The following is a 72,089-nucleotide window of genomic DNA, read 5'->3' as shown; positions in this document are numbered from 1 at the left end:
TCTGTGCATTCAACTAACAGAGTTGAACCTTACTTTTGATTGAGCCGTTCTGAAACACTCTTTCTGTAGAAAATGCAATTGGACATTCTGAGCGCAAAGAGGCCTATATTGGGAAAAAGAATGTCTACAAATAAAAACTACACAGAAGAATTTTGTGAAACTACTTTCTGTTCTGTTTGTTCAACTAAAAGAGTTGAACCTTAGTTTTGATTGAGCCGTTCTGAAACACTCTTTCTGTAGAAAATGCAAGTGGAGATTCGGAGCGCTAAGAGGCTAATAGTGGAAAAAGGAATGTCTCCAAATATAAACTACACAGAATCATTCTGTGAAACTTCTTTCTGATCTGTGCATTCAGCTAACAGAGTTAAACCATACTTTTGATTGAGCCGTTCTGAACACTCTTTCTGTAGAAAATGCAACTGGACATTTGGAGCGCTAAGAGATTAGTAGTGGAAAAAGGAATATATTCAAATATAAACTACACAGAAGCATTCTGTGAAACTTCTTTCTGATCTGAGCATTCAGCTAACAGAGTTAAACCGTACTTTTGATTGAGCAGTTTTGAAACACTCTGTCTGTAGAAAATGCAACTGGACATTCGTAGCGCTATGTGGGTAATAGTGGAAAAAAGAATATGTTCAAATATAAACTACACAGAAGCATTGTATGAATCTTCTTTCTGTTCTGTGCATTCAACTAACAGAGTTGAACCTTACTTTTGATTGAGCCGTTCTGAAACACTCTTTCTGTATAAACTGCAATTGGACATTCTGAGCGCTAAGAGGCCTATATTGGGAAAAAGAATGTCTACAAATAAAAACTACACAGAAGAATTGTGTGAAACTTCTTTCTGTTCTGTTTGTTCAACTAAAAGAGTTGAACCTTAGTTTTGATTGAGCCGTTCTGAAACACTCTTTCTGTAGAAAATGCACGTGGAGATTCGGAGCGCTAAGAGGGTAATAGTGGAAAAAGGAATGTCTCCAAATATAAACTACATAGAATCATTCTGTGAAACTTCTTTCTGATCTGTGCTTTCAGCTAACAGAGTTAAACCATACTTTTGATTGAGCAGATCTGAACACTCTTTCTGTAGAAAATGCAACTGGACATTTGGAGCGCTAAGAGAGTAGTAGTGGAAAAAGGAATATATTCAAATATAAACTACACGGAAGCATTCTGTGAAACTTCTTTCTGATCTGAGCATTCAGCTAACAGAGTTAAACCGTACTTTTGATTGAGCAGTTTTGAAACACTCTGTCTGTAGAAAATGCAACTGGACATTCGTAGCGCTAAGTGGGTAATAGTGGAAAAAAGAATATGTTCAAATATAAACTACACAGAAGCATTGTATGAAACTTCTTTCTGTTCTGTGCATTCAACTAACAGAGTTGAACCTTACTTTTGATTGAGCCTTTCTGAAACACTCTTTCTGTAGAAACTGCAATTGGACATTCTGAGCGCTAAGAGGCCTCTATAGGGAAAAATAATATCTTCAAATAAAAACTACACAGAAGCATTGTGTGAAACTTATTTCTGATATGTTCATTAAGCTAACAGAGTTAAACCATACTTTTGATTGCGCAGTGCTGAACCCTCTTTCTGTAGAAAATGCAAGTGGACATTCGGAGCGCTAAGAGGGTAATAGTGGAAAAAGGAATGTATTCAAATATAAACTACACAGTAGCATTCTGTGAAAATTCTTTCTGTTCTGTGCATTCAACTAACAGAGTTGAACCTTACTTTTGATTGAGCCGTTCTGAAACACTCTTTCTGTAGAAACTGCAATTGGACATGCTAAGCGCTAAGAGGCCTACATTGGGAAAAAGAATATATTCAAATAAAAACTACACAGATGCATTCTGTGAAACTTATTTCTGATATGTAAATTCAGTTAACAGATATAAAACATATTTTTGATTGAGCAGTTATGAAACACTCTTTTTGTAGAAAATGCAAGTGGAGATTCGGAGCGCTAAGTTGGTAATAGTGGAAAAAGGAATGTCTTCAAATATAAACTACACAGAATCATTCGGTGAAACTTCTTTCTGATCTGTGCATTCAGCTAACAGAGTTAAACCATACTTTTGATAGAGCAGATCTGAACACTCTTTCTGTAGAAAATGCAACTGGACATTTGGAGCGCTAAGAGCGTAGTAGTGGAAAAAGGAATATATTCAAATATAAACTACACAGAAGCATTCTGTGAAACTTCTTTCTGATCTGAGCATTCAGCTAACAGAGTTAAACCATACTTTTGATTGAGCAGTTTTGAAACACTCTGTCTGTAGAAAATGCAGCTGGACATTCGTAGCGCTAAGTGGGTAATAGTGGAAAAAAGAATATGTTCAAATATAACTACACAGAAGCATTGTATGAAACTACTTTCTGTTCTGTGCATTCAACTAACAGAGTTGAACCTTACTTTTGATTGAGCCGTTCTGAAACACTCTTTCTGTAGAAACTGCAATTGGACATTCTGAGCGCTAAGAGGCCTATATTGGGAAAAAGAATGTCTACAAATAAAAACTACACAGAAGAATTGTGTGAAACTTCTTTCTGTTCTGTTTGTTCAACTAAAAGAGTTGAACCTTAGTTTTGATTGAGCCGTTCTGAAACACTCTTTCTGTAGAAAATGCAAGTGGAGGTTCGGAGCGCTAAGAGGGTAATAGTGGAAAGACGAATGTATCCAAATATAAACTACACAGAATCATTCTGTGAAACTTCTTTCTGATCTGTGCATTCAGCTAAGAGAGTTAAACCATACTTTTGATTGAGCAGATCTGAACACTCTTTCTGTAGAAAATGCAACTGGACATTTGGAGCGCTAAGAGAGTAGTAGTGGAAAAAGGAATATATTCAAATATAAACTACACAGAAGCATTCTGTGAAACTTCTTTCTGATCTGAGAATTCAGCTAACAGAGTTAAACCATACTTTTGATTGAGCAGTTTTGAAACACTCTGTCTGTAGAAAATGCAACTGGACATTCGTAGCGCTAAGTGGGTAATAGTGGAAAAAAGAATATGTTCAAATATAAACTACACAGAAGCATTGTATGAAACTACTTTCTGTTCTGTGCATTCAACTAACAGAGTTGAACCTTACTTTTGATTGAGCCTTTCTGAAACACTCTTTCTGTAGAAACTGCAATTGGACATTCTGAGCGCTAAGAGGCCTCTATTGGGAAAAATAATATCTTCAAATAAAAACTACACAGAAGCATTGTGTGAAACTTATTTCTGATATGTTCATTAAGCTAACAGAGTTAAACCATACTTTTGATTGCGCAGTGCTGAACCCTCTTTCTGTAGAAAATGCAAGTGGACATTCGGAGCGCTAAGAGGGTAATAGTGGAAAAAGGACTATATTCAAATATAAACTACACAGTAGCAGTCTGTGAAAATTCTTTCTGTTCTGTGCATTCAACTAACAGAGTTGACCCTTACTTTTGATTGAGCCGTTCTGAAACACTCTTTCTGTAGAAACTGCAATTGGACATGCTAAGCGCTAAGAGGCCTACTTTGGGAAAAAGAATATCTTCAAATAAAAACTACACAGATGCATTCTGTGAAACTTATTTCTGATCTGTAAATTCAGTTAACAGAGATAAAACATATTTTTGATTGAGCAGTCTGAAACACTCTTTTTGTAGCAAATACAAGTGGAGATTCGGAGCGCTAAGAGGGTAATAGTGGAAAAAGGAATGTCTTCAAATATAAACAACACAGAATCATTCGGTGAAACTTCTTTCTGATCTGTGCATTCAGCTAACAGAGTTAAACCATACTTTTGATTGAGCAGATCTGAACACTCTTTCTGTAGAAAATGCAACTGGACATTTGGAGCGCTAAGAGCGTAGTAGTGGAAAAAGGAATATATTCAAATACAAACTACACAGAAGCATTCTGTGAAACTTCTTTCTGATCTGATCATTCAGCTAACACAGTTAAACCATACTTTTGATTGAACAGTTTTGAAACACTCTGTCTGTAGAAAATGCAACTGGACATTCGTAGCGCTAAGTGGGTAATAGTGGAAAAAAGAATATGTTCAGATATAAACTACACAGAAGCATTGTATGAAACTTCTTTCTGTTCTGTGCATTCAACTAACAGAGTTCAACCTTACTTTTGATTGAGCCGTTCTGAAACACTCTTTATGTAGAAACTGCAATTGGACATTCTGAGCGCTAAGAGGCCTATATTGGGAAAAAGAATGTCTACAAATAAAAACTACACAGAAGAATTGTGTGAAACTTCTTTCTGTTCTGTTTGTTCAACTAAAAGAGTTGAACCTTAGTTTTGATTGAGCCGTTCTGAAACACACTTTCTGTAGAAAATGCAAGTGGAGATTCGGAGCGCTAAGAGGGTAATAGTGGAAAAAGGAATGTCTCCAAATATAAACTACACAGAATCATTCTGTGAAACTTCTTTCTGATCTGTGCATTCAGCTAACAGAGTTAAACCATACTTTTGATTGAGCAGATCTGAACACTCTTTCTGTAGAAAATGCAACTGGACATTTGGAGCGCTAAGAGACTAGTAGTGGAAAAAGGAATATATTCAAATATAAACTACACAGAAGCATTCTGTGAAACTTCTTTCTGATCTGAGCATTCAGCTAACAGAGTTAAACCATACTTTTGATTGAGCAGTTTTGAAACACTCTGTCTGTAGAAAATGCAACTGGACATTCGTAGCGCTAAGTGGGCAATAGTGGAAAAAAGAATATGTTCAAATATAAACTACACAGAAGCATTGTATGAAACTTCTTTCTATTCTGTGCATTCAACTAACAGAGTTGAACCTTACTTTTGATTGAGCCGTTCTGAAACACTCTTTCTGTAGAAACTGCAATTGGACATTCTGAGCGCAAAGAGGCATATATTGGGAAAAAGAATGTCTACAAATAAAAACTACACAGAAGAATTGTGTGAAACTTCTTTCTGTTCATTTTGTTCAACTAAAAGAGTTGAACCTTAGTTTTGATTGAGCCGTTCTGAAACACTCTTTCTGTAGAAAATGCAAGTGGAGATTCGGAGCGCTAAGAGGGTAATAGTGGAAAAAGGAATGTCTCCAAATATAAACTACACAGAATCATTCTGTGAAACTTCTTTTTGATCTGTGCATTCAACTAACAGAGTTGAACCTTACTTTTGATTGAGCCTTTCTGAAACACTCTTTCTGTAGAAACTGCAATTGGACATTCTGAGCGCTAAGAGGCCTCTATTGGGAAAAATAATATCTTCAAATAAAAACTACACAGAAGCATTGTGTGAAACATATTTCTGATATGTTCATTAAGCTAACAGAGTTAAACCATACTTTTGATTGCGCAGTTCTGAACACTCTTTCTGTAGAAAATGCAAGTGGACATTCGAAGCGCTAAGAGGGTAATAGTGGAAAAAGGAATATATTCAAATATAAACTACACAGTAGCATTCTGTGAAAATTCTTTCTGTTCTGTGCATTCAACTAACAGAGTTGAACCTTACTTTTGATTGAGCCGTTCTGAAACACTCTTTCTGTAGAAACTGCAATTGGACATGCTAAGCGCTAAGAGGCCTACATTGGGAAAAAGAATATCTTCAAATAAAAACTACACAGATGCATTCTGTGAAACTTATTTCTGATATGTAAATTCAGTTAACAGAGATAAAACATGTTTTTGATTGAGCAGTTATGAAACAGTCTTTTTGTAGAAAATGCAAGTGGAGATTCGGAGCGCTAAGAGGGTAATAGTGGAAAAAGGAATGTCTTCAAATATAAACTACACAGAATCATTCGGTGAAACTTCTCTCTGATCTGTGCATTCAGCTAACAGAGTTAAACCATACTTTTGATTGAGCAGATCTGAACACTCTTTCTGTAGAAAATGCAACTGGACATTTGGAGCGCTAAGAGCGTAGTAGTGGAAAAAGGAATATATTCAAATAAAAACTACACAGAAGCATTCTGTGAAACTTCTTTCTGATCTGAGCATTCAGCTAACAGAGTTAAACCATACTTTTGATTGAGCAGTTTTGAAACACTCTGTCTGTAGAAAATGCAACTGGACATTCGTAGCGCTAAGTGGGTAATAGTGGAAAAAAGAATATATTCAAATATAAACTACACAGAAGAATTGTATGAAACTTCTTTCTGTTCTGTGCATTCAACTAACAGAGTTGAACCTTACTTTTGATTGAGCCTTTCTGAAACACTCTTTCTGTAGAAACTGCAATTGGACATTCTGAGCGCTAAGAGGCCTCTATTGGGAAAAATAATATCTTCAAATAAAAACTACACAGAAGCATTGTGTGAAACATATTTCTGATATGTTCATTAAGCTATCAGAGTTAAACCATGCTTTTGATTGCGCAGTTCAGAACACTCTTTCTGTAGAAAATGCAAGTGGACATTCGGAGCGCTAAGAGGGTAATAGTGGAAAAAGGAATATATTCAAATATAAACTACACAGTAGCATTCTGTGAAAATTCTTTCTGTTCTGTGCATTCAAGTATCAGAGTTGAACCTTACTTTTGATTGAGCCGTTCTGAAACACTCTTTCTGTAGAAACTGCAATTGGACATGCTAAGCGCTAAGAGGCCTACATTGGGAAAAAGAATATCTTCAAATAAAAACTACACAGATGCATTCTGTGAAACTTATTTCTGATCTGTAAATTCAGTTAACAGAGATAAAACAAATTTTTGGTTGAGCAGTTATGAAACACTCTTTTTGTAGAAAATGCAAGTGGAGATTCGGAGCGCTAAGAGGGTATTAGTGGAAAAAGGAATGTCTTCAAATATAAACTACACAGAATCATTCGGTGAAACTTCTTTCTGATCTGTGCATTCAGCTAACAGAGTTAAACCATACTTTTGATTGAGCAGATCTGAACACTCTTTCTGTAGAAAATGCAACTGGACATTTGGAGCGCTAAGAGCGTAGTAGTGGAAAAAGGAATATATTCAAATATAAACTACACAGAAGCATTCTGTGAAACTTCTTTCTGATCTGAGCATTCAGCTAACAGAGTTAAACCATACATTTGATTGAGCAGTTTTGAAACACTCTGTCTGTAGAAAATGCAACTGGACATTCGTAGCGCTAAGTGGGTAATAGTGGAAAAAAGAATATGTTCAAATATAAACTACACAGAAGCATTGTATGAAACTTCTTTCTGTTCTGTGCATTCAACTAACAGAGTTGAACCTTACTTTTGATTGAGCCTTTCTGAAACACTCTTTCTGTAGAAACTGCAATTGGACATTCTGAGCGCTAAGAGGCCTCTATTGGGAAAAATAATATCTTCAAATAAAAACTACACAGAAGCATTGTGTGAAACTTATTTCTGATATGTTCATTAAGCTAACAGAGTTAAACCATACTTTTGATTGCGCAGTTCTGAACACTCTTTCTGTAGAAAATGCAAGTGGACATTCGGAGCGCTAAGAGGGTAATAGTGGAAAAAGGAATATATTCAAATATAAACTACACAGTAGCATTCTGTGAAAATTCTTTCTGTTCTGTGCATTCAACTAACAGAGTTGAACCTTACTTTTGATTGAGCCGTTCTGAAACACTCTTTCTGTAGAAACTGCAATTGGACATGCTAAGCGCTAAGAGGCCTACATTGGGAAAAAGTATATCTTCAAATAAAAACTACACAGATGCATTGTGTGAAACTTATTTCTGATCTGTAAATTCAGTTAACAGAGATAAAACATATTTTTGATTGAGCAGTTATGAAACACTCCTTTTGTAGAAAATGCAAGTGGAGATTCGGAGCGCTAAGAGGGTAATAGTGGAAAAAGGAATGTCTTCAAATATAAACTACACAGAATCATTCGGTGAAACTTCTTTCTGATCTGTGCATTCAGCTGACAGAGTTAAACCATACCTTTGATTGAGCAGATCTGAACACTCTTTCTGTAGAAAATGCAACTGGACATTTGGAGCGCTAAGAGCGTAGTAGTGGAAAAAGGAATATATTCAAATATAAACTACACAGAAGCATTCTGTGAAACTTCTTTCTGATCTGAGCATTCAGCTAACGGAGTTAAACCATACTTTTGATTGAGCAGTTTTGAAACACTCTGTCTGTAGAAAATGCAACTGGACATTCGCAGCGCTAAGTGGGTAATAGTGGAAAAAAGAATATGTTCAAATATAAACTACACAGAAGCATTGTATGAAACTTCTTTCTGTTCTGTGCATTCAACTAACAGAGTTCAACCTTACTTTTGATTGAGCCGTTCTGAAACACTCTTTCTGTAGAAACTGCAATTGGACATTCTGAGCGCTAAGAGGCCTATATTGGGAAAAAGAATGTCTACAAATAAAAACTACACAGAAGAATTGTGTGAAACTTCTTTCTGTTCTGTTTGTTCAACTAAAAGAGTTGAACCTTAGTTTTGATTGAGGCGTTCTGAAACACTCTTTCTGTAGAAAATGCAAGTGGAGATTCGGAGCGCTAAGAAGGTAATAGTGGAAAAAGGAATGTCTCCAAATATAAACTACACAGAATCATTCTGTGAAACTTCTTTCTGATCTGTGCATTCAGCTAACAGAGTTAAACCATACTTTTGATTGAGCAGATCTGAACACTCTTTCTGTAGAAAATGCAACTGGACATTTGGAGCGCTAAGAGAGTAGTAGTCGAAAAAGGAATATATTCAAATATAAACTACACAGAAGCATTCTGTGAAACTTCTTTCTGATCTGAGCATTCAGCTAACAGAGTTAAACCATACTTTTGATTGAGCAGTTTTGAAACACTCTGTCTGTAGAAAATGCAACTGGACATTCGTAGCGCTAAGTGTGTAATAGTGGAAAAAAGAATAAGTTCAAATATAAACTACACAGAAGCATTGTATGAAACTTCTTTCTATTCTGTGCATTCAACTAACAGAGTTGAACCTTACTTTTGATTGAGCCGTTCTGAAACACTCTTTCTGTAGAAACTGCAATTGGACATTCTGAGCGCAAAGAGGCATATATTGGGAAAAAGAATGTCTACAAATAAAAACTACACAGAAGAATTGTGTGAAACTTCTTTCTGTTCTTTTTGTTCAACTAAAAAGTTGAACTTTAGTTTTGATTGAGCCGTTCTGAAACACTCTTTCTGTAGAAAATGCAAGTGGAGATTCGGAGCGCTAAGAGGGTAATAGTGGAAAAAGGAATGTCTCCAAATATAAACTACACAGAATCATTCTGTGAAACTTCTTTTTGATCTGTGCATTCAGCTAACCGAGTTAAACCATACTTTGATTGAGCAGATCTGAACACTCTTTCTGTAGAAAATGCAACTGGACATTTGGAGCGCTAAGAGAGTAGTAGTGGAAAAAGGAATATATTCAAATATAAACTACACAGAAGCATTCTGTGAAACTTCTTTCTGATCTGAGCATTCAGCTAACAGAGTTAAACCATACTTTTGATTGAGCAGTTTTGAAACACTCTGTCTGTAGAAAATGCAACTGGACATTCGTAGCGCTAAGTGGGTAATAGTGGAAAAAAGAATATGTTCAAATATAAACTACACAGAAGCATTGTATGAAACTCCTTTCTGTTCTGTGCATTCAACAAACAGAGTTGAACCTTACTTTTGATTGAGCCTTTCTGAAACACTCTTTCTGTAGAAACTGCAATTGGACATTCTGAGCGCTATGAGGCCTCTATTGGGAAAAATAATATCTTCAAATAAAAACTACACAGAAGCATTGTGTGAAACTTATTTCTGATATGTTCGTTAAGCTAACAGAGTTAAACCATACTTTTGATTGCGCAGTTCTGAACACTCTTTCTGTAGAAAATGCAAGTGGACATTCGGAGCGCTAAGAGGGTAATAGTGGAAAAAGGAATATATTCAATTATAAACTACACAGTAGCATTCTGTGAAAATTCTTTCTGTTCTGTGCATTCAACTAACAGAGTTGAACCTTACTTTTGATTGAGCCGTTCTGAAACACTCTTTCTGTAGAAACTGCAATTGGACATGCTAAGCGCTAAGAGGCCTACATTGGGAAAAAGAATATCTTCAAATAAAAACTACACAGATGCATTCTGTGAAACTTATTTCTGATCTGTAAATTCAGTTAACAGAGATAAAACAAGTTTTGGATTGAGCAGTTATGAAACACTCTTTTTGTAGAAAATGCAAGTGGAGATTCGGAGCGCTAAGAGGGTAATAGTGGAAAAAGGAATGTCTTCAAATATAAACTACACAGAATCATTCGGTGAAACTTCTCTCTGATCTGTGCATTCAGCTAACAGAGTTAAACCATACTTTCGATTGAGCAGATCTGAACATTCTTTCTGTAGAAAATGCAACTGGACATTTGGAGCGCTAAGAGCGTAGTAGTGGAAAAAGATATATATTCAAATATAAACTACACAGAAGCATTCTGTGAAACTTCTTTCTGATCTGAGCATTCAGCTAACAGAGTTAAACCATACTTTTGATTGAGCAGTTTTGAAACACTCTGTCTGTAGAAAATGCAACTGGACATTCGTAGCGCTAAGTGGGTAATAGTGGAAAAAAGAATATGTTCAAATATAAACTACACAGAAGCATTGTATGAAACTTCTTTCTGTTCTGTGCATTCAACTCACAGAGTTGAACCTTACTTTTGATTGAGCCTTTCTGAAACACTCTTTCTGTAGAAACTGCAATTGGACATTCTGAGCGCTAAGAGGCCTATATTGGGAAAAAGAATGTCTACAAATAAAAACTACACAGAAAAATTGTGTGAAACTTCTTTCTGTTCTGTTTGTTCAACTAAAAGAGTTGAACCTTAGTTTTGATTGAGCCGTACTGAAACACTCTTTCTGTAGAAAATGCAAGTGGAGATTCGGAGCGCTAAGAGGGTAATAGTGGAAAAAGGAATGTCTCCAAATATAAACTACACAGAATCATTCTGTGAAACTTCTTTCTGATCTGTGCATTCAGCTAACAGAGTTAAACCATACTTTTGATTGAGCAGATCTGAACACTCTTTCTGTAGAAAATGCAACTGGACATTTGGAGCGCTAAGAGCGTAGTAGTAGAAAAAGGAATATATTCAAATATAAACTACACAGAAGCATTCTGTGAAACTTCTTTCTGATCTGAGCATTCAGCTAACAGAGTTAAACCATACTTTTGATTGAGCAGTTTTGAAACACTCTGTCTGTAGAAAATGCAACTGGACATTCGTAGTGCTAAGTGGGTAATAGTGGAAAAAAGAATATGTTCAAATATAAACTACACAGAAGCATTGTATGAAACTTCTTTCTGTTCTGTGCATTCAACTAACAGAGTTGAACCTTACTTTTGATTGAGCCTTTCTGAAACACTCTTTCTGTAGAAACTGCAATTGGACATTCTGAGCGCTAAGAGGCCTATATTGGGAAAAATAATATCTTCAAATAAAAACTACACAGAAGCATTGTGTGAAACTTATTTCTGATATGTTCATTAAGCTAACAGAGTTAAACCATACTTTTGATTGCGCAGTGCTGAACCCTCTTTCTGTAGAAAATGCAAGTGGACATTCGTAGCGCTAAGAGGGTAATATTGGAAAAAGGAATATATTCAAATATAAACTACACAGTAGCATTCGGTGAAAATTCTTTCTGTTCTGTGCATTCAACTAACAGAGTTGAACCTTACTTTTGATTGAGCCATTCTGAAACACTCTTTCTGTAGAAACTGCAATTGGACATGCTAAGCGCTAAGAGGCCTACATTGGGAAAAAGAATATCTTCAAATAAAAACTACACAGATGCATTCTGTGAAACTTATTTCTGATCTCTAAATTCAGTTAACAGAGATAAAACATATTTTTGATTGAGCAGTTATGAAACACTCTTTTTGTAGAAAATGAAAGTGGAGATTCGGAGCGCTAAGAGGGTAATAGTGGAAAAAGGAATGTCTTCAAATATAAACTACACAGAATCATTCGGTGAAACTTCTTTCTGATCTGTGCATTCAGCTAACAGAGTTAAACCATACTTTTGATTGAGCAGATCTGAACACTCTTTCTGTAGAAAATGCAACTGGACATTTGGAGCGCTAAGAGCGTAGTAGTGGAAAAAGGAATATATTCAAATATAAACTACACAGAAGCATTCTGTGAAACTTCTTTCTGATCTGAGCATTCAGCTAACAGAATTAAACCATACTTTTGATTGAGCAGTTTTGAAACACTCTGTCTGTAGAAAATGCAACTGGACATTCGTAGCGCTAAGTGGGTAATAGTGGAAAAAAGAATATGTTCAAATATAAACTACACAGAAGCATTGTATGAAACTCCTTTCTGTTCTGTGCATTCAACTAACAGAGTTGAACCTTACTTTTGATTGAGCCGTTCTGAAACACTCTTTCTGTAGAAACTGCAATTGGACATTCTGAGCGCAAAGAGGCCTATATTGGGAAAAAGAATGTCTACAAATAAAAACTACACAGAAGAATTGTGTGAAACTTCTTTCTGTTCTGTTTGTTCAACTAAAAGAGTTGAAACTTAGTTTTGATTGAGCCGTTCTGAAACACTCTTTCTGTAGAAAATGCAAGTGGAGATTCGGAGCGCTAAGAGGGTAATAGTGGAAAAAGGAATGTCTCCAAATATAAACTACACAGAATCATTCTGTGAAACTTCTTTCTGATCTGTGCATTCAGCTAACAGAGTTAAACCATACTTTTGATTGAGCAGATCTGAACACTCTTTCTGTAGAAAATGCAACTGGACATTTGGAGCGCTAAGAGAATAGTAGTGGAAAAAGGAATATATTCAAATATAAACTACACAGAAGCATTCTGTGAAACTTCTTTCTGATCTGAGCATTCAGCTAACAGAGTTAAACCATACTTTAGATTGAGCAGTTTTGAAACACTCTGTCTGTAGAAAATGCAACTGGACATTCGTAGCGCTAAGTGGGTAATAGTGGAAAAAAGAATATGTTCAAATATAAACTACACAGAAGCATTGTATGAAACTTCTTTCTGTTCTGTGCATTCAACTAGCAGAGTTGAACCTTACTTTTGATTGAGCCTTTCTGAAACACTCTTTCTGTAGAAACTGCAATTGGACATTCTGAGCGCTAAGAGGCCTCTATTGGGAAAAATAATATCTTCAAATAAAAACTACACAGAAGCATTGTGTGAAACTTATTTCTGATACGTTCATTAAGCTAACAGAGTTAAACCATACTTTTGATTGCACAGTTCTGAACACTCTTTCTGTAGAAAATGCAAGTGGACATTCGGAGCGCTAAGAGGTTAATAGTGGAAAAAGGAATATATTCAAATATAAACTACACAGTAGCATTCTGTGAAAATTCTTTCTGTTCTGTGCATTCAACTAACAGAGTTGAACCTTACTTTTGATTGAGCCGTTCTGAAACACTCTTTCTGTAGAAACTGCAATTGGACATGCTAAGCGCTAAGAGGCCTACATTGGGAAAAAGAATATCTTCAAATAAAAACTACACAGATGCATTCTGTGAAACTTATTTCTGATCTGTAAATTCAGTTAACAGAGATAAAACATATTTTTGATTGAGCAGTTATGAAACACTCTTTTTGTAGAAAATGCAAGTGGAGATTCGGAGCGCTAAGAGGGTAATAGTGGAAAAAGGAATGTCTTCAAATATAAACTACACAGAAGCATTCTGTGAAACTACTTTCTGATCTGAGCATTCAGCTAACAGAGTTAAACCATACTTTTGATTGAGCAGTTTTGAAACACTCTGTCTGTAGAAAATGCAACTGGACATTCGTAGCGCCAAGTGGGTAATAGTGGAAAAAAGAATATGTTCAAATATAAACTACACAGAAGCATTGTATGAAACTTCTTTCTGTTCTGTGCATTCAACTAACAGAGTTGAACCTTACTTTTGATTGAGCCTTTCTGAAACACTCTTTCCGTAGAAACTGCAATTGGACATTCTGAGCGCTAAGAGGCCTCTATTGGGAAAAATAATATCTTCAAATAAAAACTACACAGAAGCATTGTGTGAAACTTATTTCTGATATGTTCATTAAGTTAACAGAGTTAAACCATACTTTTGATTGCGCAGTTCTGAACATTCTTTCTGTAGAAAATGCAAGTGGACATTCGGAGCGCTAAGAGGGTAATAGTGGAAAAAGGAATATATTCAAATATAAACTACACAGTAGCATTCAGTGAAAATTCTTTCTGTTCTGTGCATTCAACTAACAGAGTTGAACCTTACTTTTGATTTAGCCGTTCTGAAACACTCTTTCTGTAGAAACTGCAATTGGACATGCTAAGCGCTAAGAGGCCTACATTGGGAAAAAGAATATCTTCAAATAAAAACTACACAGATGCATTCTGTGAAACTTATTTCTGATCTGTAAATTCAGTTAACAGAGATAAAACATATTTTTGGTTCAGCAGTTATGAAGCACTCTTTTTGTAGAAAATGCAAGTGGAGATTCGGAGCGCTAAGAGGGTAATAGTGGAAAAAGGAATGTCTTCAAATATAAACTACACAGAATCATTCGGTGAAACTTCTTTCTGATCTGTGCATTCAGCTAACAGAGTTAAACCATACTTTTGATTGAGCAGATCTGAACACTCTTTCTGTAGAAAATGCAACTGGACATTTGGAGCGCTAAGAGCGTGGTAGTGGAAAAAGGAATATATTCAAATATAAACTACACAGAAGCATTCTGTGAAACTTCTTTCTGATCTGAGCATTCAGCTAACAGAGTTAAACCATACTTTTGATTGAGCAGTTTTGAAACACTTTGTCTGTAGAAAATGCAACTGGACATTCGTAGCGCTAATTGGGTAATAGAGGAAAAAAGAATATGTTCAAATATAAACTACACAGAAGCATTGTATGAAACTTCTTTCTGTTCTGTGCATTCAACTAACAGAGTTGAACCTTACTTTTGATTGAGCCGTTCTGAAACACTCTTTCTGTAGAAACTGCAATTGGACATTCTGAGCGCTAAGAGGCCTATATTGGGAAAAAGAATGTCTACAAATAAAAACTACACAGAAGAATTGTGTGAAACATCTTTCTGTTCTGTTTGTTCAACTAAAAGAGTTGAACCTTAGTTTTGATTGAGCCGTTCTGAAACACTCTTTCTGTGGAAAATGCAAGTGGAGATTCGGAGCGCTAAGAGGGTAATAGTGGAAAAAGGAATGTCTACAAATATAAACTACACAGAATCATTCTGTGAAACTTCTTTCTGATCTGTGCATTCAGCTAACAGAGTTTAACCATACTTTTGATTGAGCAGTTTTGAAACACTCTGTCTGTAGAAAATGCAACTGGACATTCGTAGCGCTAAGTGGGTAATAGTGGAAAAAAGAATATGTTCAAATATAAACTACACAGAAGCATTGTATGAAACTTCTTTCTGTTCTGTGCATTCAACTAACAGAGTTGAACCTTACTTTTGATTGAGCCTTTCTGAAACACTCTTTCTGTTGAAACTGCAATTGGACATTCTGAGCGCTAAGAGGCCTCTATTGGGAAAAATAATATCTTCAAATGAAAACTACACAGATGCATTCTGTGAAACTTATTTCTGATCTGTAAATTCAGTTAACAGAGATAAAACATATTTTTGATTGAGCAGTTATGAAACACTCTTTTTGTATAAAATACAAGTGGAGATTCGGAGCGCTAAGAGGGTAATAGTGGAAAAAGGAATGTCTTCAAATATAAACTACACAGAATCATTCGGTGAAACTTCTTTCTGATCTGTGCATTCAGCTAACAGAGTTAAACCATACTTTTGATTGAGCAGATCTGAACACTCTTTCTGTAGAAAATGCAACTGGACATTTGGAGCGCTAAGAGCGTAGTAGTGGAAAAAGGAATATATTCAAATATAAACTACACAGAAGCCTTCTGTGAAACTTCTTTCTGATCTGAGCATTCAGCTAACAGAATTAAACCATACTTTTGATTGAGGAGTTTTGAAACACTCTGTCTGTAGAAAATGCAACTGGACATTCGTAGCGCTAAGTGGGTAATAGTGGAAAAAAGAATATGTTCAAATATAAACTACACAGAAGCATTCTGTGAAACTTCTTTCTGTTCTGTGCATTCAACTAACAGAGTTGAACCTTACTTTTGATTGAGCCGTTCTGAAACACTCTTTCTGTAGAAACTGCAATTGGACATTCTGAGCGCAAAGAGGCCTATATTGGGAAAAAGAATGTCTACAAATAAAAACTACACAGAAGAATTGTGTGAAACTTCTTTCTGTTCTGTTTGTTCAACTAAAAGAGTTGAAACTTAGTTTTGATTGAGCCGTTCTGAAACACTCTTTCTGTAGAAAATGCAAGTGGAGATTCGGAGCGCTAAGAGGGTAATAGTGGAAAAAGGAATGTCTCCAAATATAAACTACACAGAATCATTCTGTGAAACTTCTTTCTGATCAGTGCATTCAGCTAACAGAGTTAAACCATACTTTTGATTGAGCAGATCTGAACACTCTTTCTGTTGAAAATGCAACTGGACATTTGGAGCGCTAAGAGAATAGTAGTGGAAAAAGGAATATATTCAAATATAAACTACACAGAAGCATTCTGTGAAACTTCTTTCTGATCTGAGCATTCAGCTAACAGAGTTAAACCATACTTTTGATTGAGCAGTTTTGAAACACTCTGTCTGTAGAAAATGCAACTGGACATTCGTAGCGCTAAGTGGGTAATAGTGGAAAAAAGAATATGTTCAAATATAAACTACACAGAAGCATTGTATGAAACTTCTTTCTGTTCTGTGCATTCAACTAGCAGAGTTGAACCTTACTTTTGATTGAGCCTTTCTGAAACACTCTTTCTGTAGAAACTGCAATTGGACATTCTGAGCGCTAAGAGGCCTCTATTGGGAAAAATAATATCTTCAAATAAAAACTACACAGAAGCATTGTGTGAAACTTATTTCTGATATGTTCATTAAGCTAACAGAGTTATACCATACTTTTGATTGCACAGTTCTGAACACTCTTTCTGTAGAAAATGCAAGTGGACATTCGGAGCGCTAAGAGGTTAATAGTGGAAAAAGGAATATATTCAAATATAAACTACACAGTAGCATTCTGTGAAAATTCTTTCTGTTCTGTGCATTCAACTAACAGAGTTGAACCTTACTTTTGATTGAGCCGTTCTGAAACACTCTTTCTGTAGAAACTGCAATTGGACATGCTAAGCGCTAAGAGGCCTACATTGGGAAAAAGAATATCTTCAAATAAAAACTACACAGATGCATTCTGTGAAACTTATTTCTGATCTGTAAATTCAGTTAACAGAGATAAAACATATTTTTGATTGAGCAGTTATGAAACACCCTTTTGTAGAAAATGAAAGTGGAGATTCCGAGCGCTAAGAGGGTAATAGTGGAAAAAGGAATGTCTTCAAATATAAACTACACAGAAGCATTCTGTGAAACTTCTTTCTGATCTGAGCATTCAGCTAACAGAGTTAAACCATACTTTTGATTGAGCAGTTTTGAAACACTCTGTCTGTAGAAAATGCAACTGGACATTCGTAGAGCCAAGTGGGTAACAGTGGAAAAAAGAATATGTTCAAATATAAACTACAGAGAATCATTGTATGAAACTTCTTTCTGTTCTGTGCATTCAACTAACAGAGTTGAACCTTACTTTTGATTGAGCCTTTCTGAAACACTCTTTCCGTAGAAACTGCAATTGGACATTCTGAGCGCTAAGAGGCCTCTATTGGGAAAAATAATATCTTCAAATAAAAACAACACAGAAGCATTGTGTGAAACTTATTTCTGATATGTTCATTAAGTTAACAGAGTTAAACCATACTTTTGATTGCGCAGTTCTGAACACTCTTTCTGTAGAAAATGCAAGTGGACATTCGGAGCGCTAAGAGGGTAATAGTGGAAAAAGGAATATATTCAAATATAAACTACACAGTAGCATTCAGTGAAAATTCTTTCTGTTCTGTGCATTCAACTAACAGAGTTGAACCTTGCTTTTGATTTAGCCGTTCTGAAACACTCTTTCTGTAGAAACTGCAATTGGACATGCTAAGCGCTAAGAGGCCTACATTGGGAAAAAGAATATCTTCAAATAAAAACTACACAGATGCATTCTGTGAAACTTATTTCTGATCTGTAAATTCAGTTAACAGAGATAAAACATATTTTTGATTCAGCAGTTATGAAGCACTCTTTTTGTAGAAAATGCAAGTGGAGATTCGGAGCGCTAAGAGGGTAATAGTGGAAAAAGGAATGTCTTCAAATATAAACTACACAGAATCATTCGGTGAAACTTCTTTCTGATCTGTGCATTCAGCTAACAGAGTTAAACCATACTTTTGATTGAGCAGATCTGAACACTCTTTCTGTAGAAAATGCAACTGGACATTTGGAGCGCTAAGAGCGTGGTAGTGGAAAAAGGAATATATTCAAATATAAACTACACAGAAGCATTCTGTGAAACTTCTTTCTGATCTGAGCATTCAGCTAACAGATTTAAACCATACTTTTGATTGAGCAGTTTTGAAACACTCTGTCTGTAGAAAATGCAACTGGACATTCGTAGCGCTAATTGGGTAATAGAGGAAAAAAGAATATGTTCAAATATAAACTACACAGAAGCATTGTATGAAACTTCTTTCTGTTCTGTGCATTCAACTAACAGAGTTGAACCTTACTTTTGATTGAGCCGTTCTGAAACACTCTTTCTGTAGAAACTGCAATTGGACATTCTGAGCGCTAAGAGGCCTATATTGGGAAAAAGAATGTCTACAAATAAAAACTACACAGAAGAATTGTGTGAAACATCTTTCTGTTCTGTTTGTTCAACTAAAAGAGTTGAACCTTAGTTTTGATTGAGCCGTTCTGAAACACTCTTTCTGTAGAAAATGCAAGTGGAGATTCGGAGCGCTAAGAGGGTAATAGTGGAAAAAGGAATGTCTACAAATATAAACTACACAGAATCATTCTGTGAAACTTCTTTCTGATCTGTGCATTCAGCTAACAGAGTTTAACCATACTTTTGATTGAGCAGTTTTGAAACACTCTGTCTGTAGAAAATGCAACTGGACATTCGTAGCGCTAAGTGGGTAATAGTGGAAAAAAGAATATGTTCAAATATAAACTACACAGAAGCATTGTATGAAACTTCTTTCTGTTCTGTGCATTCAACTAACAGAGTTGAACCTTACTTTTGATTGAGCCTTTCTGAAACACTCTTTCTGTTGAAACTGCAATTGGACATTCTGAGCGCTAAGAGGCCTATATTGGGAAAAATAATATCTTCAAATGAAAACTACACAGATGCATTCTGTGAAACTTATTTCTGATCTGTAAATTCAGTTAACAGAGATAAAACATATTTTTGATTGAGCAGTTATGAAACACTCTTTTTGTAGAAAATACAAGTGGAGATTCGGAGCGCTAAGAGGGTAATAGTGGAAAAAGGAATGTCTTCAAATATAAACTACACAGAATCATTCGGTGAAACTTCTTTCTGATCTGTGCATTCAGCTAACAGAGTTAAACCATACTTTTGATTGAGCAGATCTGAACACTCTTTCTGTAGAAAATGCAACTGGACATTTGGAGCGCTAAGAGCGTAGTAGTGGAAAAAGGAATATATTCAAATATAAACTACACAGAAGCCTTCTGTGAAACTTCTTTCTGATCTGAGCATTCAGCTAACAGAATTAAACCATACTTTTGATTGAGCAGTTTTGAAACACTCTGTCTGTAGAAAATGCAACTGGACATTCGTAGCGCTAAGTGGGTAATAGTGGAAAAAAGAATATGTTCAAATATAAACTACACAGAAGCATTGTATGAAACTTCTTTCTGTTCTGTGCATTCAACTAACAGAGTTGAACCTTACTTTTGATTGAGCCGTTCTGAAACACTCTTTCTGTAGAAACTGCAATTGGACATTCTGAGCGCAAAGAGGCCTATATTGGGAAAAAGAATGTCTACAAATAAAAACTACACAGAAGAATTGTGTGAAACTTCTTTCTCTTCTGTTTGTTCAACTAAAAGAGTTGAAACTTAGTTTTGATTGAGCCGTTCTGAAACACTCTTTCTGTAGAAAATGCAAGTGGAGATTCGGAGCGCTAAGAGGGTAATAGTGGAAAAAGGAATGTCTCCAAATATAAACTACACAGAATCATTCTGTGAAACTTCTTTCTGATCTCTGCATTCAGCTAACAGAGTTAAACCATACTTTTGATTGAGCAGATCTGAACACTCTTTCTGTAGAAAATGCAACTGGACATTTGGAGCGCTAAGAGAATAGTAGTGGAAAAAGGAATATATTCAAATATAAACTACACAAAGCATTCTGTGAAACTTCTTTCTGATCTGAGCATTCAGCTAACAGAGTTAAACCATACTTTTGATTGAGCAGTTTTGAAACACTCTGTCTGTAGAAAATGCAACTGGACATTCGTAGCGCTAAGTGGGTAATAGTGGAAAAAATAATATGTTCAAATATAAACTACACAGAAGCATTGTATGAAACTTCTTTCTGTTCTGTGCATTCAACTAGCAGAGTTGAACCTTACTTTTGATTGAGCCTTTCTGAAACACTCTTTCTGTAGAAACTGCAATTGGACATTCTGAGCGCTAAGAGGCCTCTATTGGGAAAAATAATATCTTCAAATAAAAACTACACAGAAGCATTGTGTGAAACTTATTTCTGATATGTTCATTAAGCTAACAGAGTTAAACCATACTTTTGATTGTGCAGTTCTGAACACTCTTTCTGTAGAAAATGCAAGTGGACTTTCGGAGCGCTAAGAGGGTTATAGTGGAAAAAGGAATATATTCAAATAAAAACTACACAGTAGCATTCTGTGAAAATTCTTTCTGTTCTGTGCATTCAACTAACAGAGTTGAACCTTACTTTTGATTGAGCCGTTCTGAAACACTCTTTCTGTAGAAACTGCAATTGGACATGCTAAGCGCTAAGAGGCCTACATTGGGAAAAAGAATATCTTCAAATAAAAACTACACAGATGCATTCTGTGAAACTTATTTCTGATCTGTAAATTCAGTTAACAGAGATAAAACATATTTTTGATTGAGCAGTTATGAAACACTCTTTTTGTAGAAAATGCAAGTGGAGATTCGGAACGCTAAGAGGGTAATAGTGGAAAAAGGAATGTCTTCAAATATAAACTACACAGAAGCATTCTGTGAAACTTCTTTCTGATCTGAGCATTCAGCTAAGAGAGTTAAACCATACTTTTGATTGAGCAGTTTTGAAACACTCTGTCTGTAGAAAATGCAACTGGACATTCGTAGCGCCAAGTGGGTAATAGTGGAAAAAAGAATATGTTCAAATATAAACTACACAGAAGCATTGTATGAAACTTCTTTCTGTTCTGTGCATTCAACTAACAGAGTTGAACCTTACTTTTGATTGAGCCTTTCTGAAACACTCTTTCCGTAGAAACTGCAATTGGACATTCTGAGCGCCAAGAGGCCTCTATTGGGAAAAATAATATCTTCAAATAAAAACTACACAGAAGCATTGTGCGAAACTTATTTCTGATATGTTCATTAAGCTAACAGAGTTAAACCATACTTTTGATTGCGCAGTTCTGAACACTCTTTCTGTAGAAAATGCAAGTGGACATTCGGAGCGCTAAGAGGGTAATAGTGGAAAAAGGAATATATTCAAATATAAAGTACACAGTAGCATTCAGTGAAAATTCTTTCTGTTCTGTGCATTCAACTAACAGAGTTGAACCTTACTTTTGATTTAGCCGTTCTGAAACACTCTTTCTGTAGAAACTGCAATTGGACATGTTAAGCGCTAAGAGGCCTACATTGGGAAAAAGAATATCTTCAAATAAAAACTACACAGATGCATTCTGTGAAACTTATTTCTGATCTGTAAATTCAGTTAACAGAGATAAAACATATTTTTGATTGAGCAGTTATGAAGCACTCTTTTTGTAGAAAATGCAAGTGGAGATTCGGAGCGCTAAGAGGGTAATAGTGGAAAAAGGAATGTCTTCAAATATAAACTACACAGAATCATTCGGTGAAACTTCTTTCTGATCTGTGCATTCAGCTAACAGTGTTAAACCATACTTTTGATTGAGCAGATCTGAACACTCTTTCTGTAGAAAATGCAACTGGACATTTGGAGCGCTAAGAGCGTTGTAGTGGAAAAAGGAATATATTCAAATATAAACTACACAGAAGCATTCTGTGAAACTTCTTTCTGATCTGAGCATTCAGCTAACAGAGTTAAACCATACTTTTGATTGAGCAGTTTTGAAACACTCTGTCTGGAGAAAATGCAACTGGACATTCGTAGCGCTAATTGGGTAATAGAGGAAAAAAGAATATGTTCAAATATAAACTACACAGAAGCATTGTATGAAACTTCTTTCTGTTCTGTGCATTCAACTAACAGAGTTGAAGCTTACTTTTGATTGAGCCGTTCTGAAACACTCTTTCTGTAGAAACTGCAATTGGACATTCTGAGCGCTAAGAGGCCTATATTGGGAAAAAGAATGTCTACAAATAAAAACTACACAGAAGAATTGTGTGAAACTTCTTTCTGTTCTGTTTGTTCAACTAAAAGAGTTGAACCTTAGTTTTGATTGAGCCGTTCTGAAACACTCTTTCTGTAGAAAATGCAAGGGGAGATTCGGAGCGCTAAGAGGGTAATAGTGGAAAAAGGAATGTCTACAAATATAAACTACACAGAATCATTCTGTGAAACTTCTTTCTGATCTGTGCATTCAGCTAACAGAGTTTAACCATACTTTTGATTGAGCAGTTTTGAAACACTCTGTCTGTAGAAAATGCAACTGGACATTCGTAGCGCTAAGAGGGTAATAGTGGAAAAAAGAATATGTTCAAATATAAACTACACAGAAGCATTGTATGAAACTTCTTTCTGTTCTGTGCATTCAACTAACAGAGTTGAACCTTACTTTTGATTGAGCCTTTCTGAAACACTCTTTCTGTTGAAACTGCAATTGGACATTCTGAGCGCTAAGAGGCCTCTATTGGGAAAAATAATATCTTCAAATGAAAACTACACAGATGCATTCTGTGAAACTTATTTCTGATCTGTAAATTCAGTTAACAGAGATAAAACATATTTTTGATTGAGCAGTTATGAAACACTCTTTTTGTAGAAAATACAAGTGGAGATTCGGAGCGCTAAGAGGGTAATAGTGGAAAAAGGAATGTCTTCAAATATAAACTACACAGAATCATTCGGTGAAACATCTTTCTGATCTGTGCATTCAGCTAACAGAGTTAAACCATACTTTTGATTGAGCAGATCTGAACACTCTTTCTGTAGAAAATGCAACTGGACATTTGGAGCGCTAAGAGCGTAGTAGTGGAAAAAGGAATATATTCAAATATAAACTACACAGAAGCATTCTGTGAAACTTCTTTCTGATCTGAGCATTCAGCTAACAGAGTTAAACCATACTTTTGATTGAGCAGTTTTGAAACACTCTGTCTGTAGAAAATGCAACAGGACATTCGTAGCGCTAAGTGGGTAATAGTGGAAAAAAGAATATGTTCAAATATAAACTACACAGAAGCATTGTATGAAACTTCTTTCTGTTCTGTGCATTCAACTAACAGGGTTGAACCTTACTTTTGATTGAGCCTTTCTGAAACACTCTTTCTGTAGAAACTGCAATTGGACATTCTGAGCGCTAAGAGGCCTATATTGGGAAAAAGAATGTCTACAAATAAAAACTACACAGAAGAATTGTGTGAAACTTCTTTCTGTTCTGTTTGTTCAACTAAAAGAGTTGAACTTTAGTTTTGATTGAGCCGTTCTGAAACACACTTTCTGTAGAAATTTCAAGTGGAGATTCAGAGCGCTAAGAGGGTAATAGTGGAAAAAGGAATGTCTCCAAATATAAACTACACAGAATCATTCTGTGAAACTTCTTTCTGATCTGTGCATTCAGCTAACAGAGTTAAACCATACTTTTGATTGAGCAGATCTGAACACTCTTTCTGTAGAAAATGCAACTGGACCTTTGAGCGCTAAGAGAGTAGTAGTGGAAAAAGGAATATATTCAAATATAAACTACACAGAAGCATTCTGTGAAACTTCTTTCTGATCTGAGCATTCAGCTAACAGAGTTAAAACATACTTTTGATTGAGCAGTTTTGAAACACTCTGTCTGTAGAAAATGCAACTGGACATTCGTAGCGCCAAGTGGGTAATAGTGGAAAAAAGAATATGTTCAAATATAAACTACACAGAAGCATTGTTTGAAATTTCTTTCTGTTCTGTGCATTCAACTAACAGAGTTGAACCTTAGTTTTGATTGAGCCTTTCTGAAACACTCTTTCTGTAGAAACTGCAATTGGACATTCTGAGCGCTAAGAGGCCTATATTGGGAAAAATAATATCTTCAAATAAAAACTACACAGAAGCATTGTGTGAAACTTATTTCTGATATGTTCATTAAGCTAACAGACTTAAACCATACTTTTGATTGCGCAGTTCTGAACACTCTTTCTGTAGAAAATGCAAGTGGACATTCGTAGCGCTAAGAGGGTAATAGTGGAGAAAGGAATATATTCAAATATAAACTACACAGTAGCATTCTGTGAAAATTCTTTCTGTTCTGTGCATTCAACTAACAGAGTTGAACCTTACTTTTGATTGAGCCGTTCTGAAACACTCTTTCTGTAGAAACTGCAATTGGACATGCTAAGCGCTAAGAGGCCTACATTGGGAAAAAGAATATCTTCAAATAAAAAGTACACAGATGCATTCTGTGAAACTTATTTCTGATCTGTAAATTCAGTTAACAGAGATAAAACATATTTTTGATTGAGCAGTTATGAAACACTCTTTTTGTAGAAAATGCAAATGGAGATTCGGAGCGCTAAGAGGGTAATAGTGGAAAAAGGAATGTCTTCAAATATAAACTACACAGAATCATTCGGTGAAACTTCTTTCTGATCTGTGCATTCAGCTAACACAGTTAAACCATACTTTTGATTGAGCAGATCTGAACACTCTTTCTGTAGAAAATGCAACTGGACATTTGGAGCGCTAAGAGCGTAGTAGTGGAAAAAGGAATATATTCAAATATAAACTACACAGAAGCATTCTGTGAAACTTCTTTCTGATCTGAGCATTCAGCTAACAGAGTTAAACCATACATTTGATTGAGCAGTTTTGAAACACTCTGTCTGTAGAAAATGCAACTGGACATTCGTAGCGCCAAGTGGGTAATAGTGGAAAAAAGAATATGTTCAAATATAAACTACACAGAAGCATTGTATGAAACTTCTTTCTGTTCTGTGCATTCAACTAACAGAGTTGAACCTTACTTTTGATTGAGCCTTTCTGAAACACTCTTTCTGTAGAAACTGCAATTGGACATTCTGAGCGCTAAGAGGCCTCTATTGGGAAAAATAATATCTTCAAATAAAAACTACACAGAAGCATTGTGTGAAACTTATTTCTGATATGTTCATTAAGCTAACAGAGTTAAACCATACTTTTGATTGTGCAGTTCTGAACACTCTTTCTGTAGAAAATGCAAGTGGACATTCGGAGCGCTAAGAGGGTAATAGTGGAAAAAGGAATATATTCAAATATAAACTACACAGTAGAATTCTGTGAAAATACTTTCTGTTCTGTGCATTCAACTAACAGAGTTGAACCTTACTTTTGATTGAGCCGTTCTGAAACACTCTTTCTGTAGAAACTGCAATTGGACATGCTAAGTGCTAAGAGGCCTACATTGGGAAAAAGAATATCTTCAAATAAAAACTACTCAGATGCATTCTGTGAAACTTATTTCTGATCTGCAAATTCAGTTAACAGAGATAAAACATATTTTTGATTGAGCAGTTATGAAACACTCTTTTTGTAGAAAATGCAAGTGGAGATTCGGAGCGCTAAGAGGGTAATAGTGGAAAAAGGAATGTCTTCAAATATAAACTACACAGAATCATTCGGTGAAACTTCTTTCTGATCTGTGCATTCAGCTAACAGAGTTAAACCATACTTTTGATTGTGCAGATCTGAACACTCTTTCTGTAGAAAATGCAACTGGACATTTGGAGCGCTAAGAGCGTAGTAGTGGAAAAAGGAATATATACAAATATAAACTACACAGAAGCATTCTGTGAAACTTCTTTCTGATCTGAGCATTCAGCTAACAGAGTTAAACCATACTTTTGATTGAGCAGTTTTGAAACACTCTGTCTGTAGAAAATGCAACTGGACATTCGTAGCGCTAAGTGGGTAATAGTGGAAAAAAGAATATGTTCAAATATAAACTACACAGAAGCATTGTATGAAACTTCTTTCTGTTCTGTGCATTCAACTAACAGAGTTGAACCATACTTTCATTGAGCCGTTCTGAAACACTCTTTCTGTAGAAACTGCAATTGGACATTCTGAGCGCTAAGAGGCCTATATTGGGAAAAAGAATGTCTACAAATAAAAACTACACAGAAGAATTGTGTGAAACTTCTTTCTGTTCTGTTTGTTCAACTAAAAGAGTTGAACCTTAGTTTTGATTGAGCCGTTCTGAAACACTCTTTCTGTAGAAAATGCAAGTGGAGTTTCGGAGCGCTAAGAGGGTAATAGTGGAAAAAGGAATGTCTCCAAATATAAACTACACAGAATCATTCTGTGAAACTTCTTTCTGATCTGTGCATTCAGCTAACAGAGTTAAACCATACTTTTGATTGAGCAGATCTGAACACTCTTTCTGTAGAAAATGCAACTGGACATTTGGAGCGCTAAGAGAGTAGTAGTGGAAAAAGGAATATATTCAAATATAAACTACACAGAAGCATTCTGTGAAACTTCTTTCTGATCTGAGCATTCAGCTAACAGAGTTAAACCATACTTTTGATTGAGCAGTTTTGAAACTCTCTGTCTGTAGAAAATGCAACTGGACATTCGTAGCGCCAAGTGGGTAATAGTGGAAAAAAGAATATCTTCAAATATAAACTACACAGAAGCATTGTATGAAATTTCTTTCTGTTCTGCGCATTCAACTAACAGAGTTGAACCTTACTTTTGATTGAGCCTTTCTGAAACACTCTTTCTGTAGAAACTGCAATTGGACATTCTGAGCGCTAAGAGGCCTATATTGGGAAAAATAATATCTTCAAATAAAAACTACACAGAAGCATTGGGTGAAACTTATTTCTGATATGTTCATTAAGCTAACAGAGTTAAACCATACTTTTGATTGCGCAGTTCTGAACACTCTTTCTGTAGAAAATGCAAGTGGACATTCGGAGCGCTAAGAGGGTAATAGTGGAGAAAGGAATATATTCAAATATAAACTACACAGTAGCATTCTGTGAAAATTCTTTCTGTTCTGTGCATTCAACTAACAGAGTTGAACCTTACTTTTGATTGAGCCGTTCTGAAACACTCTTTCTGTAGAAACTGCAATTGGACATGCTAAGCGCTAAGAGGCCTACATTGGGAAAAAGAATATCTTCAAATAAAAACTACACAGATGCATTCTGTGAAACTTATTTCTGATCTGTAAATTCAGTTAACAGAGATAAAACATATTTTTGATTGAGCAGTTATGAAACACTCTTTTTGTAGAAAATGCAAGTGGAGATTCGGAGCGCTAAGAGGGTAATATTGGAAAAAGGAATGTCTTCAAATATAAACTACACAGAATCATTCGGTGAAACTTCTTTCTGATCTGTGCATTCAGCTAACAGAGTTAAACCATACTTTTGATTGAGCAGATCTGAACACTCTTTCTGTAGAAAATGCACCTGGACATTTGGAGCGCTAAGAGCATAGTAGTGGAAAAAGGAATATATTCAAATATAAACTACAAAGAAGCATTCTGTGAAACTTCTTTCTGATCTGAGCATTCAGCTAACAGTGTTAAACCATACTTTTGATTGAGCAGTTTTGAAACACTCTGCCTGTAGAAAATGCAACTGGACATTCGTAGCGCTAAGTGGGTAATAGTGGAAAAAAGAATATGTTCAAATATAAACTACACAGAAGCATTGTTTGAAATTTCTTTCTGTTCTGTGCATTCAACTAACAGAGTTGAACCTTAGTTTTGATTGAGCCTTTCTGAAACACTCTTTCTGTAGAAACTGCAATTGGACATTCTGAGCGCTAAGAGGCCTATATTGGGAAAAATAATATCTTCAAATAAAAACTACACAGAAGCATTGTGTGAAACTTATTTCTGATATGTTCATTAAGCTAACAGAGTTAAACCATACTTTTGATTGCGCAGTTCTGAACACTCTTTCTGTAGAAAATGCAAGTGGACATTCGTAGCGCTAAGAGGGTAATAGTGGAGAAAGGAATATATTCAAATATAAACTACACAGTAGCATTCTGTGAAAATTCTTTCTGTTCTGTGCATTCAACTAACAGAGTTGAACCTTACTTTTGATTGAGGCGTTCTGAAACACTCTTTCTGTAGAAACTGCAATTGGACATGCTAAGCGCTAAGAGGCCTACATTGGGAAAAAGAATATCTTCAAATAAAAACTACACAGATGCATTCTGTGAAACTTATTTCTGATCTGTAAATTCAGTTAACAGAGATAAAACATATTTTTGATTGAGCAGTTATGAAACACTCTTTTTGTAGAAAATGCAAGTGGAGATTCGGAGCGCTAAGAGGGTAATAGTGGAAAAAGGAATGTCTTCAAATATAAACTACACAGAATCATTCGGTGAAAATTCTTTCTGATCTGTGCATTCAGCTAACAGCGTTAAACCATACTTTTGATTGAGCAGATCTGAACACTCTTTCTGTAGAAAATGCAACTGGACATTTGGAGCGCTAATAGCGTAGTAGTGGAAAAAGGAATATATTCAAATATAAACTACACAGAAGCATTCTGTGAAACTTCTTTCTGATCTGAGCATTCAGCTAACAGAGTTAAACCATACTTTTGATTGAGCAGTTTTGAAACACTCTGTCTGTAGAAAATGCAACTAGACATTCGTAGCCCTAAGTGGGTAATAGTGGAAAAAAGAATATGTTCAAATATAAACTACACAGAAGCATTGTATGAAACTTCTTTCTGTTCTGTGCATTCAACTAACAGAGTTGAACCTTACTTTTGATTGAGCCGTTCTGAAACACTCTTTCTGTAGAAACTGCAATTGGACATTCTGAGCGTTAAGAGGCCTATATTGGGAAAAAGAATGTCTACAAATAAAAACTACACAGAAGAATTGTGTGAAACATCTTTCTGTTCTGTTTGTTCAACTAAAAGAGTTGAAACTTAGTTTTGATTGAGCCGTTCTGAAACACTCTTTCTGTAGAAAATGCAAGTGGAGATTCGGAGCGCTAAGTGGGTAATAGTGGAAAAAGGAATGTCTCCATATATAAACTACACAGAATCATTCTGTGAAACTTCTTTCTGATCTGTGCATTCAGCTAACAGAGTTAAACCATACTTTTGATTGAGCAGATCTGAACACTCTTTCTGTAGAAAATGCAACAGGACATTTGGAGCGCTAAGAGAGTAGTAGTGGAAAAAGGAATATATTCAAATATAAACTACACAGAAGCATTCTGTGAAACTTCTTTCTGATCTGAGCATTCAGCTAACAGAGTTAAACAATACTTTTGATTGAGCAGTTTTGAAACACTCTGTCTGTAGAAAATGCAACTGGACATTCGTAGCGCTAAGTGGGTAATAGTGGAAAAAAGTATATGTTCAAATATAAACTACACAGAAGCATTGTATGAAACTACTTTCTGTTCTGTGCATTCAACTAACAGAGTTGAACCTTACATTTGATTGAGCCTTTCTGAAACACTCTTTCTGTAGAAACTGCAATTGGACATTCTGAGCGCTAAGAGGCCTCTATTGGGAAAAATAATATCTTCAAATAAAAATTACACAGAAGCATTGTGTGAAACTTATTACTGATATATTCATTAAGCTAACAGAGTTAAACCATACTTTTGATTGCGCAGTTCTGAACACTCTTTCTGTAGAAAATGCAAGTGCACATTCGGAGCGCTAAGAGGGTAATAGTGGAAAAAGGAATATATTCAAATATAAACTACACAGTAGCATTCTGTGAAAATTCTTTCTGTTCTGTGCATTCAACTAACAGAGTTGAACCTTACTTTTGATTGAGCCGTTCTGAAACACTCTTTCTGTAGAAACTGCAATTGGACATGCTAAGCGCTAAGAGGCCTATATTGGGAAAAAGAATATCTTCAAATAAAAACTACACAGATGCATTCTGTGAAACTTATTTCTGATCTGTAAATTCAGTTAACAGAGATAAAACATATTTTTGATTGAGCAGTTATGAAACACTCTTTTTGTAGAAAATGCAAGTGGAGATTCGGAGCGCTAAGTGCGTAACAGTGGAAAATGAATGTCTTCAAATATATACTACACAGAATCATTCGGTGAAACTTCTTTCTGATCTGTGCATTCAGCTAACAGAGTTAAACCATACTTTTGATTGAGCAGATCTGAACACTCTTTCTGTAGAAAATGCAACTGGACATTTGGAGCGCTAAGGGCGTAGTAGTGGAAAAAGGAATATATTCAAATATAAACTACACAGAAGCATTCTGTGAAACTTCTTTCTGATCTGAGCATTCAGCTAACAGAGTTAAAACATACTTTTGATTGAGCAGTTTTGAAACACTCTGTCTGTAGAAAATGCAACTGGACATTCGTAGCGCCAAGTGGGTAATAGTGGAAAAAAGAATATGTTCAAATATAAACTACACAGAAGCATTGTTTGAAATTTCTTTCTGTTCTGTGCATTCAACTAACAGAGTTGAACCTTAGTTTTGATTGAGCCTTTCTGAAACACTCTTTCTGTAGAAACTGCAATTGGACATTCTGAGCGCTAAGAGGCCTATATTGGGAAAAATAATATCTTCAAATAAAAACTACACAGAAGCATTGTGTGAAACTTATTTCTGATATGTTCATTAAGCTAACAGACTTAAACCATACTTTTGATTGCGCAGTTCTGAACACTCTTTCTGTAGGAAATGCAAGTGGACATTCGTAGCGCTAAGAGGGTAATAGTGGAGAAAGGAATATATTCAAATATAAACTACACAGTAGCATTCTGTGAAAATTCTTTCTGTTCTGTGCATTCAACTAACAGAGTTGAACCTTACTTTTGATTGAGCCGTTCTGAAACACTCTTTCTGTAGAAACTGCAATTGGACATGCTAAGCGCTAAGAGGCCTACATTGGGAAAAAGAATATCTTCAAATAAAAAGTACACAGATGCATTCTGTGAAACTTATTTCTGATCTGTAAATTCAGTTAACAGAGATAAAACATATTTTTGATTGAGCAGTTATGAAACACTCTTTTTGTAGAAAATGCAAGTGGAGATTCGGAGCGCTAAGAGGGTAATAGTGGAAAAAGGAATGTCTTCAAATATAAACTACACAGAATCATTCGGTGAAACTTCTTTCTGATCTGTGCATTCAGCTAACAGAGTTAAACCATACTTTTGATTGTGCAGATCTGAACACTCTTTCTGTAGAAAATGCAACTGGACATTTGGAGCGCTAAGAGCGTAGTAGTGGAAAAAGGAATATATACAAATATAAACTACACAGAAGCATTCTGTGAAACTTCTTTCTGATCTGAGCATTCAGCTAACAGAGTTAAACCATACTTTTGATTGAGCAGTTTTGAAACACTCTGTCTGTAGAAAATGCAACTGGACATTCGTAGCGCTAAGTGGGTAATAGTGGAAAAAAGAATATGTTCAAATATAAACTACACAGAAGCATTGTATGAAACTTCTTTCTGTTCTGTGCATTCAACTAACAGAGTTGAACCATACTTTCATTGAGCCGTTCTGAAACACTCTTTCTGTAGAAACTGCAATTGGACATTCTGAGCGCTAAGAGGCCTATATTGGGAAAAAGAATGTCTACAAATAAAAACTACACAGAAGAATTGTGTGAAACTTCTTTCTGTTCTGTTTGTTCAACTAAAAGAGTTGAACCTTAGTTTTGATTGAGCCGTTCTGAAACACTCTTTCTGTAGAAAATGCAAGTGGAGTTTCGGAGCGCTAAGAGGGTAATAGTGGAAAAAGGAATGTCTCCAAATATAAACTACACAGAATCATTCTGTGAAACTTCTTTCTGATCTGTGCATTCAGCTAACAGAGTTAAACCATACTTTTGATTGAGCAGATCTGAACACTCTTTCTGTAGAAAATGCAACTGGACATTTGGAGCGCTAAGAGAGTAGTAGTGGAAAAAGGAATATATTCAAATATAAACTACACAGAAGCATTCTGTGAAACTTCTTTCTGATCTGAGCATTCAGCTAACAGAGTTAAACCATACTTTTGATTGAGCAGTTTTGAAACTCTCTGTCTGTAGAAAATGCAACTGGACATTCGTAGCGCCAAGTGGGTAATAGTGGAAAAAAGAATATCTTCAAATATAAACTACACAGAAGCATTGTATGAAATTTCTTTCTGTTCTGCGCATTCAACTAACAGAGTTGAACCTTACTTTTGATTGAGCCTTTCTGAAACACTCTTTCTGTAGAAACTGCAATTGGACATTCTGAGCGCTAAGAGGCCTATATTGGGAAAAATAATATCTTCAAATAAAAACTACACAGAAGCATTGTGTGAAACTTATTTCTGATATGTTCATTAAGCTAACAGAGTTAAACCATACTTTTGATTGCGCAGTTCTGAACACTCTTTCTGTAGAAAATGCAAGTGGACTTTCGGAGCGCTAAGAGGTAATAGTGGAGAAAGGAATATATTCAAATATAAACTACACAGTAGCATTCTGTGAAAATTCTTTCTGTTCTGTGCATTCAACTAACAGAGTTGAACCTTACTTTTGATTGAGCCGTTCTGAAACACTCTTTCTGTAGAAACTGCAATTGGACATGCTAAGCGCTAAGAGGCCTACATTGGGAAAAAGAATATCTTCAAATAAAAACTACACAGATGCATTCTGTGAAACTTATTTCTGATCTGTAAATTCAGTTAACAGAGATAAAACATATTTTTGATTGAGCAGTTATGAAACACTCTTTTTGTAGAAAATGCAAGTGGAGATTCGGAGCGCTAAGAGGGTAATATTGGAAAAAGGAATGTCTTCAAATATAAACTACACAGAATAATTCGGTGAAACTTCTTTCTGATCTGTGCATTCAGCTAACAGAGTTAAACCATACTTTTGATTGAGCAGATCTGAACACTCTTTCTGTAGAAAATGCAACTGGACATTTGGAGCGCTAAGAGCATAGTAGTGGAAAAAGGAATATATTCAAATATAAACTACAAAGAAGCATTCTGTGAAACTTCTTTCTGATCTGAGCATTCAGCTAACAGTGTTAAACCATACTTTTGATTGAGCAGTTTTGAAACACGCTGTCTGTAGAAAATGCAACTGGACATTCGTAGCGCTAAGTGGGTAATAGTGGAAAAAAGAATATGTTCAAATATAAACTACACAGAAGCATTGTTTGAAATTTCTTTCTGTTCTGTGCATTCAACTAACAGAGTTGAACCTTAGTTTTGATTGAGCCTTTCTGAAACACTCTTTCTGTAGAAACTGCAATTGGACATTCTGAGCGCTAAGAGGCCTATATTGGGAAAAATAATATCTTCAAATAAAAACTACACAGAAGCATTGTGTGAAACTTATTTCTGATATGTTCATTAAGCTAACAGAGTTAAACCATACTTTTGATTGCGCAGTTCTGAACACTCTTTCTGTAGAAAATGCAAGTGGACATTCGTAGCGCTAAGAGGGTACTAGTGGAGAAAGGAATATATTCAAATATAAACTACACAGTAGCATTCTGTGAAAATTCTTTCTGTTCTGTGCATTCAACTAACAGAGTTGAACCTTACTTTTGATTGAGGCGTTCTGAAACACTCTTTCTGTAGAAACTGCAATTGGACATGCTAAGCGCTAAGAGGCCTACATTGGGAAAAAGAATATCTTCAAATAAAAACTACACAGATGCATTCTGTGAAACTTATTTCTGATCTGTAAATTCAGTTAACAGAGATAAAACATATTTTTGATTGAGCAGTTATGAAACACTCTTTTTGTAGAAAATGCAAGTGGAGATTCGGAGCGCTAAGAGGGTAATAGTGGAAAAAGGAATGTCTTCAAATATAAACTACACAGAAACATTCTTTGAAATTTCTTTCTGATCTGTGCATTCAGCTAACAGAGTTAAACCATACTTTTGATTGAGCAGATCTGAACACTCTTTCTGTAGAAAATGCAACTGGACATTTGGAGCGCTAAGACCGTAGTAGTGGAAAAAGGAATATATTCAAATATAAACTACACAGAAGCATTCTGTGAAACTTCTTTCTGATCTGAGTATTCAGCTAACAGAGTTAAACCATACTTTTGATTGAGCAGTTTTGAAGCACTCTGTCTGTAGAAAATGCAACTGGACATTCGTAGCGCCAAGTGGGTAATAGTGGAAAAAAGAATATGTTCAAATATAAACTACACAGAAGCATTGTATGAAACTTCTTTCTGTTCTGTGCATTCAACTAACAGAGTTGAACCATACTTTCATTGAGCCGTTCTGAAACACTCTTTCTGTAGAAACTGCAATTGGACATTCTGAGCGCTAAGAGGCCTATATTGGGAAAAAGAATGTCTACAAATAAAAACTACACAGAAGAATTGTGTGAAACTTCTTTCTGTTCGGTTTGTTCAACTAAAAGAGTTGAACATTAGTTTTGATTGAGCCGTTCTGAAACACTCTTTCTGTAGAAAATGCAAGTGGAGTTTCGGAGTGCTAAGAGGGTAATAGTGGAAAAAGGAATGTCTCCAAATATAAACTACACAGAATCATTCTGTGAAACTTCTTTCTGATCTGTGCATTCAGCTAACAGAGTTAAACCATACTTTTGATTGAGCAGATCTGAACACTCTTTCTGTAGAAAATGCAACTGGACATTTGGAGCGCTAAGAGAGTAGTAGTGGAAAAAGGAATATATTCAAATATAAACTACACAGAAGCATTCTGTGAAACTTCTTTCTGATCTGAGCATTCAGCTAACAGAGTTAAACCATACTTTTGATTGAGCAGTTTTGAAACACTCTGTCTGTAGAAAATGCAACTGGACATTCGTAGCGCCAAGTGGGTAATAGTGGAAAAAAGAATATCTTCAAATATAAACTACACAGAAGCATTTTATGAAATTTCTTTCTGTTCTGCGCATTCAACTAACAGAGTTGAACCTTACTTTTGATTGAGCCTTTCTGAAACACTCTTTCTGTAGAAACTGCAATTGGACATTCTGAGCGCTAAGAGGCCTATATTGGGAAAAATAATATCTTCAAATAAAAACTACACAGAAGCATTGTGTGAAACTTATTTCTGATATGTTCATTAAGCTAACAGAGTTAAACCATACTTTTGATTGCGCAGTTCTGAACACTCTTTCTGTAGAAAATGCAAGTGGACATTCGGAGCGCTAAGAGGGTAATAGTGGAGAAAGGAATATATTCAAATATAAACTACACAGTAGCATTCTGTGAAAATTCTTTCTGTTCTGTGCATTCAACTAACAGAGTTGAACCTTACTTTTGATTGAGCCGTTCTGAAACACTCTTTCTGTAGAAACTGCAATTGGACATGCTAAGCGCTAAGAGGCCTACATTGGGAAAAAGAATATCTTCAAATAAAAACTACACAGATGCATTCTGTGAAACTTATTTCTGATCTGTAAATTCAGTTAACAGAGATAAAACATATTTTTGATTGAGCAGTTATGAAACACTCTTTTTGTAGAAAATGCAAGTGGAGATTCGGAGCGCTAAGAGGGTAATATTGGAAAAAGGAATGTCTTCAAATATAAACTACACAGAATCATTCGGTGAAACTTCTTTCTGATCTGTGCATTCAGCTAACAGAGTTAAACCATACTTTTGATTGAGCAGATCTGAACACTCTTTCTGTAGAATATGCAACTGGACATTTGGAGCGCTAAGACCGTAGTAGTGGAAAAAGGAATATATTCAAATATAAACTACACAGAAGCATTCTGTGAAACTTCTTTCTGATCTGAGAATTCAGCTAACAGAGTTAAACCATACTTTTGATTGAGCAGTTTTGAAACACTCTGTCTGTAGAAAATGCAACTGGACATTCGTAGCGCCAAGTGGGTAATAGTGGAAAAAAGAATATGTTCAAATATGAACTACACAGAAGCATTGTATGAAACTTCTTTCTGTTCTGTGCATTCAACTAACAGAGTTGAACCTTACTTTTGATTGAGCCGTTCTGAAACACTCTTTCTGTAGAAACTGCAATTGGACATTCTGAGCGCTAAGAGGCCTATATTGGGAAAAAGAATTTCTACAAATAAAAACTACACAGAAGAATTGTGTGAAACTTCTTTCTGTTCTGTTTGTTCAACTAAAAGAGTTGAACTTTAGTTTTGATTGAGCCGTTCTGAAACACTCTTTCTGTAGAAAATGCAAGTGGAGATTCAGAGCGCTAAGAGGGTAATAGTGGAAAAAGGAATGTCTCCAAATATAAACTACACAGAATCATTCTGTGAAACTTCTTTCTGATCTGTGCATTCAGCTAACAGAGTTAAACCATACTTTTGATTGAGGAGATCTGAACACTCTTTCTGTAGAAAATGCAACTGGACATTTGGAGCGCTAAGTGAGTAGTAGTGGAAAAAGGAATATATTCAAATATAAACTACACAGAAGCATTCTGTGAAACTTCTTTCTGATCTGAGCATTCAGCTAACAGAGTTAAACCATACTTTTGATTGAGCAGTTTTGAAACACTCTGTCTGTAGAAAATGCAACTGGACATTCGTAGCGCCAAGTGGGTAATAGTGGAAAAAAGAATATGTTCAAATATAAACTACACAGAAGCATTGTTTGAAATTTCTTTCTGTTCTGTGCATTCAACTAACAGATTTGAACCTTAGTTTTGATTGAGCCTTTCTGAAACACTCTTTCTGTAGAAACTGCAATTGGACATTCTGAGCGCTAAGAGGCCTATATTGGGAAAAATAATATCTTCAAATAAAAACTACACAGAAGTATTGTGTGAAACTTATTTCTGATATGTTCATTAAGCTAACAGAGTTAAACCATACTTTTGATTGCGCAGTTCTGAACACTCTTTCTGTAGAAAATGCAAGTGGACATTCGTAGCGCTAAGAGGGTAATAGTGGAGAAAGGAATATATTCAAATATAAACTACACAGTAGCATTCTGTGAAAATTCTTTCTGTTCTGTGCATTCAACTAACAGAGTTGAACCTTACTTTTGATTGAGGCGTTCTGAAAAACTCTTTCTGTAGAAACTGCAATTGGACATGCTAAGCGCTAAGAGGCCTACATTGGGAAAAAGAATATCTTCAAATAAAAACTACACAGATGCATTCTGTGAAACTTATTTCTGATCTGTAAATTCAGTTAACAGAGATAAAACATATTTTTGATTGAGCAGTTATGAAACACTCTTTTTGTAGAAAATGCAAGTGGAGATTCGGAGCGCTAAGAGGGTAATAGTGGAAAAAGGAATGTCTTCAAATATAAACTACACAGAAACATTCTTTGAAATTTCTTTCTGATCTGTGCATTCAGCTAACAGAGTTAAACCATACTTTTGATTGAGCAGATCTGAACACTCTTTCTGTAGAAAATGCAACTGGACATTTGGAGCGCTAAGAGAGTAGTAGTGGAAAAAGGAATATATTCAAATATAAACTACACAGAAGCATTCTGTGAAACTTCTTTCTGATCTGAGCATTCAGCTAACAGAGTTAAACCATACTTTGATTGAGCAGTTTTGAAACACTCTGTCTGTAGAAAATGCAACTGGACATTCGTAGCGCCAAGTGGGTAATAGTGGAAAAAAGAATATGTTCAAATATAAACTACACAGAAGCATTGTATGAAACTTCTTTCTGTTCTGTGCATTCAACTAACAGAGTTGAACCTTACTTTTGATTGAGCCTTTCTGAAACACTCTTTCTGTAGAAACTGCAATTGGACATTCTGAGCGCTAAGAGGCCTCTATTGGGAAAAATAATATCTTCAAATAAAAACTACACAGAAGCATTGTGTGAAACTTATTTCTGATATGTTCATTAAGCTAACAGAGTTAAACCATACTTTTGATTGTGCAGTTCTGAACACTCTTTCTGTAGAAAATGCAAGTGGACATTCGGAGCGCTATGAGGGTAATAGTGGAAAAAGGAATATATTCAAATATAAACTACACAGTAGCATTCTGTGAAAATTCTTTCTGTTCGGTGCATTCAACTAACAGAGTTGAACCTTACTTTTGATTGAGCCGTTCTGAAACACTCTTTCTGTAGAAACTGCAATTGGACATGCTAAGCGCTAAGAGGCCTACATTGGGAAAAAGAATATCTTCAAATAAAAACTACACAGATGCATTCTGTGAAACTTATTTCTGATCTGTAAATTCAGTTAACAGAGATAAAACATATTTTTGATTGAGCAGTTATGAAACACTCTTTTTGTAGAAAATGCAAGTGGAGATTCGGAGCGCTAAGAGGGTAATAGTGGAAAAAGGAATGTCTTCAAATATAAACTACACAGAATCATTCGGTGAAAGTTCTTTCTGATCTGTGCATTCAGCTAACAGAGTTAAACCATACTTTTGATTGTGCAGATCTGAACACTCTTTCTGTAGAAAATGCAACTGGACATTTGGAGCACTAAGAGCGTAGTAGTGGAAAAAGGAATATATTCAAATATAAACTACACAGAAGCATTCTGTGAAACTTCTTTCTGATCTGAGCATTCAGCTAACAGAGTTAAACCATACTTTTGATTGAGCAGTTTTGAAACACTCTGTCTGTAGAAAATGCAACTGGACATTCGTAGCGCTAAGTGGGTAATAGTGGAAAAAAGAATATGTTCAAATATAAACTACACAGAAGCATTGTATGAAACTTCTTTCTGTTCTGTGCATACAACTAACAGAGTTGAACCATACTTTTGATTGAGCCGTTCTGAAACACTCTTTCTGTAGAAACTGCAATTGGACATTCTGAGCGCTAAGAGGCCTATATTGGGAAAAAGAATGTCTACAAATAAAAACTACACAGAAGAATTGTGTGAAACTTCTTTCTGTTCTGTTTGTTCAACTAAAAGAGTTGAACCTTAGTTTTCATTGAGCAGTTCTGAAACACTCTTTCTGTAGAAAATGCAAGTGGAGTTTCGGAGCGCTAAGAGGGTAATAGTGGAAAAAGGAATGTCTCCAAATATAAACTACACAGAATCATTCTGTGAAACTTCTTTCTGATCTGTGCATTCAGCTAACAGAGTTAAACCATACTTTTTATTGAGCAGATCTGAACACTCTTTCTGTAGAAAATGCAACTGGACATTTGGAGCGCTAAGAGCGTAGTAGTGGAAAAAGGAATATTTTCAAATATAAACTACACAGAAGCATTCTGTGAAACTTCTTTCTGATCTGAGCATTCAGCTAACAGAGTTAAACCATACTTTTGATTGAGCAGTTTTGAAACACTCTGTCTGTAGAAAATGCAACTGGACATTCGTAGCGCCAAGTGGGTAATAGTGGAAAAAAGAATATGTTCAAATATAAACTACACAGAAGCATTGTATGAAACTTCTTTCTGTTCTGTGCATTCAACTAACAGAGTTGAACCTTACTTTTGATTGAGCCTTTCTGAAACACTCTTTCTGTAGAAACTGCAATTGGACATTCTGAGCGCTAAGAGGCCTCTATTGGGAAAAATAATATCTTCAAATAAAAACTACACAGAAGCATTGTGTGAAACTTATTTCTGATATGTTCATTAAGCTAACAGAGTTAAACCATACTTTTGATTGTGCAGTTCTGAACACTCTTTCTGTAGAAAATGCAAGTGGACATTCGGAGCGCTAAGAGGGTAATAGTGGAAAAAGGAATATATTCAAATATAAACTACACAGTAGCATTCTGTGAAAATTCTTTCTGTTCTGTGCATTCAACTAACAGAGTTGAACCTTACTTTTGATTGAGCCGTTCTGAAACACTCTTTCTGTAGAAACTGCAATTGGACATGCTAAGCGCTAAGAGGCCTACATTGGGAAAAAGAATATCTTCAAATAAAAACTACACAGATGCATTCTGTGAAACTTATTTCTGATCTGTAAATTCAGTTAACAGAGATAAAACATATTTTTGATTGAGCAGTTATGAAACACTCTTTTTGTAGAAAATGCAAGTGGAGATTCGGAGCGCTAAGAGGGTAATAGTGGAAAAAGGAATGTCTTCAAATATAAACTACACAGAATCATTCGGTGTAAGTTCTTTCTGATCTGTGCATTCAGCTAATAGAGTTAAATCATACTTTTGATTGTGCAGATCTGAACACTCTTTCTGTAGAAAATGCAACTGGACATTTGGAGCGCTAAGAGCGTAGTAGTTGAAAAAGGAATATATTCAAATATAAAATACACAGAAGCATTCTGTGAAACTTCTTTCTGATCTGAGCATTCAGCTAACAGAGTTAAACCATACTTTTGATTGAGCAGTTTTGAAACACTCTGTCTGTAGAAAATGCAACTGGACATTCGTAGCGCTAAGTGGGTAATAGTGGAAAAAAGAATATGTTCAAATATAAACTACACAGAAGCATTGTATGAAACTTCTTTCTGTTCTGTGCATTCAACTAACAGAGTTGAACCATACTTTTGATTGAGCCGTTCTGAAACACTCTTTCTGTAGAAACTGCAATTGGACATTCTGAGCGCTAAGAGGCCTATATTGGGAAAAAGAATGTCTACAAATAAAAACTACACAGAAGAATTGTGTGAAACTTCTTTCTGTTCTGTTTGTTCAACTAAAAGAGTTGAACCTTAGTTTTCATTGAGCCTTTCTGAAACACTCTTTCTGTAGAAAATGCAAGTGGAGTTTCGGAGCGCTAAGAGGGTAATAGTGGAAAAAGGAATGTCTCCAAATATAAACTACACAGAATCATTCTGTGAAACTTCTTTCTGATCTGTGCATTCAGCTAACAGAGTTAAACCATACTTTTTATTGAGCAGATCTGAACACTCTTTCTGTAGAAAATGCAACTGGACATTTGGAGCGCTAAGAGCGTAGTAGTGGAAAAAGGAATATATTCAAATATAAACTACACAGAAGCATTCTGTGAAACTTCTTTCTGATCTGAGCATTCAGCTAACAGAGTTAAACCATACTTTTGATTGAGCAGTTTTGAAACACTCTGTCTGTAGAAAATGCAACTGGACATTCGTAGCGCCAAGTGGGTAATAGTGGAAAAAAGAATATGTTCAAATATAAACTACACAGAAGCATTGTATGAAACTTCTTTCTGTTCTGTGCATTCAACTAACAGAGTTGAACCTTACTTTTGATTGAGCCTTTCTGAAACACTCTTTCTGTAGAAACTGCAATTGGACATTCTGAGCGCTAAGAGGCCTCTATTGGGAAAAATAATATCTTCAAATAAAAACTACACAGAAGCATTGTGTGAAACTTATTTCTGATATGTTCATTAAGCTAACAGAGTTAAACCATACTTTTGATTGTGCAGTTCTGAACACTCTTTCTGTAGAAAATGCAAGTGGACATTCGGAGCGCTAAGAGGGTAATAGTGGAAAAAGGAATATATTCAAATATAAACTACACAGTAGCATTCTGTGAAAAATCTTTCTGTTCTGTGCATTCAACTAACAGAGTTGAACCTTACTTTTGATTGAGCCGTTCTGAAACACTCTTTCTGTAGAAACTGCAATTGGACATGCTAAGCGCTAAGAGGCCTACATTGGGAAAATGAATATCTTCAAATAAAAACTACACAGATGCATTCTGTGAAACTTATTTCTGATCTGTAAATTCAGTTAACAGAGATAAAACATATTTTTGATTGAGCAGTTATGAAACACTCTTTTTGTAGAAAATGCAAGTGGAGATTCGGAGCGCTAAGAGGGTAATAGTGGAAAAAGGAATGTCTTCAAATATAAACTACACAGAATCATTCGGTGAAAGTTTTTCTGATCTGTGCATTCAGCTAACAGAGTTAAACCATACTTTTGATTGTGCAGATCTGAACACTCTTTCTGTAGAAAACGCAACTGGACATTTGGAGCGCTTAGAGCGTAGTAGTGGAAAAAGGAATATATTCAAATATAAACTACACAGAAGCATTCTGTGAAACTTCTTTCTGATCTGAGCATTCAGCTAACAGAGTTAAACCATACTTTTGATTGAGCAGTTTTGAAACACTCTGTCTGTAGAAAATGCAACTGGACATTCGTAGCGCTAAGTGGGTAATAGTGGAAAAAAGAATATGTTCAAATATAAACTACACAGAAGCATTGTATGAAACTTCTTTCTGTTCGGTGCATTCAACTAACAGAGTTGAACCATACTTTTGATTGAGCCGTTCTGAAACACTCTTTCTGTAGAAACTGCAATTGGACATTCTGAGCGCTAAGAGGCCTATATTGGGAAAAAGAATGTCTACAAATAAAAACTACACAGAAGAATTGTGTGAAACTTCTTTCTGTTCTGTTTGTTCAACTAAAAGAGTTGAACCTTAGTTTTCATTGAGCCTTTCTGAAACACTCTTTCTGTAGAAAATGCAAGTGGAGTTTCGGAGCGCTAAGAGGGTAATAGTGGAAAAAGGAATGTCTCCAAATATAAACTACACAGAATCATTCGGTGAAACTTCTTTCTGATCTGTGCATTCAGCTAACAGAGTTAAACCATACTTTTTATTGAGCAGATCTGAACACTCTTTCTGTAGAAAATGCAACTGGACATTTGGAGCGCTAAGAGCGTAGTAGTGGAAAAAGGAATATATTCAAATATAAACTACACAGAAGCATTCTGTGAAACTTCTTTCTGATCTGAGCATTCAGCTAACAGAGTTAAACCATACTTTTGATTGAGCAGTTTTGAAACACTCTGTCTGTAGAAAATGCAACTGGACATTCGTAGCGCCAAGTGGGTAATAGTGGAAAAAGAATATGTTCAAATATAAACTACACAGAAGCATTGTATGAAACTTCTTTCTGTTCTGTGCATTCAACTAACAGAGTTGAACCTTACTTTTGATTGAGCCTTTCTGAAACACTCTTTCTGTAGAAACTGCAATTGGACATTCTGAGCGCTAAGAGGCCTCTATTGGGAAAAATAATATCTTCAAATAAAAACTACACAGAAGCATTGTGTGAAACTTATTTCTGATATGTTCATTAAGCTAACAGAGTTAAACCATACTTTTGATTGTGCAGTTCTGAACACTCTTTCTGTAGAAAATGCAAGTGGACATTCGGAGCGCTAAGAGGGTAATAGTGGAAAAAGGAATATATTCAAATATAAACTACACAGTAGCATTCTGTGAAAATTCTTTCTGTTCTGTGCATTCAACTAACAGAGTTGAACCTTACTTTTGATTGAGCCGTTCTGAAACACTCTTTCTGTAGAAACTGCAATTGGACATGCTAAGCGCTAAGAGGCCTACATTGGGAAAAAGAATATCTTCAAATAAAAACTACACAGATGCATTCTGTGAAACTTATTTCTGATCTGTAAATTCAGTTAACAGAGATAAAACATATTTTTGATTGAGCAGTTATGAAACACTCTTTTTGTAGAAAATGCAAGTGGAGATTCGGAGCGCTAAGAGGGTAATAGTGGAAAAAGGAATGTCTTCAAATATAAACTACACAGAATCATTCGGTGAAAGTTTTTCTGATCTGTGCATTCAGCTAACAGAGTTAAACCATACTTTTGAATGTGCAGATCTGAACACTCTTTCTGTAGAAAACGCAACTGGACATTTGGAGCGCTTAGAGCGTAGTAGTGGAAAAAGGAATATATTCAAATATAAACTACACAGAAGCATTCTGTGAAACTTCTTTCTGATCTGAGCATTCAGCTAACAGAGTTAAACCATACTTTTGAATGAGCAGTTTTGAAACACTCTGTCTGTAGAAAATGCAACTGGACATTCGTGGCGCTAAGTGGGTAATAGTGGAAAAAAGAATATGTTCAAATATAAACTACACAGAAGCATTGTATGAAACTTCTTTCTGTTCGGTGCATTCAACTAACAGAGTTGAACCATACTTTTGATTGAGCCGTTCTGAAACACTCTTTCTGTAGAAACTGCAATTGGACATTCTGAGCGCTAAGAGGCCTATATTGGGAAAAAGAATGTCTACAAATAAAAACTACACAGAAGAATTGTGTGAAACTTCTTTCTGTTCTGTTTGTTCAACTAAAAGAGTTGAACCTTAGTTTTCATTGAGCCTTTCTGAAACACTCTTTCTGTAGAAAATGCAAGTGGAGTTTCGGAGCGCTAAGAGGGTAATAGTGGAAAAAGGAATGTCTCCAAATATAAACTACACAGAATCATTCGGTGAAACTTCTTTCTGATCTGTGCATTCAGCTAACAGAGTTAAACCATACTTTTTATTGAGCAGATCTGAACACTCTTTCTGTAGAAAATGCAACTGGACATTTGGAGCGCTAAGAGCGTAGTAGTGGAAAAAGGAATATATTCAAATATAAACTACACAGAAGCATTCTGTGAAACTTCTTTCTGATCTGAGCATTCAGCTAACAGAGTTAAACCATACTTTTGATTGAGCAGTTTTGAAACACTCTGTCTGTAGAAAATGCAACTGGACATTCGTAGCGCCAAGTGGGTAATAGTGGAAAAAAGAATATGTTCAAATATAAACTACACAGAAGCATTGTATGAAACTTCTTTCTGTTCTGTGCATTCAACTAACAGAGTTGAACCTTACTTTTGATTGAGCCTTTCTGAAACACTCTTTCTGTAGAAACTGCAATTGGACATTCTGAGCGCTAAGAGGCCTCTATTGGGAAAAATAATATCTTCAAATAAAAACTACACAGAAGCATTGTGTGAAACTTATTTCTGATATGTTCATTAAGCTAACAGAGTTAAACCATACTTTTGATTGTGCAGTTCTGAACACTCTTTCTGTAGAAAATGCAAGTGGACATTCGGAGCGCTAAGAGGGTAATAGTGGAAAAAGGAATATATTCAAATATAAACTACACAGTAGCATTCTGTGAAAATTCTTTCTGTTCTGTGCATTCAACTAACAGAGTTGAACCTTACTTTTGATTGAGCCGTTATGAAACACTCTTTCTGTAGAAACTGCAATTGGACATGCTAAGCGCTAAGAGGCCTACATTGGGAAAAAGAATATCTTCAAATAAAAACTACACAGATGCATTCTGTGAAACTTATTTCTGATCTGTAAATTCAGTTAACAGAGATAAAACATATTTTTGATTGAGCAGTTATGAAACACTCTTTTTGTAGAAAATGCAAGTGGAGATTCGGAGCGCTAAGAGGGTAATAGTGGAAAAAGGAATGTCTTCAAATATAAACTACACAGAATCATTCGGTGAAAGTTTTTCTGATCTGTGCATTCAGCTAACAGAGTTAAACCATACTTTTGAATGTGCAGATCTGAACACTCTTTCTGTAGAAAACGCAACTGGACATTTGGAGCGCTTAGAGCGTAGTAGTGGAAAAAGGAATATATTCAAATATAAACTACACAGAAGCATTCTGTGAAACTTCTTTCTGATCTGAGCATTCAGCTAACAGAGTTAAACCATACTTTTGAATGAGCAGTTTTGAAACACTCTGTCTGTAGAAAATGCAACTGGACATTCGTGGCGCTAAGTGGGTAATAGTGGAAAAAAGAATATGTTCAAATATAAACTACACAGAAGCATTGTATGAAACTTCTTTCTGTTCGGTGCATTCAACTAACAGAGTTGAACCATACTTTTGATTGAGCCGTTCTGAAACACTCTTTCTGTAGAAACTGCAATTGGACATTCTGAGCGCTAAGAGGCCTATATTGGGAAAAAGAATGTCTACAAATAAAAACTACACAGAAGAATTGTGTGAAACTTCTTTCTGTTCTGTTTGTTCAACTAAAAGAGTTGAACCTTAGTTTTCATTGAGCCGTTCTGAAACACTCTTTCTGTAGAAAGTGCAAGTGGAGTTTCGGAGCGCTAAGAGGGTAATAGTGGAAAAAGGAATGTCTCCAAATATAAACTACACAGAATCATTCTGTGAAACTTCTTTCTGATCTGTGCATTCAGCTAACAGAGTTAAACCATACTTTTGATTGAGCAGATCTGAACACTCTTTCTGTAGAAAATGCAACTGGACATTTGGAGCGCTAAGAGAGTAGTAGTGGAAAAAGGAATATATTCAAATATAAACTACACAGAAGCATTCTGTGAAACTTCTTTCTGATCTGAGCATTCAGCTAACAGAGTTAAACCATACTTTTGATTGAGCAGTTTTGAAACACTCTGTCTGTAGAAAATGCAACTGGACATTCGTAGCGCCAAGTGGGTAATAGTGGAAAAAAGAATATGTTCAAATATAAACTACACAGAAGCATTGTATGAAACTTCTTTCTGTTCTGTGCATTCAACTAACAGAGTTGAACCTTACTTTTGATTGAGCCTTTCTGAAACACTCTTTCTGTAGAAACTGCAATTGGACATTCTGAGCGCTAAGAGGCCTCTATTGGGAAAAATAATATCTTCAAATAAAAACTACACAGAAGCATTGTGTGAAACTTATTTCTGATATGTTCATTAAGCTAACAGAGTTAAACCATACTTTTGATTGTGCAGTTCTGAACACTCTTTCTGTAGAAAATGCAAGTGGACATTCGGAGCGCTAAGAGGGTAATAGTGGAAAAAGGAATATATTCAAATATAAACTACACAGTAGCATTCTGTGAAAATTCTTTCTGTTCTGTGCATTCAACTAACAGAGTTGAACCTTACTTTTGATTGAGCCGTTCTGAAACACTCTTTCTGTAGAAACTGCAATTGGACATGCTAAGCGCTAAGAGGCCTACATTGGGAAAAAGAATATCTTCAAATAAAAACTACACAGATGCATTCTGTGAAACTTATTTCTGATCTGTAAATTCAGTTAACAGAGATAAAACATATTTTTGATTGAGCAGTTATGAAACACTCTTTTTGTAGAAAATGCAAGTGGAGATTCGGAGCGCTAAGAGGGTAATAGTGGAAAAAGGAATGTCTTCAAATATAAACTACACAGAATCATTCGGTGAAAGTTTTTCTGATCTGTGCATTCAGCTAACAGAGTTAAACCATACTTTTGAATGTGCAGATCTGAACACTCTTTCTGTAGAAAACGCAACTGGACATTTGGAGCGCTTAGAGCGTAGTAGTGGAAAAAGGAATATATTCAAATATAAACTACACAGAAGCATTCTGTGAAACTTCTTTCTGATCTGAGCATTCAGCTAACAGAGTTAAACCATACTTTTGAATGAGCAGTTTTGAAACACTCTGTCTGTAGAAAATGCAACTGGACATTCGTGGCGCTAAGTGGGTAATAGTGGAAAAAAGAATATGTTCAAATATAAACTACACAGAAGCATTGTATGAAACTTCTTTCTGTTCGGTGCATTCAACTAACAGAGTTGAACCATACTTTTGATTGAGCCGTTCTGAAACACTCTTTCTGTAGAAACTGCAATTGGACATTCTGAGCGCTAAGAGGCCTATATTGGGAAAAAGAATGTCTACAAATAAAAACTACACAGAAGAATTGTGTGAAACTTCTTTCTGTTCTGTTTGTTCAACTAAAAGAGTTGAACCTTAGTTTTCATTGAGCCGTTCTGAAACACTCTTTCTGTAGAAAGTGCAAGTGGAGTTTCGGAGCGCTAAGAGGGTAATAGTGGAAAAAGGAATGTCTCCAAATATAAACTACACAGAATCATTCTGTGAAACTTCTTTCTGATCTGTGCATTCAGCTAACAGAGTTAAACCATACTTTTGATTGAGCAGATCTGAACACTCTTTCTGTAGAAAATGCAACTGGACATTTGGAGCGCTAAGAGAGTAGTAGTGGAAAAAGGAATATATTCAAATATAAACTACACAGAAGCATTCTGTGAAACTTCTTTCTGATCTGAGCATTCAGCTAACAGAGTTAAACCATACTTTTGATTGAGCAGTTTTGAAACACTCTGTCTGTAGAAAATGCAACTGGACATTCGTAGCGCCAAGTGGGTAATAGTGGAAAAAAGAATATCTTCAAATATAAACTACACAGAAGCATTGTATGAAATTTCTTTCTGTTCTGCGCATTCAACTAACAGAGTTGAACCTTACTTTTGATTGAGCCTTTCTGAAACACTCTTTCTGTAGAAACTGCAATTGGACAATCTGAGCGCTAAGAGGCCTATATTGGGAAAAATAATATCTTCAAATAAAAACTACACAGAAGCATTGTGTGAAACTTATTTCTGATATGTTCATTAAGCTAACAGAGTTAAACCATACTTTTGATGGCGCAGTTCTGAACACTCTTTCTGTAGAAAATGCAAGTGGACATTCGGAGCGCTAAGAGGGTAATAGTGGAGAAAGGAATATATTCAAATATAAACTACACAGTAGCATTCTGTGAAAATTCTTTCTGTTCTGTGCATTCAACTAACAGAGTTGAACCTTACTTTTGATTGAGCCGTTCTGAAACACTCTTTCTGTAGAAACTGCAATTGGACATGCTAAGCGCTAAGAGGCCTACATTGGGAAAAAGAATATCTTCAAATAAAAACTACACAGATGCATTCTGTGAAACTTATTTCTGATCTGTAAATTCAGTTAACAGAGATAAAACATATTTTTGATTGAGCAGTTATGAAACACTCTTTTTGTAGAAAATGCAAGTGGAGATTCGGAGCGGTAAGAGGGTAATATTGGAAAAAGGAATGTCTTCAAATATAAACTACACAGAATCATTCGGTGAAACTTCTTTCTGATCTGTGCATTCAGCTAACAGAGTTAAACCATACTTTTGATTGTGCAGTTCTGAACACTCTTTCTGTAGAAAATGCAAGTGGACATTCGGAGCGCTAAGAGGGTAATAGTGGAAAAAGGAATATATTCAAATATAAACTACACAGTAGCATTCTGTGAAAATTCTTTCTGTTCTGTGCATTCAACTAACAGAGTTGAACCTTACTTTTGATTGAGCCGTTCTGAAACACTCTTTCTGTAGAAACTGCAATTGGACATGCTAAGCGCTAAGAGGCCTACATTGGGAAAAAGAATATCTTCAAATAAAAACTACACAGATGCATTCTGTGAAACTTATTTCTGATCTGTAAATTCAGTTAACAGAGATAAAACATATTTTTGATTGAGCAGTTATGAAACACTCTTTTTGTAGAAAATGCAAGTGGAGATTCGGAGCGCTAAGAGGGTAATAGTGGAAAAAGGAATGTCTTCAAATATAAACTACACAGAATCATTCGGTGAAAGTTTTTCTGATCTGTGCATTCAGCTAACAGAGTTAAACCATACTTTTGAATGTGCAGATCTGAACACTCTTTCTGTAGAAAACGCAACTGGACATTTGGAGCGCTTAGAGCGTAGTAGTGGAAAAAGGAATATATTCAAATATAAACTACACAGAAGCATTCTGTGAAACTTCTTTCTGATCTGAGCATTCAGCTAACAGAGTTAAACCATACTTTTGAATGAGCAGTTTTGAAACACTCTGTCTGTAGAAAATGCAACTGGACATTCGTGGCGCTAAGTGGGTAATAGTGGAAAAAAGAATATGTTCAAATATAAACTACACAGAAGCATTGTATGAAACTTCTTTCTGTTCGGTGCATTCAACTAACAGAGTTGAACCATACTTTTGATTGAGCCGTTCTGAAACACTCTTTCTGTAGAAACTGCAATTGGACATTCTGAGCGCTAAGAGGCCTATATTGGGAAAAAGAATGTCTACAAATAAAAACTACACAGAAGAATTGTGTGAAACTTCTTTCTGTTCTGTTTGTTCAACTAAAAGAGTTGAACCTTAGTTTTCATTGAGCCGTTCTGAAACACTCTTTCTGTAGAAAGTGCAAGTGGAGTTTCGGAGCGCTAAGAGGGTAATAGTGGAAAAAGGAATGTCTCCAAATATAAACTACACAGAATCATTCTGTGAAACTTCTTTCTGATCTGTGCATTCAGCTAACAGAGTTAAACCATACTTTTGATTGAGCAGATCTGAACACTCTTTCTGTAGAAAATGCAACTGGACATTTGGAGCGCTAAGAGAGTAGTAGTGGAAAAAGGAATATATTCAAATATAAACTACACAGAAGCATTCTGTGAAACTTCTTTCTGATCTGAGCATTCAGCTAACAGAGTTAAACCATACTTTTGATTGAGCAGTTTTGAAACACTCTGTCTGTAGAAAATGCAACTGGACATTCGTAGCGCCAAGTGGGTAATAGTGGAAAAAAGAATATCTTCAAATATAAACTACACAGAAGCATTGTATGAAATTTCTTTCTGTTCTGCGCATTCAACTAACAGAGTTGAACCTTACTTTTGATTGAGCCTTTCTGAAACACTCTTTCTGTAGAAACTGCAATTGGACAATCTGAGCGCTAAGAGGCCTATATTGGGAAAAATAATATCTTCAAATAAAAACTACACAGAAGCATTGTGTGAAACTTATTTCTGATATGTTCATTAAGCTAACAGAGTTAAACCATACTTTTGATGGCGCAGTTCTGAACACTCTTTCTGTAGAAAATGCAAGTGGACATTCGGAGCGCTAAGAGGGTAATAGTGGAGAAAGGAATATATTCAAATATAAACTACACAGTAGCATTCTGTGAAAATTCTTTCTGTTCTGTGCATTCAACTAACAGAGTTGAACCTTACTTTTGATTGAGCCGTTCTGAAACACTCTTTCTGTAGAAACTGCAATTGGACATGCTAAGCGCTAAGAGGCCTACATTGGGAAAAAGAATATCTTCAAATAAAAACTACACAGATGCATTCTGTGAAACTTATTTCTGATCTGTAAATTCAGTTAACAGAGATAAAACATATTTTTGATTGAGCAGTTATGAAACACTCTTTTTGTAGAAAATGCAAGTGGAGATTCGGAGCGGTAAGAGGGTAATATTGGAAAAAGGAATGTCTTCAAATATAAACTACACAGAATCATTCGGTGAAACTTCTTTCTGATCTGTGCATTCAGCTAACAGAGTTAAACCATACTTTTGATTGAGCAGATCTGAACACTCTTTCTGTAGAAAATGCAACTGGACAATTGGAGCGCTAAGAGCATAGCAGTGGAAAAAGGAATATATTCAAATATAAACTACACAGAAGCATTCTGTGAAACTTCTTTCTGATCTGAGCATTCAGCTAACAGAGTGAAACCATACTTTTGATTGAGCAGTTTTGAAACACTCTGTCTGTAGAAAATGCAACTGGACATTCGTAGCGCTAAGTGGGTAATAGTGGAAAAAAGAATATGTTCAAATATAAACCACACAGAAGCATTGTATGAAACTTCTTTTTGTTCTGTGCATTCAACTAACGGAGTTGAACCTTACTTTTGATTGAGCCGTTCTGAAACACTCTTTCTGTAGAAACTGCAATTGGACATTCTGAGCGCTAAGGGGCCTATATTGGGAAAAAGAATGTCTACAAATAAAAACTACACAGAAGAATTGTGTGAAACTTCTTTCTGTTCTGTTTGTTCAACTAAAAGAGTTGAACATTAGTTTTGATTGAGCCGTTCTGAAACACTCTTTCTGTAGAAAATGCAAGTGGAGTTTCGGAGCGCTAAGAGGGTAATAGTGGAAAAAGGAATGTCTCCAAATATAAACTACACAGAATCATTCTGTGAAACTTCTTTCTGATCTGTGCATTCAGCTAACAGAGTTAAACCATACTTTTGATTGAGCAGATCTGAACACTCTTTCTGTAGAAAATGCAACTGGACATTTGGAGCGCTAAGAGAGTAGTAGTGGAAAAAGGAATATATTCAAATATAAACTACACAGAAGCATTCTGTGAAACTTCTTTCTGATCTGAGCATTCAGCTAACAGAGTTAAACCATACTTTTGATTGAGCAGTTTTGAAACACTTTGTCTGTAGAAAATGCAACTGGACATTCGTAGCGCCAAGTGGGTAATAGTGGAAAAAAGAATATCTTCAAATATAAACTACACAGAAGCATTGTATGAAATTTCTTTCTGTTCTGCGCATTCAACTAACAGAGTTGAACCTTACTTTTGATTGAGCCTTTCTGAAACACTCTTTCTGTAGAAACTGCAATTGGACATTCTGAGCGCTAAGAGGCCTATATTGGGAAAAATAATATCTTCAAATAAAAACTACACAGAAGCATTGTGTGAAACTTATTTCTGATATGTTCATTAAGCTAACAGAGTTAAACCATACTTTTGATTGCGCAGTTCTGAACACTCTTTCTGTAGAAAATGCAAGTGGACATTCGGAGCGCTAAGAGGGTAATAGTGGAGAAAGGAATATATTCAAATATAAACTACACAGTAGCATTCTGTGAAAATTCTTTCTGTTCTGTGCATTCAACTAACAGAGTTGAACCTTACTTTTGATTGAGCCGTTCTGAAACACTCTTTCTGTAGAAACTGCAATTGGACATGCTAAGCGCTAAGAGGCCTACATTGGGAAAAAGAATATCTTCAAATAAAAACTACACAGATGCATTCTGTGAAACTTATTTCTGATCTGTAAATTCAGTTAACAGAGATAAAACATATTTTTGATTGAGCAGTTATGAAACACTCTTTTTGTAGAAAATGCAAGTGGAGATTCGGAGCGCTAAGAGGGTAATATTGGAAAAAGGAATGTCTTCAAATATAAACTACACAGAATCATTCGGTGAAACTTCTTTCTGATCTGTGCATTCAGCTAACAGAGTTAAACCATACTTTTGATTGAGCAGATCTGAACACTCTTTCTGTAGAAAATGCAACTGGACATTTGGAGCGCTAAGACCGTAGTAGTGGAAAAAGGAATATATTCAAATATAAACTACACAGAAGCATTCTGTGAAACTTCTTTCTGATCTGAGAATTCAGCTAACAGAGTTAAACCATACTTTTGATTGAGCAGTTTTGAAACACTCTGTCTGTAGAAAATGCAACTGGACATTCGTAGCGCCAAGTGGGTAATAGTGGAAAAAAGAATATGTTCAAATATAAACTACACAGAAGCATTGTATGAAACTTCTTTCTGTTCTGTGCATTCAACTAACAGAGTTGAACCTTACTTTTGATTGAGCCGTTCTGAAACACTCTTTCTGTAGAAACTGCAATTGGACATTCTGAGCGCTAAGAGGCCTATATTGGGAAAAAGAATGTCTACAAATAAAAACTACACAGAAGAATTGTGTGAAACTTCTTTCTGTTCTGTTTGTTCAACTAAAAGAGTTGCACTTTAGTTTTGATTGAGCCGTTCTGAAACACTCTTTCTGTAGAAAATGCAAGTGGAGATTCAGAGCGCTAAGAGGGTAATAGTGGAAAAAGGAATGTCTCCAAATATAAACTACACAGAATCATTCTGTGAAACTTCTTCCTGATCTGTGCATTCAGCTAACAGAGTTAAACCATACTTTTGATTGAGCAGATCTGAACACTCTTTCTGTAGAAAATGCAACTGGACATTTGGAGCGCTAAGTGAGTAGTAGTGGAAAAAGGAATATATTCAAATATAAACTACACAGAAGCATTCTGTGAAACTTCTTTCTGATCTGAGCATTCAGCTAACAGAGTTAAACCATACTTTTGATTGAGCAGTTTTGAAACACTCTGTCTGTAGAAAATGCAACTGGATATTCGTAGCGCCAAGTGGGTAATAGTGGAAAAAAGAATATGTTCAAATATAAACTACACAGAAGCATTGTTTGAAATTTCTTTCTGTTCTGTGCATTCAACTAACAGAGTTGAACCTTAGTTTTGATTGAGCCTTTCTGAAACACTCTTTCTGTAGAAACTGCAATTGGACATTCTGAGCGCTAAGAGGCCTATATTGGGAAAAATAATATCTTCAAATAAAAACTACACAGAAGCATTGTGTGAAACTTATTTCTGATATGTTCATTAAGCTAACAGAGTTAAACCATACTTTTGATTGCGCAGTTCTGAACACTCTTTCTGTAGAAAATGCAAGTGGACATTCGTAGCGCTAAGAGGGTAATAGTGGAGAAAGGAATATATTCAAATATAAACTACACAGTAGCATTCTGTGAAAATTCTTTCTGTTCTGTGCATTCAACTAACAGAGTTGAACCTTACTTTTGATTGAGGCGTTCTGAAAAACTCTTTCTGTAGAAACTGCAATTGGACATGCTAAGCGCTAAGAGGCCTACATTGGAAAAAAGAATATCTTCAAATAAAAACTACACAGATGCATTCTGTGAAACTTATTTCTGATCTGTAAATTCAGTTAACAGAGATAAAACATATTTTTGATTGAGCAGTTATGAAACACTCTTTTTGTAGAAAATGCAAGTGGAGATTCGGAGCGCTAAGAGGGTAATAGTGGAAAAAGGAATGTCTTCAAATATAAACTACACAGAATCATTCGGTGAAAGTTTTTCTGATCTGTGCATTCAGCTAACAGAGTTAAACCATACTTTTGAATGTGCAGATCTGAACACTCTTTCTGTAGAAAACGCAACTGGACATTTGGAGCGCTTAGAGCGTAGTAGTGGAAAAAGGAATATATTCAAATATAAACTACACAGAAGCATTCTGTGAAACTTCTTTCTGATCTGAGCATTCAGCTAACAGAGTTAAACCATACTTTTGAATGAGCAGTTTTGAAACACTCTGTCTGTAGAAAATGCAACTGGACATTCGTGGCGCTAAGTGGGTAATAGTGGAAAAAAGAATATGTTCAAATATAAACTACACAGAAGCATTGTATGAAACTTCTTTCTGTTCGGTGCATTCAACTAACAGAGTTGAACCATACTTTTGATTGAGCCGTTCTGAAACACTCTTTCTGTAGAAACTGCAATTGGACATTCTGAGCGCTAAGAGGCCTATATTGGGAAAAAGAATGTCTACAAATAAAAACTACACAGAAGAATTGTGTGAAACTTCTTTCTGTTCTGTTTGTTCAACTAAAAGAGTTGAACCTTAGTTTTCATTGAGCCGTTCTGAAACACTCTTTCTGTAGAAAGTGCAAGTGGAGTTTCGGAGCGCTAAGAGGGTAATAGTGGAAAAAGGAATGTCTCCAAATATAAACTACACAGAATCATTCTGTGAAACTTCTTTCTGATCTGTGCATTCAGCTAACAGAGTTAAACCATACTTTTGATTGAGCAGATCTGAACACTCTTTCTGTAGAAAATGCAACTGGACATTTGGAGCGCTAAGAGAGTAGTAGTGGAAAAAGGAATATATTCAAATATAAACTACACAGAAGCATTCTGTGAAACTTCTTTCTGATCTGAGCATTCAGCTAACAGAGTTAAACCATACTTTTGATTGAGCAGTTTTGAAACACTCTGTCTGTAGAAAATGCAACTGGACATTCGTAGCGCCAAGTGGGTAATAGTGGAAAAAAGAATATCTTCAAATATAAACTACACAGAAGCATTGTATGAAATTTCTTTCTGTTCTGCGCATTCAACTAACAGAGTTGAACCTTACTTTTGATTGAGCCTTTCTGAAACACTCTTTCTGTAGAAACTGCAATTGGACAATCTGAGCGCTAAGAGGCCTATATTGGGAAAAATAATATCTTCAAATAAAAACTACACAGAAGCATTGTGTGAAACTTATTTCTGATATGTTCATTAAGCTAACAGAGTTAAACCATACTTTTGATGGCGCAGTTCTGAACACTCTTTCTGTAGAAAATGCAAGTGGACATTCGGAGCGCTAAGAGGGTAATAGTGGAGAAAGGAATATATTCAAATATAAACTACACAGTAGCATTCTGTGAAAATTCTTTCTGTTCTGTGCATTCAACTAACAGAGTTGAACCTTACTTTTGATTGAGCCGTTCTGAAACACTCTTTCTGTAGAAACTGCAATTGGACATGCTAAGCGCTAAGAGGCCTACATTGGGAAAAAGAATATCTTCAAATAAAAACTACACAGATGCATTCTGTGAAACTTATTTCTGATCTGTAAATTCAGTTAACAGAGATAAAACATATTTTTGATTGAGCAGTTATGAAACACTCTTTTTGTAGAAAATGCAAGTGGAGATTCGGAGCGGTAAGAGGGTAATATTGGAAAAAGGAATGTCTTCAAATATAAACTACACAGAATCATTCGGTGAAACTTCTTTCTGATCTGTGCATTCAGCTAACAGAGTTAAACCATACTTTTGATTGAGCAGATCTGAACACTCTTTCTGTAGAAAATGCAACTGGACAATTGGAGCGCTAAGAGCATAGCAGTGGAAAAAGGAATATATTCAAATATAAACTACACAGAAGCATTCTGTGAAACTTCTTTCTGATCTGAGCATTCAGCTAACAGAGTGAAACCATACTTTTGATTGAGCAGTTTTGAAACACTCTGTCTGTAGAAAATGCAACTGGACATTCGTAGCGCTAAGTGGGTAATAGTGGAAAAAAGAATATGTTCAAATATAAACCACACAGAAGCATTGTATGAAACTTCTTTTTGTTCTGTGCATTCAACTAACGGAGTTGAACCTTACTTTTGATTGAGCCGTTCTGAAACACTCTTTCTGTAGAAACTGCAATTGGACATTCTGAGCGCTAAGGGGCCTATATTGGGAAAAAGAATGTCTACAAATAAAAACTACACAGAAGAATTGTGTGAAACTTCTTTCTGTTCTGTTTGTTCAACTAAAAGAGTTGAACATTAGTTTTGATTGAGCCGTTCTGAAACACTCTTTCTGTAGAAAATGCAAGTGGAGTTTCGGAGCGCTAAGAGGGTAATAGTGGAAAAAGGAATGTCTCCAAATATAAACTACACAGAATCATTCTGTGAAACTTCTTTCTGATCTGTGCATTCAGCTAACAGAGTTAAACCATACTTTTGATTGAGCAGATCTGAACACTCTTTCTGTAGAAAATGCAACTGGACATTTGGAGCGCTAAGAGAGTAGTAGTGGAAAAAGGAATATATTCAAATATAAACTACACAGAAGCATTCTGTGAAACTTCTTTCTGATCTGAGCATTCAGCTAACAGAGTTAAACCATACTTTTGATTGAGCAGTTTTGAAACACTTTGTCTGTAGAAAATGCAACTGGACATTCGTAGCGCCAAGTGGGTAATAGTGGAAAAAAGAATATCTTCAAATATAAACTACACAGAAGCATTGTATGAAATTTCTTTCTGTTCTGCGCATTCAACTAACACAGTTGAACCTTACTTTTGATTGAGCCTTTCTGAAACACTCTTTCTGTAGAAACTGCAATTGGACATTCTGAGCGCTAAGAGGCCTATATTGGGAAAAATAATATCTTCAAATAAAAACTACACAGAAGCATTGTGTGAAACTTATTTCTGATATGTTCATTAAGCTAACAGAGTTAATCCATACTTTTGATTGCGCAGTTCTGAACACTCTTTCTGTAGAAAATGCAAGTGGACATTCGGAGCGCTAAGAGGGTAATAGTGGAGAAAGGAATATATTCAAATATAAACTACACAGTAGCATTCTGTGAAAATTCTTTCTGTTCTGTGCATTCAACTAACAGAGTTGAACCTTACTTTTGATTGAGCCGTTCTGAAACACTCTTTCTGTAGAAACTGCAATTGGACATGCTAAGCGCTAAGAGGCCTACATTGGGAAAAAGAATATCTTCAAATAAAAACTACACAGATGCATTCTGTGAAACTTATTTCTGATCTGTAAATTCAGTTAACAGAGATAAAACATATTTTTGATTGAGCAGTTATGAAACACTCTTTTTGTAGAAAATGCAAGTGGAGATTCGGAGCGCTAAGAGGGTAATATTGGAAAAAGGAATGTCTTCAAATATAAACTACACAGAATCATTCGGTGAAACTTCTTTCTGATCTGTGCATTCAGCTAACAGAGTTAAACCATACTTTTGATTGAGCAGATCTGAACACTCTTTCTGTAGAAAATGCAACTGGACATTTGGAGCGCTAAGACCGTAGTAGTGGAAAAAGGAATATATTCAAATATAAACTACACAGAAGCATTCTGTGAAACTTCTTTCTGATCTGAGAATTCAGCTAACAGAGTTAAACCATACTTTTGATTGAGCAGTTTTGAAACACTCTGTCTGTAGAAAATGCAACTGGACATTCGTAGCGCCAAGTGGGTAATAGTGGAAAAAAGAATATGTTCAAATATAAACTACACAGAAGCATTGTATGAAACTTCTTTCTGTTCTGTGCATTCAACTAACAGAGTTGAACCTTACTTTTGATTGAGCCGTTCTGAAACACTCTTTCTGTAGAAACTGCAATTGGACATTCTGAGCGCTAAGAGGCCTATATTGGGAAAAAGAATGTCTACAAATAAAAACTACACAGAAGAATTGTGTGAAACTTCTTTCTGTTCTGTTTGTTCAACTAAAAGAGTTGCACTTTAGTTTTGATTGAGCCGTTCTGAAACACTCTTTCTGTAGAAAATGCAAGTGGAGATTCAGAGCGCTAAGAGGGTAATAGTGGAAAAAGGAATGTCTCCAAATATAAACTACACAGAATCATTCTGTGAAACTTCTTTCTGATCTGTGCATTCAGCTAACAGAGTTAAACCATACTTTTGATTGAGCAGATCTGAACACTCTTTCTGTAGAAAATGCAACTGGACATTTGGAGCGCTAAGTGAGTAGTAGTGGAAAAAGGAATATATTCAAATATAAACTACACAGAAGCATTCTGTGAAACTTCTTTCTGATCTGAGCATTCAGCTAACAGAGTTAAACCATACTTTTGATTGAGCAGTTTTGAAACACTCTGTCTGTAGAAAATGCAACTGGATATTCGTAGCGCCAAGTGGGTAATAGTGGAAAAAAGAATATGTTCAAATATAAACTACACAGAAGCATTGTTTGAAATTTCTTTCTGTTCTGTGCATTCAACTAACAGAGTTGAACCTTAGTTTTGATTGAGCCTTTCTGAAACACTCTTTCTGTAGAAACTGCAATTGGACATTCTGAGCGCTAAGAGGCCTATATTGGGAAAAATAATATCTTCAAATAAAAACTACACAGAAGCATTGTGTGAAACTTATTTCTGATATGTTCATTAAGCTAACAGAGTTAAACCATACTTTTGATTGCGCAGTTCTGAACACTCTTTCTGTAGAAAATGCAAGTGGACATTCGTAGCGCTAAGAGGGTAATAGTGGAGAAAGGAATATATTCAAATATAAACTACACAGTAGCATTCTGTGAAAATTCTTTCTGTTCTGTGCATTCAACTAACAGAGTTGAACCTTACTTTTGATTGAGGCGTTCTGAAAAACTCTTTCTGTAGAAACTGCAATTGGACATGCTAAGCGCTAAGAGGCCTACATTGGAAAAAAGAATATCTTCAAATAAAAACTACACAGATGCATTCTGTGAAACTTATTTCTGATCTGTAAATTCAGTTAACAGAGATAAAACATATTTTTGATTGAGCAGTTATGAAACACTCTTTTTGTAGAAAATGCAAGTGGAGATTCGGAGCGCTAAGAGGGTAATAGTGGAAAAAGGAATGTCTTCAAATATAAACTACACAGAAACATTCTTTGAAATTTCTTTCTGATCTGTGCATTCAGCTAACAGAGTTAAACCATACTTTTGATTGAGCAGATCTGAACACTCTTTCTGTAGAAAATGCAACTGGACATTTGGAGCGCTAAGACCGTAGTAGTGGAAAAAGGAATATATTCAAATATAAACTACACAGAAGCATTCTGTGAAACTTCTTTCTGATCTGAGTATTCAGCTAACAGAGTTAAACCATACTTTTGATTGAGCAGTTTTGAAACACTCTGTCTGTAGAAAATGCAACTGGACATTCGTAGCGCCAAGTGGGTAATAGTGGAAAAAAGAATATGTTCAAATATAAACTACACAGAAGCATTGTATGAAACTTCTTTCTGTTCTGTGCATTCAACTAACAGAGTTGAACCATACTTTCATTGAGCCGTTCTGAAACACTCTTTCTGTAGAAACTGCAATTGGACATTCTGAGCGCTAAGAGGCCTATATTGGGAAAAAGAATGTCTACAAATAAAAACTACACAGAAGAATTGTGTGAAACTTTTTTCTGTTCTGTTTGTTCAACTAAAAGATTTGAACCTTAGTTTTGATTGAGCCGTTCTGAAACACTCTTTCTGTAGAAAATGCAAGTGGAGTTTCGGAGCGCTAAGAGGGTAATAGTGGAAAAAGGAATGTCTCCAAATATAAACTACACAGAATCATTCTGTGAAACTTCTTTCTGATCTGTGCATTCAGCTAACAGAGTTAAACCATACTTTTGATTGAGCAGATCTGAACACTCTTTCTGTAGAAAATGCAACTGGACATTTGGAGCTCTAAGAGAGTAGTAGTGGAAAAAGGAATATATTCAAATATAAACTACACAGAAGCATTCTGTGAAACTTCTTTCTGATCTGAGCATTCAGCTAACAGAGTTAAACCATACTTTTGATTGAGCAGTTTTGAAACACTCTGTCTGTAGAAAATGCAACTGGACATTCGTAGCGCCAAGTGGGTAATAGTGGAAAAAAGAATATCTTCAAATATAAACTACACAGAAGCATTGTATGAAATTTCTTTCTGTTCTGCGCATTCAACTAACAGAGTTGAACCTTACTTTTGATTGAGCCTTTCTGAAACACTCTTTCTGTGGAAACTGCAATTGGACATTCTGAGCGCTAAGAGGCCTATATTGGGAAAAATTATATCTTCAAATAAAAACTACACAGAAGCATTGTGTGAAACTTATTTCTGATATGTTCATTAAGCTAACAGAGTTAAACCATACTTTTGATTGCGCAGTTCTGAACACTCTTTCTGTAGAAAATGCAAGTGGACATTCGGAGCGCTAAGAGGGTAATAGTGGAGAAAGGAATATATTCAAATATAAACTACACAGTAGCATTCTGTGAAAATTCTTTCTGTTCTGTGCATTCAACTAACAGAGTTGAACCTTACTTTTGATTGAGCCGTTCTGAAACACTCTTTCTGTAGAAACTGCAATTGGACATGCTAAGCGCTAAGAGGCCTACATTGGGAAAAAGAATATCTTCAAATAAAAACTACACAGATGCATTCTGTGAAACTTATTTCTGATCTTTAAATTCAGTTAACAGAGATAAAACATATTTTTGATTGAGCAGTTATGAAACACTCTTTTTGTAGAAAATGCAAGTGGAGATTCGGAGCGCTAAGAGGGTAATATTGGAAAAAGGAATGTCTTCAAATATAAACTACACAGAATCATTCGGTGAAACTTCTTTCTGATCTGTGCATTCAGCTAACACAGTTAAACCATACTTTTTATTGAGCAGATCTGAACACTCTTTCTGTAGAAAATGCAACTGGACATTTGGAGCGCTAAGTGCGTAGTAGTGGAAAAAGGAATATATTCAAATATAAACTACACAGAAGCATTCTGTGAAACTTCTTTCTGATCTGAGCATTCAGCTAACAGAGTTAAACCATACTTTTGATTGAGCAGTTTTGAAACACTCTGTCTGTAGAAAATGCAACTGGACATTCGTAGCGCCAAGTGGGTAATAGTGGAAAAAAGAATATGTTCAAATATAAACTACACAGAAGCATTGTATGAAACTTCTTTCTGTTCTGTGCATTCAACTAACAGAGTTGAACCTTACTTTTGATTGAGCCTTTCTGAAACACTCTTTCTGTAGAAACTGCAATTGGACATTCTGAGCGCTAAGAGGCCTCTATTGGGAAAAATAATATCTTCAAATAAAAACTACACAGAAGCATTGTGTGAAACTTATTTCTGATATGTTCATTAAGCTAACAGAGTTAAACCATACTTTTGATTGTGCAGTTCTGAACACTCTTTCTGTAGAAAATGCAAGTGGACATTCGGAGCGCTAAGAGGGTAATAGTGGAAAAAGGAATATATTCAAATATAAACTACACAGTAGCATTCTGTGAAAATTCTTTCTGTTCTGTGCATTCAACTAACAGAGTTGAACCTTACTTTTGATTGAGCCGTTCTGAAACACTCTTTCTGTAGAAACTGCAATTGGACATGCTAAGCGCTAAGAGGCCTACATTGGGAAAAAGAATATCTTCAAATAAAAACTACACAGATGCATTCTGTGAAACTTATTTCTGATCTGTAAATTCAGTTAACAGAGATAAAACATATTTTTGATTGAGCAGTTATGAAACACTCTTTTTGTAGAAAATGCAAGTGGAGATTCGGAGCGCTAAGTGGGTAATAGTGGAAAAAGGAATGTCTTCAAATATAAACTACACAGAATCATTCGGTGAAAGTTCTTTCTGATCTGTGCATTCAGCTAACAGAGTTAAACCATACTTTTGATTGTGCAGATCTGAACACTCTTTCTGTAGAAAATGCAACTGGACATTTGGAGCACTAAGAGCGTAGTAGTGGAAAAAGTAATATATTCAAATATAAACTACACAGAAGCATTCTGTGAAACTTCTTTCTGATCTGAGCATTCAGCTAACAGAGTTAAACCATACTTTTGATTGAGCAGTTTTGAAACACTCTGTCTGTAGAAAATGCAACTGGACATTCGTAGCGCTAAGTGGGTAATAGTGGAAAAAAGAATATGTTCAAATATAAACTACACAGAAGCATTGTATGAAACTTCTTTCTGTTCTGTGCATACAACTAACAGAGTTGAACCATACTTTTGATTGAGCCGTTCTGAAACACTCTCTCTGTAGAAACTGCAATTGGACATTCTGAGCGCTAAGAGGCCTATATTGGGAAAAAGAATGTCTACAAATAAAAACTACACAGAAGAATTGTGTGAAACTTCTTTCTGTTCTGTTTGTTCAACTAAAAGAGTTGAACCTTAGTTTTCATTGAGCAGTTCTGAAACACTCTTTCTGTAGAAAATGCAAGTGGAGTTTCGGAGCGCTAAGAGGGTAATAGTGGAAAAAGGAATGTCTCCAAAAATAAACTACACAGAATCATTCTGTGAAACTTCTTTCTGATCTGTGCATTCAGCTAACAGAGTTAAACCATACTTTTTATTGAGCAGATCTGAACACTCTTTCTGTAGAAAATGCAACTGGACATTTGGAGCGCTAAGAGCGTAGTAGTGGAAAAAGGAATATATTCAAATATAAACTACACAGAAGCATTCTGTGAAACTTCTTTCTGATCTGAGCATTCAGCTAACAGAGTTAAACCATACTTTTGATTGAGCAGTTTTGAAACACTCTGTCTGTAGAAAATGCAACTGGACATTCGTAGCGCCAAGTGGGTAATAGTGGAAAAAAGAATATGTTCAAATATAAACTACACAGAAGCATTGTATGAAACTTCTTTCTGTTCTGTGCATTCAACTAACAGAGTTGAACCTTACTTTTGATTGAGCCTTTCTGAAACACTCTTTCTGTAGAAACTGCAATTGGACATTCTGAGCGCTAAGAGGCCTCTATTGGGAAAAATAATATCTTCAAATAAAAACTACACAGAAGCATTGTGTGAAACTTATTTCTGATATGTTCATTAAGCTAACAGAGTTAAACCATACTTTTGATTGTGCAGTTCTGAACACTCTTTCTGTAGAAAATGCAAGTGGACATTCGGAGCGCTAAGAGGGTAATAGTGGAAAAAGGAATATATTCAAATATAAACTACACAGTAGCATTCTGTGAAAATTCTTTCTGTTCTGTGCATTCAACTAACAGAGTTGAACCTTACTTTTGATTGAGCCGTTCTGAAACACTCTTTCTGTAGAAACTGCAATTGGACATGCTAAGCGCTAAGAGGCCTACATTGGGAAAAAGAATATCTTCAAATAAAAACTACACAGATGCATTCTGTGAAACTTATTTCTGATCTGTAAATTCAGTTAACAGAGATAAAACATATTTTTGATTGAGCAGTTATGAAACACTCTTTTTGTAGAAAATGCAAGTGGAGATTCGGAGCGCTAAGAGGGTAATATTGGAAAAAGGAATGTCTTCAAATATAAACTACACAGAATCATTCGGTGAAACTTCTTTCTGATCTGTGCATTCAGCTAACACAGTTAAACCATACTTTTTATTGAGCAGATCTGAACACTCTTTCTGTAGAAAATGCAACTGGACATTTGGAGCGCTAAGTGCGTAGTAGTGGAAAAAGGAATATATTCAAATATAAACTACACAGAAGCATTCTGTGAAACTTCTTTCTGATCTGAGCATTCAGCTAACAGAGTTAAACCATACTTTTGATTGAGCAGTTTTGAAACACTCTGTCTGTAGAAAATGCAACTGGACATTCGTAGCGCCAAGTGGGTAATAGTGGAAAAAAGAATATGTTCAAATATAAACTACACAGAAGCATTGTATGAAACTTCTTTCTGTTCTGTGCATTCAACTAACAGAGTTGAACCTTACTTTTGATTGAGCCTTTCTGAAACACTCTTTCTGTAGAAACTGCAATTGGACATTCTGAGCGCTAAGAGGCCTCTATTGGGAAAAATAATATCTTCAAATAAAAACTACACAGAAGCATTGTGTGAAACTTATTTCTGATATGTTCATTAAGCTAACAGAGTTAAACCATACTTTTGATTGTGCAGTTCTGAACACTCTTTCTGTAGAAAATGCAAGTGGACATTCGGAGCGCTAAGAGGGTAATAGTGGAAAAAGGAATATATTCAAATATAAACTACACAGTAGCATTCTGTGAAAATTCTTTCTGTTCTGTGCATTCAACTAACAGAGTTGAACCTTACTTTTGATTGAGCCGTTCTGAAACACTCTTTCTGTAGAAACTGCAATTGGACATGCTAAGCGCTAAGAGGCCTACATTGGGAAAAAGAATATCTTCAAATAAAAACTACACAGATGCATTCTGTGAAACTTATTTCTGATCTGTAAATTCAGTTAACAGAGATAAAACATATTTTTGATTGAGCAGTTATGAAACACTCTTTTTGTAGAAAATGCAAGTGGAGATTCGGAGCGCTAAGTGGGTAATAGTGGAAAAAGGAATGTCTTCAAATATAAACTACACAGAATCATTCGGTGAAAGTTCTTTCTGATCTGTGCATTCAGCTAACAGAGTTAAACCATACTTTTGATTGTGCAGATCTGAACACTCTTTCTGTAGAAAATGCAACTGGACATTTGGAGCACTAAGAGCGTAGTAGTGGAAAAAGTAATATATTCAAATATAAACTACACAGAAGCATTCTGTGAAACTTCTTTCTGATCTGAGCATTCAGCTAACAGAGTTAAACCATACTTTTGATTGAGCAGTTTTGAAACACTCTGTCTGTAGAAAATGCAACTGGACATTCGTAGCGCTAAGTGGGTAATAGTGGAAAAAAGAATATGTTCAAATATAAACTACACAGAAGCATTGTATGAAACTTCTTTCTGTTCTGTGCATACAACTAACAGAGTTGAACCATACTTTTGATTGAGCCGTTCTGAAACACTCTCTCTGTAGAAACTGCAATTGGACATTCTGAGCGCTAAGAGGCCTATATTGGGAAAAAGAATGTCTACAAATAAAAACTACACAGAAGAATTGTGTGAAACTTCTTTCTGTTCTGTTTGTTCAACTAAAAGAGTTGAACCTTAGTTTTCATTGAGCAGTTCTGAAACACTCTTTCTGTAGAAAATGCAAGTGGAGTTTCGGAGCGCTAAGAGGGTAATAGTGGAAAAAGGAATGTCTCCAAAAATAAACTACACAGAATCATTCTGTGAAACTTCTTTCTGATCTGTGCATTCAGCTAACAGAGTTAAACCATACTTTTTATTGAGCAGATCTGAACACTCTTTCTGTAGAAAATGCAACTGGACATTTGGAGCGCTAAGAGCGTAGTAGTGGAAAAAGGAATATATTCAAATATAAACTACACAGAAGCATTCTGTGAAACTTCTTTCTGATCTGAGCATTCAGCTAACAGAGTTAAACCATACTTTTGATTGAGCAGTTTTGAAACACTCTGTCTGTAGAAAATGCAACTGGACATTCGTAGCGCCAAGTGGGTAATAGTGGAAAAAAGAATATGTTCAAATATAAACTACACAGAAGCATTGTATGAAACTTCTTTCTGTTCTGTGCATTCAACTAACAGAGTTGAACCTTACTTTTGATTGAGCCTTTCTGAAACACTCTTTCTGTAGAAACTGCAATTGGACATTCTGAGCGCTAAGAGGCCTCTATTGGGAAAAATAATATCTTCAAATAAAAACTACACAGAAGCATTGTGTGAAACTTATTTCTGATATGTTCATTAAGCTAACAGAGTTAAACCATACTTTTGATTGTGCAGTTCTGAACACTCTTTCTGTAGAAAATGCAAGTGGACATTCGGAGCGCTAAGAGGGTAATAGTGGAAAAAGGAATATATTCAAATATAAACTACACAGTAGCATTCTGTGAAAATTCTTTCTGTTCTGTGCATTCAACTAACAGAGTTGAACCTTACTTTTGATTGAGCCGTTCTGAAACACTCTTTCTGTAGAAACTGCAATTGGACATGCTAAGCGCTAAGAGGCCTACATTGGGAAAAAGAATATCTTCAAATAAAAACTACACAGATGCATTCTGTGAAACTTATTTCTGATCTGTAAATTCAGTTAACAGAGATAAAACATATTTTTGATTGAGCAGTTATGAAACACTCTTTTTGTAGAAAATGCAAGTGGAGATTCGGAGCGCTAAGAGGGTAATAGTGGAAAAAGGAATGTCTTCAAATATAAACTACACAGAATCATTCGGTGAAAGTTCTTTCTGATCTGTGCATTCAGCTAATAGAGTTAAATCATACTTTTGATTGTGCAGATCTGAACACTCTTTCTGTAGAAAATGCAACTGGACATTTGGAGCGCTAAGAGCGTAGTAGTTGAAAAAGGAATATATTCAAATATAAAATACACAGAAGCATTCTGTGAAACTTCTTTCTGATCTGAGCATTCAGCTAACAGAGTTAAACCATACTTTTGATTGAGCAGTTTTGAAACACTCTGTCTGTAGAAAATGCAACTGGACATTCGTAGCGCTAAGTGGGTAATAGTGGAAAAAAGAATATGTTCAAATATAAACTACACAGAAGCATTGTATGAAACTTCTTTCTGTTCTGTGCATTCAACTAACAGAGTTGAACCATACTTTTGATTGAGCCGTTCTGAAACACTCTTTCTGTAGAAACTGCAATTGGACATTCTGAGCGCTAAGAGGCCTATATTGGGAAAAAGAATGTCTACAAATAAAAACTACACAGAAGAATTGTGTGAAACTTCTTTCTGTTCTGTTTGTTCAACTAAAAGAGTTGAACCTTAGTTTTCATTGAGCCTTTCTGAAACACTCTTTCTGTAGAAAATGCAAGTGGAGTTTCGGAGCGCTAAGAGGGTAATAGTGGAAAAAGGAATGTCTCCAAATATAAACTACACAGAATCATTCTGTGAAACTTCTTTCTGATCTGTGCATTCAGCTAACAGAGTTAAACCATACTTTTTATTGAGCAGATCTGAACACTCTTTCTGTAGAAAATGCAACTGGACATTTGGAGCGCTAAGAGCGTAGTAGTGGAAAAAGGAATATATTCAAATATAAACTACACAGAAGCATTCTGTGAAACTTCTTTCTGATCTGAGCATTCAGCTAACAGAGTTAAACCATACTTTTGATTGAGCAGTTTTGAAACACTCTGTCTGTAGAAAATGCAACTGGACATTCGTAGCGCCAAGTGGGTAATAGTGGAAAAAAGAATATGTTCAAATATAAACTACACAGAAGCATTGTATGAAACTTCTTTCTGTTCTGTGCATTCAACTAACAGAGTTGAACCTTACTTTTGATTGAGCCTTTCTGAAACACTCTTTCTGTAGAAACTGCAATTGGACATTCTGAGCGCTAAGAGGCCTCTATTGGGAAAAATAATATCTTCAAATAAAAACTACACAGAAGCATTGTGTGAAACTTATTTCTGATATGTTCATTAAGCTAACAGAGTTAAACCATACTTTTGATTGTGCAGTTCTGAACACTCTTTCTGTAGAAAATGCAAGTGGACATTCGGAGCGCTAAGAGGGTAATAGTGGAAAAAGGAATATATTCAAATATAAACTACACAGTAGCATTCTGTGAAAATTCTTTCTGTTCTGTGCATTCAACTAACAGAGTTGAACCTTACTTTTGATTGAGCCGTTCTGAAATACTCTTTCTGTAGAAACTGCAATTGGACATGCTAAGCGCTAAGAGGCCTACATTGGGAAAAAGAATATCTTCAAATAAAAACTACACAGATGCATTCTGTGAAACTTATTTCTGATCTGTAAATTCAGTTAACAGAGATAAAACATATTTTTGATTGAGCAGTTATGAAACACTCTTTTTGTAGAAAATGCAAGTGGAGATTCGGAGCGCTAAGAGGGTAATAGTGGAAAAAGTAATGTCTTCAAATATAAACTACACAGAATCATTCGGTGAAACTTCCTTCTGATCTGTGCATTCAGCTAACAGAGTTAAACCATACTTTTGATTGAGCAGATCTGAACACTCTTTCTGTAGAAAATGCAACTGGACAATTGGAGCGCTAAGAGCAAAGCAGTGGAAAAAGGAATATATTCAAATATAAACTACACAGAAGCATTCTGTGAAACTTCTTTCTGATCTGAGCATTCAGCTAACAGAGTGAAACCATACTTTTGATTGAGCAGTTTTGAAACACTCTGTCTGTAGAAAATGCAACTGGACATTCGTAGCGCTAAGTGGGTAATAGTGGAAAAAAGAATATGTTCAAATATAAACCACACAGAAGCATTGTATGAAACTACTTTTTGTTCTGTGCATTCAACTAACGGAGTTGAACCTTACTTTTGATTGAGCCGTTCTGAAACACTCTTTCTGTAGAAACTGCAATTGGACATTCTGAGCGCTAAGGGGCCTATATTGGGAAAAAGAATGTCTACAAATAAAAACTACACAGAAGAATTGTGTGAAACTTCTTTCTGTTCTGTTTGTTCAACTAAAAGAGTTGAAACTTAGTTTTGATGGAGCCGTTCTGAAACACTCTTTCTGTAGAAAATGCAAGTGGAGATTCGGAGCGCTAAGAGGGTAATAGTGGAAAAAGGAATGTCTCCAAATATAAACTACACAGAATCATTCTGTGAAACTTCTTTCTGATCTGTGCATTCAGCTAACAGAGTTAAACCATACTTTTGATTGAGCAGATCTGAACACTCTTTCTGTAGAAAATGCAACTGGACATTTGGAGCGCTAAGAGAGTAGTTGTGGAAAAAGGAATATATTCAAATATAAACTACACAGAAGCATTCTGTGAAACTTCTTTCTGATCTGAGCATTCAGCTAACAGAGTTAAACCATACTTTTGATTGAGCAGTTTTGAAACACTCTGTCTGTAGAACATGCAACTGGACATTCGTTCCGCTAAGTGGGTAATAGTGGAAAAAAGAATATGTTCAAATATAAACTACACAGAAGCATTGTATGAAACTTCTTTCTGTTCTGTGCATTCAACTAACAGAGTTGAACCTTACTTTTGATTGAGCCGTTCTGAAACACTCTTTCTGTAGAAACTGCAAGTGGACATGCTAAGCGCTAAGAGGCCTACATTGGGAAAAAGAATATCTTCAAATAAAAACTACACAGATGCATTCTGTGAAACTTATTTCTGATCTGTAAATTCAGTTAACAGAGATAAAACATATTTTTGATTGAGCAGTTATGAAACACTCTTTTTGTAGAAAATGCAAGTGGAGATTCGGAGCGCTAACAGGGTAATAGTGGAAAAAGGAATGTCTTCAAATATAAACTACACAGAATCATTCGGTGAAACTTCTTTCTGATATGTGCATTCTGCTAAGAGAGTTAAACCATACTTTTGATTGAGCAGATCTGAACACTCTTTCTGTAGAAAATGCAACTGGACATTTGGAGCGCTAAGAGCGTAGTAGTGGAAAAAGGAATATATTCAAATATAAACTACACAGAAGCATTCTGTGAAACTTCTTTCTGATCTGAGCATTCAGCTAACAGAGTTAAACCATACTTTTGATTGAGCAGTTTTGAAACACTCTGTCTGTAGAAAATGCAACTGGACATTCGTAGCGCTAAGTGGGTAATAGTGGAAAAAAGAATATGTTCAAATATAAACTACACAGAAGCATTGTATGAAACTTCTTTCTGTTCTGTGCATTCAACTAACAGAGTTGAACCTTACTTTTGATTGAGCCTTTCTGAAACACTCTTTCTGTAGAAACTGCAATTGGACATTCTGAGCGCTAAGAGGCCTCTATTGGGAAAAATAATATCTTCAAATAAAAACTACACAGAAGCATTGTGTGAAACTTATTTCTGATATGTTCATTAAGCTAACAGAGTTAAACCATACTTTTGATTGCGCAGTTCTGAACACTCTTTCTGTAGAAAATGCAAGTGGACATTCGGAGCGCTAAGAGGGTAATAGTGGAAAAAGGAATATATTCAAATATAAACTACACAGTAGCATTCTGTGAAAATTCTTTCTGTTCTGTGCATTCAACTAACAGAGTTGAACCTTACTTTTGATTGAGCCGTTCTGAAACACTCTTTCTGTAGAAACTGCAATTGGACATGCTAAGCGCTAAGAGGCCTACATTGGGAAAAAGATTATCTTCAAATAAAAACTACACAGATGCATTCTGTGAAACTTATTTCTGATCTGTAAATTCAGTTAACAGAGATAAAACATATTTTTGATTGAGCAGTTATGAAACACTCTTTTTGTAGAAAATGCAAGTGGAGATTCGGAGCGCTAAGAGGGTAATAGTGGAAAAAGGAATGTCTTCAAATATAAACTACACAGAATCATTCGGTGAAACTTCTTTCTGATCTGTGCATTCAGCTAACAGAGTTAAACCATACTTTTGATTGAGCAGATCTGAACACTCTATCTGTAGAAAATGCAACTGGACATTTGGAGCGCTAAGAGCGTAATAGTGGAAAAAGGAATATATTCAAATATAAACTACACAGAAGCATTCTGTGAAACTTCTTTCTGATCTGAGCATTCAGCTAACAGAGTTAAACCATACTTTTGATTGAGCAGTTTTGAAACACTCTGTCTGTAGAAAATGCAACTGGACATTCGTAGCGCTAAGTGGGTAATAGTGGAAAAAAGAATATGTTCAAATATAAACTACACAGAAGCATTGTATGAAACTTCTTTCTGTTCTGTGCATTCAACTAACAGAGTTGAACCTTACTTTTGATTGAGCCGTTCTGAAACATTCTTTCTGTAGAAACTGCAATTGGACATTCTGAGCGCTAAGAGGCCTATATTGTTAAAATGAATGTCTACAAATAAAAACTACACAGAAGAATTGTGTGAAACTTCTTTCTGTTCTGTTTGTTCAACTAAAAGAGTTGAACATTTGTTTTGATTGAGCCGTTCTGAAACACTCTTTCTGTAGAAAATGCAAGTGGAGATTCGGAGCGCTAAGAGGGTAATAGTGGAAAAAGGAATGTCTCCAAATATAAACTACACAGAATCATTCTGTGAAACTTCTTTCTGATCTGTGCATTCAGCTAACAGAGTTAAAACATACTTTTGATTGAGCAGATCTGAACTCTCTTTCTGTAGAAAATGCAACTGGACATTTGGAGCGCTAAGAGAGTAGTAGTGGAAAAAGGAATATATTCAAATATAAACTACACAGAAGCATTCTGTGAAACTTCTTTCTGATCTGAGCATTCAGCTAACAGATTTAAACCATACTTTTGATTGAGCAGTTTTGAAACACTCTGTCTGTAGAAAATGCAACTGGACATTCGTAGCGCTAAGTGGGTAATAGTGGAAAAAAGAATATGTTCAAATATAAACTACACAGAAGCATTGTATGAAACTTCTTTCTGTTCTGTGCATTCAACTAACAGAGTTGAACCTTACGTTTGATTGAGCCTTTCTGAAACACTCTTTCTGTAGAAACTGCAATTGGACATTCTGAGCGCTAAGAGGCCTCTATTGGGAAAAATAATATCTTCAAATAAAAACTACACAGAAGCATTGTGTGAAACTTATTTTTGATATATTCATTAAGCTAACAGAGATAAACCATACTTTTGATTGCGCAGTTCTGAACACTCTTTCTGTAGAA

Source organism: Symphalangus syndactylus, chromosome 17, assembly GCF_028878055.3.
Source record: "Symphalangus syndactylus isolate Jambi chromosome 17, NHGRI_mSymSyn1-v2.1_pri, whole genome shotgun sequence".
Classification (NCBI taxonomy): domain Eukaryota; kingdom Metazoa; phylum Chordata; class Mammalia; order Primates; family Hylobatidae; genus Symphalangus; species Symphalangus syndactylus.
Note: the sequence above shows the minus strand (reverse complement) of the source record.